This window comes from Ruditapes philippinarum, unplaced genomic scaffold, assembly GCF_026571515.1.
Source record: "Ruditapes philippinarum isolate M1 unplaced genomic scaffold, ASM2657151v2 ctg381_1_1_1_1, whole genome shotgun sequence".
NCBI lineage: Eukaryota > Metazoa > Mollusca > Bivalvia > Venerida > Veneridae > Ruditapes > Ruditapes philippinarum.
The window spans coordinates 379,544-440,491 of record NW_026864809.1 but is presented as its reverse complement, the minus strand read 5'-3'; the positions used below and the strand labels follow the sequence as shown (position 1 = coordinate 440,491).

Genomic DNA, 60,948 nt, shown 5'->3' with positions numbered 1-60,948 from the left:
TTAATTCATTTGTAATCTCTAAATATTGTTCCATTAAACATATATCATGTCTTTGTAAGGTTACTTTAAAGTGTAAACATTTAATTGTTTTACTGTAAAAAGTTTTTACCAATTAACTCAAAGTTCTTCAAAAGCAAAAATTTAAAACTCAAAATATCATAAAATCTCAACTTCTTTTATGTTAAAGCTTAATGAGTGTTTGAATGTATAAAAAAACTCATGTTCATATGCTTGAACAAAATCAACTTAGAAAATAGGTGGGAATGGAATAATAACTGCAACACTTCATAAATTCCTACTTTGAGAAATTTTCATGCATTTCATAACTAATCGGCACAGATGTTAGCTTGTGTTTTATCTTGGTAATTTTCAGTTTGAAATAGTTTGTAAAAAATACAATCTGCCATAATACTCTAACATTTTTTATACCAGTACACATGTTACAGATATTTTCTCCGCATGTTTTACTACATCGTATCACCGCAAATGTAGCCTCATTTAACGCAACAGAAAATCAGCGTGCAACTGCATGTCGACAGCATATCAATATTTTTTAACCGACTGTCAACACCTTGTTCCGAGATGTCATTAACTGTAAATTACAGTAAATTTTTGCTTCCTCCATTCTTACTTAGCCAGATAGCAAACTAAGGTTTTTATTTCTTACAGTAAGACGGGCAGGTGTGTAGTTCTAGGGGCAATATATTGGTGTGCTATTATACACAACAAACATGTTAAGCAGAAAAACAATAACAACAAGAAAAGGGCTCCATAGGAACAAAAAAATGATTCTTGTGAATAAAACAGAGATTATTTCAACTTCTGTAATAGTAAAATAAGCGTTTTTTGCAAAATAAACATTTTTTAACATATGTCAGAAGCAGAAAACAATCTTTATCCACATTTTAAGACTCTAAAATTAGATTGGAAAAAAAATCCTGGTCAGAAGATTCAACCATTTCATTTATCTTTCAACAAAATGCATCTTATTCTCCAAGTGAAAAATATCAACTCTGCAAAATTTAAGACAATAGGGCAATGGGGAGTTTGGGCTAGCTAAAAAAATACATCACTGTCATTGGTATGAAATGTTGTGTATAGAAAGTGGGGCTTCACTGAAACATAAGTACAAAAATCTTGCTACACTCTTTATTTCTGTAACTGACACATTTCAGTTGGATATTACAATGATTTAGTATGCTCATGTATAAAGCATGACATATTTGAAGTTTTATCAAGATTTCTAACTGATATTACTGGGAAACTTTCTCTGCCTTTCAAACAGAAACTTACACTTACTGTTTTCAAAACAAAATCCTGGAGAAAAAATGAACTCTCTTCAGAATTTTTTGTCAAATCTTTAAAGAAATGTCAACAAACTTGCAATTTCAACAGTTTTTTCTAGACAAATTGAAGTGGCATTAAATGTGTGTCAGTGTTTGTCAGGAAGTTGTACTGCCAGTCTGACACAGTTTATATCAAACAAGCTGTACTTAATGAAGTCTTGAAATTATAATATAACATAGAATTATTATATGCTCAAGTGTTGGGAAAAATCCTTAACTTAGCACATTTGTTAACATTTGTAAAGGACAGTAGTGAAGGACAGTATTAAGTCATTCTTGACCATTTGATGCTAAAAACAATCAGCTATGGTGATATAAAGCCAAAGAGCATATCCTGATAAACTGTAGGCCTATTTTAATGAGAAAGAAAATAATTTGCTAAATATTTCCTCATTTTCTAATATCTAAATTGACATATAATGTATGATACATCATGAGATTCAGTCTATCTAATCTACATAATTTGTTGAACATCTGTAATATAGCAGCATATAATGGACTTTCCCCATCCCCAACCTGGATCAGTCCATTATTGATTTAAGGGATATCAGTATTGTTGTTTTCTTACATCTCAGAAATGCCTGTAAGCATTACATATAATCATTCTTTAGATAATTATAGGCATCATTTTTTGTTTTGCTAGCAGACGGCAATTCTCATTTGACTCATTAATTCAATGATATTGTCTGGCAATCTAAGAATTACAGCAGTAAAAAAACAAAATATTTATGTTGTAGTCTAGATCTTTTTTCCTTCAAAACAATAATTTTAACAGAAAATCACAAATTTATGACAATCAAGCCAAAATGTAAGTACCATGTTAAAAATTCTATACATAAGCCAAGAAATATTTTGCTTAGAAAGATATCAAAGTTAATTTCCAGTCTTCAAGAAATTTTCAAAATAACTAAGAACTAAAGAAAGCAGGTCAAAATCAGAACTACTTTAAAAAATTCCAATTTTGCTTTGTCATATAATTCTTCTAACACAATCATATTTTTTATGTGAAGCCATGGTGGAAAACAAACAAGCTTAAGGCTAAAAATGAAAATTACAGATATATATATATTTATATGACAAACTTTGTAAAGAAAACAGCACACAAATCGCAATATCCCTACATCCCACAAACAATACCAGTTATAGTAACTTCTTAAATATGGCAGCATAAAAAACAGTTACATACTGTGATATACATGTACGTATAACATTAATACAGGTCACATGACATAAAACAAAACCAGTCACATGACATAAAACAAAACCAGTCTACAATAATTCATATGTCACATAGAACTCAGTGACATCAAAATTGTCACATAACATTTAACCAAACCTGTTAAGCATGACAGTAATATACATCACATTTTGTGAAATATGACACTGTAGAAGTCAAACAATAGGTAAATACTATTATAATGAAGCTATTATAGACTGAAAGTTATAATTAAGTTCTGATTAAAGACTTATTTTTCATATTAATAGCAGAGTTTATCAGATTGACCTTAAAGAATTGAACTGTCGGCCTATTACATCATATTGAAGTATCAAAGCTGCTGGTAACTAGATAATATTAGAACCAATGAACATACATGATTTTTGTTGATTTACAACTTATATACTTAATACAAAAATTAATATATCCGAAACTATGCTATCCTCTGATAAAGAACCAGTCAACTTTTAACATTTAGTGTAATCCAGTCTGGAATAATAACATCCTGTTGAAGTAAATTTGTGTCATTTGGATTTCCTCTGATCATAGACTTTGTTAATAAACTATATTACACAGAACAACATAAATATTCCGTGTATGTGAATATCATGTAGAACGCTGTGTATAGCATCCCACACAGTGTGTACCTATATACATGTATTGAATTTTCTGCACATATATACACACATATACTTTTTAAAACACACATCCAAATAAATTCCATCAAATATTTTCACAAATACCAACTCCTTTATCTCACATGGTATATTTCATCTTACAACCATTTTATGGTTTAAATGACCACATAGAGAAAGTATTATATGACTAAATGAAGATTTGAGTTCAGCACAGTACATGGTCACTAGGTCAACCAAATCCTAGTGTCAACTAGAATCACTTCAATAGATGATTTCAAGTCAAAAGCAATGATTATGATAGTTGTATTTCAAATAAAACTGGTATAAATAAAATCTTCTGACTAACACAAAATAATGCTTTTAAAGACGCCCAGAGTCATCCTCGTAAACTAGACCACGTAAGACGTTAGCCCAGGAAACTGACTCTAAACTGGTGTCGCCCTTTCCTTCATAGTTGATTCATATCATAATGGCGTTATTTTAAAATAAAAAATACTGTGAATAGCAAATCACATAATGTCTGTGAAATATAGATCACAATTGGCGGTAAAACAACATTGCACAATTTACTGAAGATTTGAGCGCTCCAGTTACTGACTCTTCCCGAATCATAAATATAGCACACTTTTTTAGTAGCCGCTGGGTGCATTAGAATATTTAACATCCACAAATCACAATAGCTGTTAACACACTGGAATTTTAATTTGGTTCATCTTTTCATCCTTGGGATTGTACCCCATGTTTTTACGTAACAAGAACATGTGAATATCTTTGAAGGTGGGTCGTTCACAGTCCGATCTATTCCAACATTCTACGATCATATCATAAATTTCACGTGGACAAACAATCGGTTGAGGAAGTAATAACTGCTGTCCATCGTTTCTATAAAAATGTCCTGCGTTTGCGATGACTTGATCATCATTAAGGTTATCATATGGTTGATCACGGGCAAATGTCAGTATCTCCCACAAAGTAACTCCAAATGACCAAACATCAGATTTTGTTGTAAATTTCCCCTGAAATCATTAAACAAGATAGTCTTACAAAGTAGCATCATGAGAATACTTTAAAGAATACTTTTAAGGAATTAATAGAAATAAATGTGACAGCATAAAAAAAATACTAAAAATATCTTAGTTTTATTTCGAAACAAACAATAGCAATAGTCTGAGCATAGCAAAACTTAAGTCACTTCCAAAGATTTTGCTGCAATCAAATCTGGGGGGCTTTTTTTTTGAGGAGAAAAAATTTTCATGATGTAGAATACATACAAGTAAAATAGATTCCCAGGCCATCCATCTAATTGGTAAAACTGCCCGTCCTTCAATCCTGTAATAATCTGCACTGTACAGACTTCGACTCATTCCAAAGTCAGAAATCTTGATGGTAAAATTTGTACCGACTAGACAATTACGAGTGGCCAGATCTCGATGAACCATATTTAGTGATTCCAGATATTTCATTCCTGTTGCAATCTGCGATGCCATATAGATCAAACAACCATAACTGGAAATGACAAAGAACATATGATTTATAATAATTGTCTGACTCTCTTGTAAATCTCTCCCTTCTATAAGTAATGAACTAGTTTTTCTACTGAATCTGTGTACAATCCATTGTTAAATTTAAGGGATATCAGTATTACATACTTGCACTTAGACACCAGCATTCAGGCAATGCTTTATAAGGTTAGAAACATAAGTTAGACCTCATAGAAAACAGAGTTAATGTTCATTTATATATTATTTTTTCAATGAAAGTAGATCTACATAACACTATTTCAATCATCTTAAATTTCTATTACATGTACTTTAAATTCAAAACTGATATTTTTATTTGCCTAGTTGCCTAATTTACCATTACTTACATTTATAATGTTTAAAAAGAAAAAGCAAAGTAACTTTGTACAGTCATGTTTCTTAAAACATGAAAAATATTGAAAACCTATTTAAGATATAAAAAAAATATTGTACCTGAGTATTCTTGCATTAACAGCCTGGGCTGAAGGGGTCTCCAGGACGTGATCCAGTAAGAACTGGTTGAGGTCCCCATATTTCATGTACTCTACAATCATACATAGGGGCTCCTCTCCAGTACACACCCCTAACACCCTCACAATGTTTGGGTCCTTTAACTGGGACATAATCTTGATCTCCTTCAAGAAATCTTTCCTGGAACAAAAAAAATATCACATAATTAATTAAACTGTGACATGTTTCTTGTAAAAACTTCAATATCACATTGCAATTTTTTTTCTTTCAGATAGGATTATATTATGGTTTGTAAGTTATTTTATATTCTATACAAATTAGGAAATATGTGTACATACATTGAGATAAATATGCATGATTAGCCAGTTCAAAAAAGCACAGTGTCAAAACTAAATTTACAGTGTCTGAACTTGACTTACAGTGACTAAACTTAATTTACAGTGTCTAAACTAAACTTACAGTGTCTTAATTTAACTTAAAGTGTATAAACTTAACTTACTGTGTCTTAACTTACAATGTCTTAGCTTAGTTTGCAGTGTCTAAACTTAACTTACAGTGTCTAAACTTAACTTAAAGTGTCTAAACTTAACTTACTGTGTCTTCACTTACAATGTCTTAGCTTAGTTTGCAGTGTCTAAACTTAACTTACTGTATCTAAATTTAACTTAATATTAACTTAAGTTACAGTGTCTAAACTTAACTTACAGTGTCTTAACTTACTGTGTCTTAACCACAGTGTCTAAACTTAACTTACAGTGTCTTAGCTTAGTTTACAGTGTCTAAACATAATTATCAGTGTCTTAACTTAAATTACAATGTCTAAACTTTTCTTACAGTGTCTAAACTTAACTTACAGTGTCTTAGCTTAGTTTACAGTGTCTAAACTTAACTATCAGTGTCTTTACTTAAATTACAATGTCTAAACTTAACTTACAGTGTTTCAACTTAACTTTACAGTGTCTTAGCTTAGTTTACAGTGTCTTAACTTAACTATCAGTGTCTTAACTTAAATTACAGTGTCTAAACTTCACTTAAAGTGTCTAAACTTAACTTACATCGTCTTAGCTTAGTTTACAGTGTCTTATCTAAACTTACAGTGTCTTAACTAAACTTACAGTGTCTACACTTACAGAGTCTAGACTTAATTTGTAGTGACTAAGCTTTTATAGACTTTATTTACAGTTACAAAACGTACTGTGTCTTAACTTAGCTAACAGTGTTTAAACTGAACAAGCTTTAATCCTACTATTGTTTTTGTTTCAGTAACTTGGTGCCAGTACATTTTAAGGTATACAGTCTCTGCGATTAAATTGAGAAGTTAAAAGGTACTTGTGGAAAAACATGTAATATATGTACTGAACAAAAAACACTCTTAACAGCCAATTGCCTCAAAACTTCTTGACAGGCAATTGCCTGGAAGTATAAAACTAAAATACCATTACATTAAACTTCCCCCAACAAATAACTAACCTTGCTCTGTCCTCAGCATTCTTGCGTAAGATTTTTACAGCCACAAGGCATGGCCTAGTCATTGTTCTATTCAGGAATATCTCATCCTCATTTATATTACTTATGTTTACAGCCTCACATAGATGTACCTGAAAATTAGAAAATAACACTTTAATTTAAAACATTTATCAAAGAAATAAACACAGACACAGCCATTTTGTCTATAACAATATATGTGTGAACATGAATGTTGAGTGTTGGTTGGGGCATGTTGGAGGACAGTTGTGTTGGTGGGGGTTGTGGTGATGAAAAATTAAGATATTAAATAAGGAGATAGAAAATTACTTTCTTTGGAAGATACTGCCAAATACTATCGCACATTATTTTACTCAGATCAAAAATGCAAACCAAGAAAAATACACCCATATGTTTTTAAATTTTTTAAGAAACTTTCATAAACTTATACCATTTTGAGATCTATGAAAAGAAAATTTTAGCAACAATTACAAGCAAAGTATGTTTTGTAATAAACAACAATCTTAGGTTTATAACTACCTAGTTCTAACAAATGGCAAATATTTGGCAAGGTAATAATTTTCCTTGTTACTAAACATTTATATATTATATTCTCTCCATAGAGTGCAGCTTCTTTATACATTGTATATGTAATAAACATTTATTCTGCTCAGTCACCATGTTCAAACAGTGAAATAAAATACTGCTATAATTTATAGCTGGCAGCAAACTGATCATAAAATTTCTACTTCAAGGGAGTCTACTCTAATTAACTAACATCAATTACATTATGTAGGGGAGGTAAATCTTTAGTAGAGACAAAGGCAGCTCACAGAAGCAATTATACTACTTGTGTAATATTAATGGTTTGTCTATTCTACAGTGTCTGCCAATTATTTATGTTTTCTTAATCAAAATCACATTCTACCCTGCAGCAAAATACAGCAAAACAACGACACAATATTCCTATGTAAATTTTTTTTCATAAGTGGGAGTTTATATTTTCAAAGTGTCCCACTCTCCTCACACTTGTAAACAAATGTAGATGATTTCTTTGAAACTGATTTTTAATGAAAAAAGTACAAAGTAGGATTTCCGCATTTAGTATGAAGATTTAGTCTTTTATGTTTAACATCCTCAATATCTGCATATATATACTCAGTATATATTTTGTTTGGCATTACCTCTTTACACTAACAGTAAAACAATGCAACATGCATTTAATTGGTTTAGTTAAATGTTTACCTCTCCAAATTGTCCTTCTCCGAGAACTTCAATAAAGCGAAGATTTTCACGAGGAAATTCATTAACTGTTACATCTATACTAAGTAACAATTCAGCATTGGGTACAGCATACACATTGTTACCACTCACACCCTGTAAAACATTCACATACATAAATATATTGTATTGTTGAAACACTAAAATGAAGTGTACACATATGCAAGGGAAAAAACTCAATTTTCTCTATCAATGTAAAGAAATATTGTTTTCTCCCTTGTAGAAGACAAGTTATTTTATTTATTATTTATTTTATTTTAATTTTCCCTATTTAAAAAAAATCTGCATAACAAACATCATTAATGATATTCTTATAATGTGAAATCTTTTGGTTTTGGTTAAGTTATAGAAACATTGTCAAGGTCAAATGTCAATCTTTCTTAGGAAGGAAATTTCTAGGTGACCTTCAGAGCAGGAGTTAAAGGCACATGCACATAATGAGGTAGAAACACTGATTTTCCCTAAAAACTTGCATGTAAAATGTCTAACCTACAAGGGCAAGTGGTTCTAGCAATTTAACAGACTTTATGAAGACTATCATTATAACTGTAGACTATACCTGTAATGATGGTATATTTGGTACTTGTGAATTAATTATGTCGGAGGCAGCATACAGGGCATCATACTGCGGCGGAGGTTTGTCCAGATTGTTAGTCTGTGAGTTATTCTGACGTGAGTGAGGAAATGTCACCATCAGAGCTGACTTTGTGACATCTGGCACAGCATAGTCCTGACCTTCTGTGATAATAACATATAAAATATCTTATTATTAATGAATTACAAGGCTATTTATACCTGAAATTGAAAGACTTAAACATTTTTTAATTAGTGATGTTTCATATTTTTCATGGAAATGTTATAACAAGTTTTCAAGAAAAATGAAACAGTGTCAAGCTACTATTTCTAGTATTTTTACACTTGAAAATAATTTTCAAAATTTTAATGTTCTTTTGTTGTCAATGTGTAACAACTTATGCCTTAAAGATATCAAAAAATTAGGGTTAGATCTGAGAAATTGAATTTTTTTTTAATAAAGTAGATATTTCTGAAAATTGTTAGTTTAATACAATAATTATTATATCTCAATTTATCTTGAACAGATTTCCCCAGTATTATGTTACAAATCACTTGACTGAAAGTTCTTAGTATTATGTACACCAGAACAATTTGAAAGAAAATAAATTTACACAAAATTGATCAGTGTTTAGCAAAATAGAACTATCAATTAACCTAAATACAAGGCAATATAAATTAAGTCACTCCCAGCAAAGGGGTAAAGGGCATCAACTATATTATTGTTGTATAAAACCACAGTCATGCTAAATGCTATATATAAGTCTACAAAATTTTAATAAAATTGCGAAAAGGAAGACAATCAAATAAATTTAATGGTTCTGTCAGTCTGCCTATATTTGAAGTATGGAAGGACAGACAGACAGATGAACGGATGGACAGACATTTTTCAGTACATGTATCTTCCTCCTGCAAGGAATTACAAGCATTGATATCAATTTTTGATCAAAATATATGTACTAAAAGTATAACTAGAACTCCGCGAGTCGGATGTGTCGCCTTGTGAACAATGTAGTTTAGGGGAAATGGCCAGGACAAAAATGAAATATGAAAAATAACAAAGGGCAATAACTAAAAAAATAATACGTGCAGAGCAGCATTTCTGTACACTGCACTTCTTATCAATAAGATCTATCATTCTATGATGTTTCAAGTCCATAGCTTTCATACTTGAGGAGAAATGACCAGGACAAAAATAAAGTAAGAAAATCAACAAAGGGCAATTACTCAAAAATAAGAAATGCAGAGTATCAGTTCTTATGCACTGCACTTCTTTTAATGAGATCTATCATCCTATGAAGTTTCAAGTCCATAGCTTTTTATACTTAAGGAGAAATGGCCCGTACAAAATTAAAAAATGAAAATAAACAAAGGGCAATAACTCAAAAATAAGAAATGCAGAGTACCAGTTCTTGTGCACTGCACTTCTTCTTAATGAGACCTATCATCCTATGAAGTTTCAAGTCCATAACTTTTATACTTTCGGAGAAATGGCCAGGACAAAAATTAAGTATGAAAATTAACAAAGGCCATAACTCAAAATTAAGAAATGCAAAGTACCGATTCTTGTGCACTGCACTTCTTGATAATAATATCTATCATCCTATGAAGTTTCAAGTCCAAAGCTTTTATACTTAAGGAGAAATGGCCCGGACAAAATTAAAAAATGAAAATAAAGAAAGGGCAATAACTCAAAAAATAAGAAATGCAGAGTACCAGTTCTTGTGCACTGCACTTCTTCTTAATGAGACCTATCATCCTATGAAAGTTTCAAGTCCATGGCTTTTATACATTAGGAGAAATGGCCCGGACAAAAATAAAGTATGAAATTAACAAAGGGCAATAACTCAAAAATTAGGAAGTGCAGAGTACTGGTTCTTGTGCACTGCATTTCTTCTTAATGAGATCTATCATCCTATGAAGTTTCAAGTCTATAGCTTTTTTAGTTGAAGAGAAATGGCCCGGACAAAATTAAAGTATGAAAATTAACAAAGGGCAATAACTCAAAAAATAAGAACTGCAGAGTACCGGTCCTTGTGCACTGCACTTCGGGTTATTGAAAGAAGCATGCATACCAAGTTTGAAGTCAATCAGACTTATAGTGACTGAGTTATGCTCCGGACAAGCTTTAGCGGACGCCGACGCCGACACAGACGCCGCCGCCGCCGCCGACACCGCCGACAAAAGTAACCCCTATATGTCACCTTTTCAAGGCGACACAACAATAAAATTAGAATCTAAATACAAGCCTAAAATATTACACACTTATTATGTAACACACAATTAGTTTCATTGTCATATATAATATATATGTTAGTTTTTATACAACATCCATATTGTTTATCATGACTCTAACCTTTCTGAATTGTGACCTGATATCTATTGTTTTATTACCATGAATTTCATTAAATATTTGTAAAGCAAACATGGTATGTAAAATTCATATCAATCATATATAAGATATCTAAATCCTACTACAAAGCAAGCAAGAAATAAGTAAATTACGGCACGCATATTTGTGCTGTCTTTATATGACTGCTTAATTTTGGTACTTTACATTATTACATCTAACATGATTTATGTACATGTACTCTATACAGCCAGTGATATCTGCGGGTAACCATCCGTAATGTGACATGGCAACATCACTGTATGACCCTCATGTACATACAATTGCCAGGTTATAGTTATTATGTTTAAGATGTTCATCTTGATATTGATTTGTTCAGTAAAATAAAATAAGTAAAAAATGTTCACCTTTGACAAGATGTAAACCTTGGCTAACACCTCGGTTGACATTACTTGTCTTGATTGAACATTTCTTTCTTAGATCATATTTATATAATTTAACCCCTTATACATTATAAACAATAGATAGTTCCGAATTTCAAAGCCAGACAAGTCCATCTCTAAAATCTAATGAAGCAGGCAGGCATAAGTGGGACACATACTTCTGGAAAAACTACCAACATGTCAAACTTAATGAAGAATAAAAAAATTCTGAAATGTAAAAACCATTTAAAATAAATTATAGTTTTTTAAATACTGAAACTTTTAAAGTCCCCAATGTTTAAAACACTCACTACAAAACTCTTGGGAAAAAGAACAAAATTCATATTAAGATTGAGCAGTCATCAACACCAACATGACATCTATGTGGGCTCAAATTTTATCTAAGCAGGGAGTAAATTAAAACAATTTTCCCTTACCAGCAATATAACACAAGCTAAACACATTCCCCAACTAGCAAACTTCTACTATTTTTGGGGTTTTAAAAAATTATGGGGAATTTTGGGGATTTTAGTAATTTTAGGATTTGGGTAAATGATGGTGTATTTGTCATTTAGCATGACCCGGGGAAGGGGAATTTGGCAACAGTCAAAATTTGGGGCCAGACTGCCCCCGTTTTTATCACAAATCTTTAGGTTCCCGATACATACCATTGGACTTACTACGATCTGAAAATTAACAGCACACATTGGTTTCATCTCAAATTTCTTTACATGTACTAAGTTGACTTATCAACATTGCTGAAAACAATTGAACTTAGCATGAGTCCAAATGAAATAACATTAACACATTATAAACTCAAACATATATATGTATACAAAAAAAAATAAACTAATAACCAAAATGTAACGATACATATATGTCATTTAACGTTAAATGTAGAAACTGAGCAACTAAATATTACAACACCATAAAGATTTTTGTAGAAAATGAAAAAAAAATTCTTACCACTACAACATTCACGATCGGAATCCATATCAGTAGCTGGCACTCCATTATACAGGTTCCCGTTTAACATTTTTCCATTGGCTGAATTCCGCAGATCTGATAAATTGATTGAAATGGTATTGTGGTTATCGGTCATTGCCGCTTTCAAACGACGGTTGTTTTTCTTCTTTTTTATCCGATGTCGAAATATAATGAAAATCACGATGGCGACCAGGATTGTAATGAGGGCAGCCGATGATCCGATGATAATACCGAATATATCGGTGCCCGGGTTCTTCTGGTCAGGTGCTTTTTCAGGTCCGCTATCTGATGGTTTGTCTAAAACAAAAACAAAACTCACTGTACTAATAGAAGTGTTACATAACAATTTATAATTAAGATATTCAAAGAATTAAATATGAACATAAATCTAGATTAAAGTTCATGTTTATATTATAGGTTGACTGTGAAACTAAACATCAATGACTTTTAACTCACAAAGACTTGAACTTATGATCCCTGCATTGACAGCTTAACCACCAGGTGACTATGCATGTGAAATAAAATGATTTATTGAATGTTTGCTTAAATATTCTTTAAGAACAAGTGTATCAATACACATACAAACTGTTGAACCTGACAGTGACTATAAGATATGAGTTACAACCATTATTACCATGTTTTCCAGGTTTGTTTTCATAACCATCCAGGTCAACTTCATGATTATGATTACCATTGTTAGGTTTCGGGAATATATGTGGTGGTTGACGGGTCGGTGGCGGAACTTCCTCTGTGTAATTACCTTTAGCTGGTTCTAAAAATATAACAAACAATAATTATTTCTGATATTGTAGACCTAAGTATTTGAAAAAAAAAATGTTACGGATAAATCATATACATGTACATGTATTTTCAATTTACGTAAATTCAAACTTGTCCTTGATTCAACACAGGTGAAGGAAGACCTTATATAAATACTTCACATAAAATAATTTAATGTCCCTATCTATATAAAGTACAGGTAAGAAAATCTTAACCGTTCTGTTCTTTCTTATTATCTATTCCAACGACGACAAAACCCTTAATGAAATTTCCGGTAACATAACATAGTCTTGATATAAAATACATGTATTTTCTCTTGTTAGTATATTTTGTGTAGTTTCATTTCTTTTGGTTAATCAATGACACTAAATCTAACATAAACAACTTACCAGACACAAATTGTATTTCACTTATCATCATCCACTTGGCATCAAAGTACAGTTGTAACCGGACATACTTTCCTATATTGTGGTTTAACCGGATCATTACCGGACGAGCATATTCTACAATATTGTCTCTTATAAAGTCAAATTTGATTGGTTGGTTCTGGTAAAGGTTGCCACCCACAGAGAAGTATATTAATGCCATCTTGAAGACCCTGACATCTTTTGAATAGAAGTTGTTACAGTTTATTAGAACTTTTGAGAAGTTACGAACTTGGTCAAACTTGAATGTTATGATAAGTGGTCCCTGAAATTCCTGTGAATCATTTCTCCATCCTACCCACTCATACCTGCAGTAAACATATCCAAAATCAAATACATGTCACAAATTTAGTGAATTATTCTAGTCTGCAACATCAACATAAAATATAAAGCAAATCTCTAAAATATTGCTTTTTGAATGATAAGCAGCTTTATATTTTTCTTGATTTATGTTACCTTATATACCTCAAGAATATACCTTTCATCCTTAGAATATTAAACATCCTAATTATGTGGAATAGATTTGCCCAACTTGATCAGTCCATTCAAGTCTTAAGGAGTTTCAAAATGAAAACAAAAATTGAGCTACCAACTGCCTGGTCAGATTGCACAGACCCTAACTACAGTAGGTTAAAGGTTAGAAGAACATAATTCAAATATCCAATCATGAACACTATATCTGCTATATAAAAAAAATTATTTCTTCTCTTTGGTTTCATTACATACCCTTTTATGCCAATAGCTTGATTGTCGAGTCTAAAGTTATGATCCCCAGTCTCTCCATCAGTCAACTGTCCTAAACCATCTAGTAGGAAACTTTCTTGTCTCATACCATCATATGTAAAATCAACAAAATCCAGCTCTGTTCCTCTACGATCACCTTGTCTTACATTATACTGAACAACCCCATCTGAAATATTAAATACAAAATTTTACGAAGGGAAGCAATTCATGTTATTCATTCATAACACAAATAAAATAAACATGCAGGATAACCTTTCTTATGATTAAAGTATCAAAATACAAAAATCTAACGTGACTTAAACTCTCAAGTGTGTAAATATATGATACATGTATTATTATACATGAGGTCAAAAAAAGAACATTGACATGTGATATGGTGCTGGGAGATATATCATGATAAATAAATGCTGTCCAATAAACATGGATCTTAATTACAATAAATCCGTGGTTTCACAACTTCCCATAGATTTCATTTCTTAAATAAGCATATTAGAAATAGATAAATAATTGTATGTCACTAGCATATTAAAAATAGTGTATGGTTTATCATTGTTAAAATCCCTTGTATGATTGAATACAGTCATTACAAGGGAAGTAATTCATGTTGGTGTAAATAAAATGTTCATACAAAGTTAGCTCTCTTACACAGCACAAAGACTAGACTAGATTTAACCAGCAATTTTTCTTGCCTCTTAACAATTGTTAACATATATTTGACAATCTTGCACTAAAAAACATTTTCCCACTGTTTAGATTTTTGCAAGGCATTTCAGAAAAAAAAACAAATCAAGAAGACATTTCCCATCATTGAGAGCTACCAGAAGCCCTTGCAGGCCTATTGTCACGTAAACATACAAGTAAATCACCAGCTTTACATGTAAACATCTTCAAATAGAGAAAAAAGATATTTAGTCTCTGTCGGTACTTTGTAAAGTTATTCAAATAAGATTTATAGAAGTTTTCCAGCCATTCCACACAGATTCTGCACACCCGTCTCCAATTAATTTGTAACAAATCTTTCAGTGTGCAGCATTCTGGCAGTTATCTACGTGTAATTATGAGATTATTCTGTAAACTTATCCTGTGGGAGAGTTGATATAGCTACTTCAGTTATTATATAAGTCTTCCACACATTCTAACTTTCATAAAGAATTTACACTCCAAAAAAAATGTGCAATCCTTTCTTATTTCTGATAATCATTGTAGGGAAGGGGTACAAATCTTATTGTTAACATCTTTATCAACTTACATATGTAAAATATATATATTTGTTTCAGTATTTCACCAGTTTTTGTTATACATGCAGCAGGTACAAGAAAATCTTCTGCATCAACACAACGTCATGTAATTCTTACTCTTTTGAGCAGAATCTTTTCAAATACAGAAGAACTAACAAAAGCTCCTCAATTCACAGGCCTCATTCAGTGAGATGTAATATTTTTCAATCAAAGGTTATTTCTGAAAGATGAATGTATATATCAGTGAACATGTGTCACACCAACACTGTCACGTGAGCACCTGAGCAGAACCACTAAACTTGCATCAGTAACCCTCATAGTTTTCTCACATGAATACATTCATAAAGAAATTCACTCTAACATCACTCCAGAATGATTCAAACCCACAGAAGAGTGAGTAAACATGTAAACAATATAATACCTTGCCAAATGCAACCATATAATTCTACCCTCATGCAGACAGTTCTTAAAGTCTTGCTATATGGAATAAATCGTATTCTACGCCCAATAATAGGTGGCGACACCTGCCTCATCTCCGTCAAATACGGGTTCTCATTTCCTTTAAACAACTGAAAATATAAAATCAAAATGATCAATTGCATTAAATAAATCAGCAAAAACCACTTTTAAGTTTTTTTACTGCATGTTTAGGTGGACACACAGTTGTCATATAATGATTTTTCACAACAGAAAACTTTCTTTAACACCTGGCTAATGTTTTTATTTTAAACTTGTTTTGCATGTTTTCAACACCTGTCTCTCCTTAAAAAGTCTAACAGAATGAATATTTCACTAACACTTATAATATTGAACGTGTGAGCAACCCTTATGTTAAGATGTGGAAACCCTGGTGTATATTTTACTTCAAGAATTTGTTATTTCACATTCTTCCAGACATTATAGTGGTATTTGATTATTTCTTTTCTTGCCATTACAAACTTCTTGATGTCAATGATGAATGGGGCAAAAGGAAGAAAAAAATCTGACAAAAATGTTATTCTTTCATCATGTTGCCACAGCTGTGCTGTTTGCTTGTTATCAATGGTGCACCTTTCTCTCCGTTTTGTTTGACTGACATAATCTCGCAATAATCTCCATGCAATCTTTAGTTATCTCATGTGATTTTGAACTCATCAAAATTGTCAGGAACATGATAATATTATATATTAGAATAAAATCCACTCTGTAAATGACACGATACCCAACTTTGATTGACACTGGAATCTAAAACAGTGACTGCCTACTTATAATTTTTCATCCCCACATCAAAAGTGTTTTTCTTAAATTCCTCCCGTCATAGATAGACTAGAATTTCATCACATGATACGCAATAAATTTCTGTTAATTATTTTGTCACTTTTTTTTCTTTCAAATGTTTTGCAGTTTGCACTCAAATAACTGCAGCATGGGGAACAGACAGTAAGTTATTCTTGGATATATCATCACGTTGATGTGGTATTACTTACAGAGATAAACCCAGACAAAATCTTTTGGGGAAAAAAAGATACAAAAACTGCCTTAAGGCTTACTTTTATTTACTTTTGGGGCAGATTAGCCAGTACTGGTGTTAAAAAAGGACTTGAACATATCATATCTGGCTACCGGAACCTTATTCATTCTATGTTACTTAACACTGTTGTTTTTTCCCACCTCTATTTTCCGCATCATTTCATTGGATTACTATTTAACTACATCTCTCAAGTTAGATACAAATGTTGAATTTTAGAAATATGTTAGTTTAACTAAGTCTAACAAATAGTGACCTCCTTGTTTAACGTCTGGAATTTCATGATTTTATCCACCATGGAAACAATGCCATATATTATGTATATTAATGTACATGAAAACATATAAAGGGAGGTAACTGCTAGCTACAATTATTACAGGTCATATAATACCACCAGAGCTAAATCAGCCTGCACTAGTCTATCTTATACCATATAGTCTTAACTTGTCTCCTTAATTTTAGCATTTTCATAATGGATTCCATTAACTTTACAGTAGACAGTTCCAAATTTAATGCAGGATTAAAAAAAATAGCAAGGTAATGGCAAAGGCACTTTTTTGTATGATTATACCCCAAACAACAAATTAATTTTATTCAGTTTGTTAACTTTTGCTAGTGTTGTTTTACTTTAATTATTCTTTCTTTTATTATAATTATACACATATAATTTGTGTTTTGTTCCACCAAGTTATAAATATAATACTACAGATTTCTGGCCATTCTGTAGACCCATTTTGAAAGATTTATCAACTATTTTGATCATTTCTACCTAAGAAATGTTAAAAATGTAAATAATCTGATGGAAATGGTAAGAAAATATAATTGAAGGAATGAAACACAAGTCAGTATGAAAGGAAGCTGTTGTAATAACATGATTATTTCCCCATATTGTCTTATCAGAATATAACAGGAGAAGTCATAACTGACCTCCAATATTTTCTCACAATAATATCTAACAAGAGTTCTGTACAATTTTCAATATTTTAACACAAAAATTCATAAATAATTTTTTTTTGAAAGACTCTCCTAGAGTAAAGTCTTTGATATGTACTTATATGATTATACTTCTGAAAAGATGCCTATTTTAGATATGTAGTTATAAGTTATAAATAGATTACTGAATAGATGCCTATTTTAGATATGAAAGGAAATATAAGTGCTTATTTTAGATATACATTAATAAAACAAAATGACATAGTATGTACCTTTACTTAGAAAACAGAAGAAAGTTAAGTAGTAAAAAGTCCTTCATAATGTATTACTTTGATTGAATAGTTTAGTTTGTGTAAGTTTTTGACTAATATTAAAAACATCTCATAGTAAAATTAACTATAATATGTATACAAAATAGTTGACAATTTTTTTTTAATGAACAAAGTTAATATATATGCACTTATTTTTGGCGTCAAAACTGACAGTAAGACAAAATAATTATGTGCCCTTATTTTCAGGTAAGAAAAATAATGAGCTTTATTTGGATGAAATATAAATTTCGAAATAGTTTCCTCTTTCCATTTGCACTCATATTCTAACATGCACCTATTTTCTTGATTCTACAGTAAATTAATAAATTAGAAAATTGGAATCAGACAAAAAATCTGTATCACTGACACTAGAAAATTGTTTACAAAACCCTAGATACTTGCATTTCAAACAAATCTCCTCTTTGCATTTTTGCACTTTTTTATTCAAAGTCAAAAAATTACTTAATTTCCTTATTTTAGTCATGGCAAGAGAGCAAAAATAAACAAAAGAAGCAAAAAGAAACAAAATTAAATAAAAGAAGCCAGAAAAAAAACATCTTCCACTTCTCACAAAGAAGACAAGAGAATTTTGAGAGGGTAAAAAAATCTAAACCTGTGTTTAGAGCTGAAAAAAGGATTATCCTACTTGAGTTAGGAATTTGGTATTTATACTGCCACACCAAGACATATCCCCATTTGTCTTGCTGCAAACACATTCCTCGTGCAAATATTCAATTAATCAGCCTATTATATAAATAAATAAAGTCAAATACTTATGCCATTACCTATTGTCTTATATCTAAATAGGAATTTTGTAAGTAATTATGTAACAATTTCCCCAAGGTTTCTTTGACGTATTATTACAAAGGGAGGCAACTTTATCTAGACTCTGTATTGAGATTTGTATCCCTTACACCTAAAACTGCAAATGACTGATGCCTCGTTGAAACTGTTCAAGGAATGGCTCTAAAAAAACAATTTTACAATTTTGCAAATATATGACTTCTAAACTTATTAACCCTTTAGTCCAGTATATCTAAAACTCATCTGAAAGATTTTTATCTAATATTACATGATCTAAATTTATCTGTATGTTTCATATTCTGTCAGATTGTTATCATTTTGATCTTGAAGATGTAAATTTTTTTGAAACAACTAAGAAATATACACTAGAGACCTCATACACTAACCAACAAACATTATACTTGTTCAAAGTACAGCTTTATTTCTGAGTGTCAGGCCACACACAATAAGACCTGTTATTTTGAGAACCCAATAAATACATAAATAACAATTATTGTACCATTCATCACATGTTTTTGGAAATGTGAATTTCTTCAACTATTTTCCAAAACAATAAATGTGGCTTTTGTTATAAACTTTATTCAGACTGGTCATTACCAGATTAAATTGGAATCTAGTATTAAAATACTAAAATTAAAACAAGCAACAATATGAAGTAAGATCAGACATGAGTGCACTAAACACAGAGTGACTTGTCTCTGTATGGGTGGCATAGTTCTCGTGTGTTTTTGTAGGTGTACTTTACCTCCTCTCCCAGTTTATTCCTGAACCTCATCCATTCTCCACCATCTTCTCTTTGATACTCCAGTAAAAACTGTTCCGTATATTCCCGACCCTGTAAATATAGAGAAAAATAGCAATTCTTAAATATCTCCTGCTTATTTCTCCAGACTTTTACAATGCTCTTTCTATCTTCTAAATGTATCAGAAGATCTACTCTGATGAAATTAATCCAAACTCAGTCAAATATTTCAGTCAACTGACCTAAAATACACTTACAAAATACTTCACCTGATGACCCATATTAACCTTTGATTCAGTTTAAAATTTGGATTGTAGGTAGTACTACTTAAATCATTAAAAATCTGAAGTTTTAACAAATTTTTTAATGTTAAATTATGTAACATTTATAGAGTAGACATGATGAGTCAGTGAGTTTGTCATTTAACTGCATCAATATTGCCTGCTTCATGTCTGACAGACAGTTTACTCTTGTTTGTCTGCAATGTTAAGACAAGGTTTTTTAATTATTTTTCTTCATCATAAGAATCAGTTAGTATTAAGCATCAAATCCCTGTAAATACAGCAAAATTTCATTTTGTAACAAAAAACCCCAAACTAGAACTCCGCGAGTCAAATGTGTCGCCTTGTGAACAATATAGTTTAGGAGAAATGGCCAGGACAAGAAAATTAACAAAGGGCAATAACTCAAAAAATAAGAAGTGCAGAGCAGCAGTTTCTTTGCACTGCACTTCTTATCAATAAGATATATCATCCTATGAAGTTTCAAGTCCATAGCTTTTATAATTTATGAGAAATGGCCTGGACAAAAATAAAGTATGAAAATTAATAAAGGGTAATAACTCAAAAATAAGAAATGCATAGTACCGGTTCTTGTACCATGCACTTTTTCTTAATGAGATCTATCATCCTATGATGTTTCATGTCCATAGCTTTTATACTTTAGGAGAAATGACCTGGACAAAAATAAAGTATGAAAATTAACAAAGGGCAATAACTCAAAAAATAAGAAATGCAGAGTACCGGTTCTTGTGCACTGCACTTTTCTTAATGAGATCTATCATCCTATGAAGTTTCATGTCCATAGCTTTTATACTTTCGGAGAAATGGACCGGACAAAAATAAAGTATGAAAATTAACAAAGGGCAATAACTCAAAAAATAAGAAATGCAGAGTACCGGTTCTTGTGCACTGCACTTCTTCTTAATGAGATCTATCATCCTATGAAGTTTCAAGTCCATGGCTTTTATACTTTAGGAGAAATGACCTGGACAAAAATAAAGTTTGAAAATTAACAAAGGGCAATGACTCAAAAATTAGGAAGTGCAGAGTACCGGTTCTTGTGCACTGCACTTATTCTTAATGAGATCTATCATCCTATGAAGTTTCAAGTCCATAGCTTTTATAGTTGAAGAGAAATGGCCTGGACGAAATTAAAGTATGAAAATTAACAAAGGGCAATAACTCAAAAATTAAGAAGTGCAGAGTACTAATTCTTCTGCACTGCACTTCGGGTTATTGAAAGAAGCTTGCATACCAAATTTGAAGTCAATCAGACTTATAGTGACTGAGTTATGCTCCGGACAAGCTTTAGGGGACGCCGACAACGACACCGCCGACAAAAGTATATCCTATATGTTGCCTTTTCAAGGCGACACAAAAACACTGTTTCTTCCCAGCAAACAGATTGATTTCATGATTGGAAATACTGCCCGTAATAAAGCAGCAAATAAAGAATTCATCTCTTATGCGACCAGTCTATCTAAAAATTCAAATAAATTTAGACTAGTTCCAGACCTTGTAGGACATAAACTGTAAAACATATAAATCTTTGAACTATTAACATTTACTATAGTTTATTTTTATGGACATACATGCTGCCAAAATGTTGCTATGCTCTCTTATGTTTTAAAGAGAAGCTTTTTGTGGTTAAGTTATTTAAGAGTTATTGGTATACCTACAGCCAACTTAATGATGTTTCTGAAGTCCCTGTTTTAATTTTAGTTAAAGGGAAAATTGAAAATAGGGCCCCCTGGACAAATTTTTATATTGAAAATTAAAAAGAGTTTTTTACCGTAAAAAAAAGGACTTTTTTCCCAAATGAATGTTTTATTTTCTAAAATTAAAGGGTTTGAAAAATAATGTTTTTTTGTAACATTTTTAAAAAACGTGAAACGGGAGAAATATTACGCATATAAAAAAAGAGGGTTTTAAATATCTGCCTTAACTACATACAAAAAATGGCTTTAAAATCTCTAAAATTAATGAATCTTTAGTATTAAAAGAAAATCCCTGAGAGGCCAAGGAACTGTTACAATTCCCCCACTAATTGACATTTATAACACAATAAAAAACATGGAAAATCCCCAGAAAAATGCTAGTATACCTCTATAAGAATCAATATTTTCCCTATCTCAAACATATCAGTTTATCTAATAGGAACATTCAGTGGTTATAGTGCAATACTATTAAATGTATTAATTGTGCCGCTGGGTAAGCTTAAACCATAATGAGAGCAAATAACAGCTTTTTTAAACAGTAGGATTTTCTCTAATACTTTGGTTTTATAATACAAAAGTTAAACATAAAATAATTTTACAATTTCTTTAGAAACAAAAATATTAACATAATTATGTTACATTTAACTCTAGTGACGAAAACAAAATCCATTGTCTAACAGAATTTTTTTGTAAACTTTAAAATAAAATACAAGCAATGACTAATGTAAGGCTATATGGCGTCAACTTCCACACTTGCGGAGGAGAAACTGGTTTTTAGCACATATACATTGGTCATTTCAAGGAAATCACTGTTTTACTGGACATGTTCATTTGAAAGAAATGGGCACTTGATTTTATATAAGTTAGTTGGATTTGCTCACGGAATTCAAACCCAGAACAGCCGGGACAAGTAGTTCAATGTCAGTTAGACCTTAGGCTGTGCTAAGGAAGCTACATTGATCTTATACCTAGTGTATTAAATTTGAATAAAACATAAACTCTATGTAAAAATCAAAATTATTCAAATCAGAAGTGGTAGCAGATATAAGTGCTGAAATAATGTTAAAGGTTTTCATACATGAATTAAGTTAAACTTTAGCTAGTATATATTATGAACAATTGTACCAAAACAAGATGAAATATGGAAACAGTGTTTTGTTTTTCCTTATCTTATTTTTGTTCTGTAGTCAGTGATTATATCAGTGGGAGAGTTTATCCCTGCTAGCTATCTTAAGATAGCACAGTTTACCACAGTCCCTCATAAATAAGATAACTAACTGACAAGCTCCTCTCCAACTCAAAGAGCTCTGCTTATTATTTAATGGACATACATGAAGGGGGTTAGCCATAAATAAGTCCAGTATCTTTCCTATTTGTAAACAGACACTTCAATAATTGCTACAAAATATGAAAAAGATAGGTGTGAATTTATCTTTTGTTGTTTCCCTATTACTCATACCAAAGAAAATCATTTCTAGCCCCCTTTCAATCTCCACTCAAAACTATTTATGGACATCATGTCCATAGAAAGTTATCTGGCCATAAAATATTTCCAGCAAAAAGACATAATTATATCAGAAAAATTCTTTTAATAATACATGTATATACTTTGGTAAATTTCGTCATGATTTTTTTTATAAAACATATTTCACTTCTTCAGTATTGAGTTAGTGTTAATCAACACACAAACAAAGGGACATTACTCTACTGATCATGTTATTATATACTGACAACTACTCTTAGAATGTTTAGAGGCTTCTGAAACTATATGTTTGAGGTTATATAGTAAGTAAGTAAGTAACGACTTTATTTTATGAGGCTAACACATTCAGTTTCCCGATCTTCCATGCCGGCCTCAGTATATACAAAACAACATAAAATACAATCACAATCAACATTTAGACAACATAAATATGTACATTATACATCATATCAATACAATAAATAAGTAAACAATTTTTTCTTCTTACATAGAGAAGTGACATTTTCATAACTTCAGCATGGAAAGTATTTGTTTTTGAAACAATATGTACAAACAGTTAGTTAGAAAATTGCCACTGGATATAGGAGGATTGAAATTTCCTCAGGGTATCAGAATTTCGAATATGGATTGGTATGCTGTTCCATACCACAGGACCAGAGTAATTAAATGATTTTCTAAAAAATTCTGTTTTTGGTTTGGGTACAGTTAGTTTTTCATTTTGTATAGATCTTAAGTTAAAGTCATGTTTGTCATTTATTGTTTGGAATTTATTTTTCATATAAATAGGAAAGGATGGTTCATTTATAGATTTATACATGAGGATTACCTTTTTGTACATAATTCTTTGATCAAAGGACATCCAATTTAATTCTTTAAATAGAATATTTGATGGGGTATCAAAACTTTTGTCTAAAATAATTCTTGCAGCTCTTTTTTGAAAGTTGACAATTTGCGAAAGTAATTCACTACTGCAGTTTCCCCAAATAGTGCAACAGTAGTCAATATGTGGCAAAATATAGGCATTAAAAAAGAGTTTTCTGGAGTGGAGATCAAGGTACTGTTTGATTCTAAGAAGCAAATAGAGCTGTGAATTGCATTTTTTAATAATATTTTGAATTTGTGTTTTCCATTTAAGATTTTTGTCAACCTGGACTCCTAGCAGTTTTTCAGTGTCTGTAAATTCTATCTCTTTGTTTTGAAGGTGCAGAGTAGATGAAGCAGTATTTTTTTGATTTAGTATTTTTTTAAAGAGAAATTTATGGCCTTAGTTTTTTGTGCATTTAATATCATTGCATTTTGCCTACACCATGTGCTAACACTATCAAGATCTGTTTGGAGATTATAATTCATTTCCGTTAAAGTACTTCCAGTAGAAAGTAAGGGAAGTGTCGTCTGCAAACATATCGGTAGTTGACTGTTTAACATGAAGATGGATGTCATTTATGTATATCAAAAATAGTAGGGGCCCAAGGACTGAGCCCTGAGGCACTCCTGAGACAACTTCAGCTGGTTCAGATAAAACACCAGGACACATTGACTTTTTGTGACCTGTCTGATAGATAAGATCTTATCCAATCTATAGTATGTGAAGAGAAATTATAGAAAAGGTAGTTTTTCTAGAAGAATTTGGTGGTTTACTAAATCAAAGGCTTTTGATAAGTCTAGAAAAACAGTTCCGACAAGTTTGCCATCATTCAGAGCACTGATCCAATTATCAATTATATTTGTAAGAGCTGTCTCACATGAATGATGTGCCCTGAAAACCTGATTGAGCAGTGTAAAGTAAATGGTTTGTTTCTAAGTAGAGCTTAAAGTGGTCTGATACATGTTTTTCAATTATTTTAGAGATAAGGGGAAGTACTGAAATTGGTCTGTAATTATTTTTGTCTCCCTTTTGGTCCTTTTTTGTAAATTGGTGTTACCTTTGACTGTTTTAGCTGAGTTGGTAATTTTCCACTTTTTATGCTTAGATTTATAATACTACATAGAGGTTTACTTATGACATCAGCTGCTGTTTTTAGGAATTTTGCACCAATACCATCTAGGCCTGTTGCTTTTGTGGCGTCTAGACTATTGAGTTTCTGATTTACATAGCTTAAGTCAACAAAGGGTATTTCATATTTATTTGACTGATTTGAAATTTTGGATTTAACCGATTCTTGTAGAGCTGTTTTCAATTCATATGATAATCCTTCTGATACATTTTCAGCTTTTTCAAATACACTTGCAAAGAAAGTATTAAAGGTTTCTGCTGTTAATTTTGGATCAGTTATCGGTAAACCATTCTCATCATTTATGTAAGAATTTTGTTGAACATTTGTTTTGCCTGATAGTTTTTCAAGTTTTCCAAAGTTTTTTAGGATTTTTCTTATTTGAGTTTATTTCATAATGAAAGAAATCTTTTTTTGCTGTATGAATAAGTTTTTTCACTTTTAATTTCAATATTTGAAGTTATCAACATGATTTTTTTTTTTTGCATAGTCCCTGTTATGTATTGCATTAGCTATATCCTCATTGAACCAATCAGCTTGGTTTTTATGCTTAACTCGTTTTTGTTTGTATGGAGCATGTATATTGAGAGTTTCCAAAAATAATTTATTAAAAGTGTCTAAAGCGTCATCTGGATCATTAAACATATCAATAAGGGACCATGGTTGTTTTGACAGATCATCTAGAAATTTATCAGCGTTGAAGTTCTTTAAGTACCTGTATTTGATTGTAAAATGAATTGGACCTTTTTTAACATTTTTGATAGTTCGTTTTGTGAAAATTATTGGAAAGTGGTCACTAATAGAAAGTATAGGAACAGTAATGTATGATATATTTTGTGATTGATTACTATAGACATGATCAATAATAGTTGATGATGTTGATGTAACTCTTGTAGGCTGTGTTATAAGTTGTGACAGATTAAATGTATTAATAATATTATTCCAGGCTGAGTTATTTGAACCTGTAGTTCCAAAATTATAGTTAAAATCTCCAAAAAGAATTATTTCTTTGTTTTCAACAAATATTTTTTCAAGAATTTCTTCAATGTTATCATTCCATGAAGTTAATGACGAAGGTGGTCTATAAATGTAACCTATCAAAAATGGTTTTTGCTTTTCAAGTTTCATTTCGAGCCATATTGATTCAGTATCTTCAGATTGTAAATCAGATCTTAGTTCACATGGCAAAGAATTTTTAACAAACAAAACAAGTCCGCCACCATTTGACCATTTGATATAGAGCACAAACATGTCTATGTACAGACTGTGGGATGGCCAGACAGACAGACATTCAGTTCTGATCATATGCAGTTCTGGACACCAACCAAAGCATTAAAATTCTCCTATGTGTGTAAGTTCATACTAAGAAAGTTTCATGGTTCTAGCAGTTATACATTTGGAGTTTCACATGACACAAGTAAAAAAAAATGCAATTTTTTGCTTAATCATACAGGATAAGTCTGCCAATGTTAAATAGATTTGAGTCAAGATACCCAGGTTTATTATTTAACACACAGACAACTATTGTTAAAAAGTTACATGGCTGTAACAATAAAATGTTTTGAGTTACATGTGACACAATCTGGTCGACATACAGACAGGGACAAATCTATATCCAATCCTGACCCCAATGGTGGGAGCATAAAAATAAAACAAGACCCAAACAGCTGCAGTTTCTCTTTATTCATTTTGCTTGTTGATTGTACTTCATCTTCAATGGTAAATATCTCGCACAGTTGGCAAAATGAGAAGTATAGGAGCTCAGCTTGATTGCAAGAAGCAACTTATACTGCAAATTGATATCATTCAAGAATTTCCCTTAATTACATAAACTAATACCAACATTACACCACTACTGTGCATGTAACTCCAAAAATCCCACTAAAAAGCCAGCCCAAAATTCATCTTCTAATGAACTTTGCAAATTGGCTGAATAACACATCATTTATTGCTCAAAACAACAACACTGTAGCCATGTTATTTAATATTATCATTCTTTAACCAAAAAAGAATGGGCTTATAACAATAAAGATTGTAATAAAAATAGGAGAACTATTACATACTGGATATATTTTGTATAAACTTGCCTGATGTTCCTAATCAGACAGAAACATATCTGAAAGTTTACACGGATTTTTATTTGGCAGCATCAACAACGGGGTTACAAAGCTTTGTTGTTGGCGGAGTTTATCACAAATAAAGAATGGAGATTTAGAATAAATACCCCAACTTTACTGAGATTCTCAGCCGGTGATAAATTGCTATAAATGATTAGAACTGTTAAACTTCAAGGAGCCACCACAAGCCTTATATATTCAAATTAACAAGAATTATGAATAGCCTTGCAGCCAGTACCGAGACAGGCAAGCCTACAGCCTCTCTAAAGTATTCAGTATGTGTATAATATGCTTAGCAGAAACAATGTATGTAAACCTTTTCTAAGTCTTACTTAAATATGACTTTTTTCTAGCCTTGACAAAACACATGTCAACAATAAGCTTTATTTAAAACTGTAACATCAAAATTAAGCAGTAAATAGTGTAGCTTACATTATGTAGCTGGCTGTCATTGGACTTTCATTGTATCAGTTTAACTCTCTTGTACTTATAAATAAATAGAAAAAAAGGAAAGTCACAATATTACCCAAAATAGTATTACTACCAATAAGATAACACAAGAATAATATAAGCACAGGGATACATAATATAGAACAAGAATAAAATAATATAAGAAATGAGATAATCAAAACAACAATAATGGACATAAAAATAACAGAAGACAAAACCAAGGAGCCAACAGACACACAAATAATAGGATCATCTAAAGATAGAACGAAAAATAAATATAACTGAAAAATACAAAGATATCAAAATAATATATTAGATATAAAACATAATAATAATATATCAATTGACTATGAACAAACAAATGCATTTAGAAATAAATATATAATATATATTATATTATATGATTAACATAGAATAACCAAAATAAACATAGATAATATACAACATGATACATAACAAAAATATAAATATATGATATTAACAAAAATGATAATATAATAATAATGTAGTATTAGAATGATATAAAAAAAACATAATTAATAATAGATAAGTATTATAATAGATAACAATGTATATGTAAATAATATTTACAAATTCTTAACAAGAATAATACACACAACACAACACGAGAGGAATTAATATAATTAATTAAATTACACAAAACGATAAATATTATAAAATAAATAATTGAAATAAATATAGTAGTATTTGATAATAATAGTTCATAGATAATAATTTAGTATTTAATGTTCAATATAAATGTACATGTAGTATTTAATGTCTATAATATTGTAGAATTTGAAATTCTAATATGTAGTATTTGATGTTCTAATATGTAGTATTTGATGTTCTAATAATAGTACATGTATTTAATGTTTTTATATGTATAATTTGATGTTCTTTTATGTAGTGTTTGATGTTCTAATATGTAGTATTTGATGTTCTTATATGTAGTATTTGATGTTCTAATATGTAGTATTTGATGTTCTTATATGTAGTATTTGATGTTCTAATAAGAGTATTTCATGTTTTATATGTATAATTTGATGTTCTTTTATGTAGTGTTTGATGTTCTAATATGTAGTATTTAATGTTCTTATATGTAGTATTTGATGTGCTAATTTGTAATTGTTCTAATATTTACATTTGATGTTCTAATATATAGCATTTGATGTACTTATATGTAGTATTTTATTTTCTAATGTGAAGTATGCGATGTACTTATATGTAGTATTTTTTGATGTTCTTATATGAAGTATTTAATGTAATTTCTTCTGTCCTGGCCATGTTTGATACGAAATACTTTCTGCAAAAACACCACAATTCTTTTAATATATATTGTATGTTAGCTGTAATGAAAAATGTTTAAGAGAAACTATTCAAGCACTGAATCATCTGAGAATTTCAAACTCATCATAAAGAAATTGTACTGTATCACTTTTGAAATCTTCATATAAGATCAAACATATGGATGTTTTTCATCAACAGTATTTCACAACAATAACGCAACTTACATATATCATAAACTGATTTTATGAACCATGTGAAGGAAAGACATAAAATAATATAACTGAAATAAACACCATGTGAACACTTGCTATTAACAAAAACTGTTATTTTGATTTCATTACAATTCATTAGAGAAAGAATCCTTCATTATTCCTGTTGATAACCAAAGACAATAAATCTTAAGCTATTTATCATTTTGTAACATTTTTGTAAAGTTACATCAATAAACATGTTTTATTGGAAGTTGGAAATACATGATAAGAAGCACATCAAAAGGTGATGTTAACCACAGTTAACTGCATAGCTCAAGTGTAAAACACTATGTAACCTCTGTCAATATATCACCAAATACTGCATGTGAAAACTCTTCAACACAATACCCTTTTTATTTTCTCACTCACAAGTTTTTATTATATTTGATACATTTATAACAGCTTCAAACAATTTGTGTATAGTATATAGTATATATAAAACAGCCAATTGTTAAAATAACTTTTTTCATTATCAAAACACTTACATCTGAGGAACTTACAAAGTATATTCCATACTTTTTAAAAGCATCATAGTGCACAAACTTGTGCATCAAAGTATGAAGATATTTTTGGGTCTGGTTATGGCACAAAGGCTTGATGACAACAGTTCTTCTGAACCATATGTTTTATGTTTTATATTTCATTCAAGTCAGCAAAGTTAGTCATATGGTAGATTTTTATCTTTGAGACAAACACACTCCCTAGTGTAATAACCAACAAGGTTACCTCTGCAACGAGATTATATAACAACCTTTTTTTTCCCTTTTTGCAAAAATAAAATGTATAATTTTTCCTCAACTATGGACTTGCTTGTTGCATGCATGCATGAATGAAACTTATGCTAGACCAAATAAACAATACAAAATGATGATCATAGACTACTATCTAAAATGGTCAAATACAACAAAATTATTCATGTAAGAACTTAACCTATAGAATGATGTTTTCTTGAAGGCATCAATGGCCCATAGATAACCATCAGCTTCAGTATAAAAACTTGGCTGGTAACCCACAAGGGAGTATAAAGTATAATTGTTGTATTCTGGTTTTTACAGCAGGATATACACAAGTTTATTATTTGTGTGAATCAAAGAAGCCAGGCAGTAACACCCTGATATAAAATTGATGTAAAATATGAACATACTGATCATAACCTTGCCATAAAATATCAATACTTTACAAAGTGGTTCCAGACCCTTCCCCGCCTTCCAGTTAACTTTAAATGAACAAAGTTTATGACTGTATGCAACATACTGACTGATCAACATTAAATGTATTTGCCTGTGGCTCCACATTGCAGCTGTTTAAACTGCAGTTTGCACCACTTATTGTGTATCATTATAACAATCATATCTCCACCAGGGATATGTTCATAAATCTTGTCTCAATCTATATAATCACTTATATAATCTTGAGTACATTTATCATTATCATCATTAACAATTTAATTAGTGCTGTCCTCAACATCAAAAAAAATAGTCATTATTATCATCCTTGTCATGATGATATCATCAACATAATCGTCCAGATCATCATCATCATCATTATTATCATCATCATAAATTCATAAAACAACTACTGAACTTTAAATTCCCCTCACATAAAGGATATTTCTGGTTTTTGTTTAACTATCAGAAAATTTTTTTTGGAAACTAATTGTTTCTTTTGTCATTGTACAGTATCTAATATGAAGTGACAGTAATGTTGGTATCAAGTGGTTACATCTACTTATAGTTTGGCACAGTCACTGAAACTATGCAAAAAATGTCTCCAGACAGCACAAAATGCATCTATTTTTTGCATAAAATTTATGCACTAATATCCTGCATTGAGTGCAGCCCTGATAATGTCATATGTTTACAAAATGCATCTGTCATGATTAAACCACAGTATTACAACATTTCTTGCATTCATTATAAAACCATAGAATGTTTCCTTAATTGAAGAAACCTGGTCTGTTGCATTAAACAAAACATAAACAAAATGACAAGTTATAGAGTGGATTGTTTTCTACAATTAATGCCAAATGTAATCAGTCTTCCTGCCAAAAATCATGATGTAAGAAATTGCTTCCCTTTCTAACTTATTACAGTCATTTACCTCCCTTAAAACAAATAAGATAAGATTAACAAACAAATCAATTCATCTTGCCAATATAGCACTTTACAAGAGTTGCAATTTCATAGATAGATTTTTTACATTTCTGGGACATAATTATATAAAACTTAATAAAATGACACTGCAACATAGGACACCCCCAGGTTATAAAAATACTACCACCACCCCAGGTTATATAAACACTACCACCCACTACCACCCAGGTTATATAAGCACTACCACCACCCCAGGTTATATAAACACTACCACCCCCAAAATATATAAACACTACCAGCACTACCACCCAGTTTATATAAACACTACTACCACCACCCCAGGTTATATAAAGAGTACCACCACCCCAGGTTATATAAACATTACCATCACCCCCAGGTTATATAAAGAGTACCACCACCCCGGTTATATAAACATTACCACCACCCTAAGTTATATAAACAGTACCACCACCCCAGGTCATATAAACAGTACCACCACCCCAGGTTATATAAACAGTACCACCACCCCAGGTTATATAAACACTACCACCACCACCAGGCCAATTTTCACAGAAGCATTGATAAGCTATGTCACACTGAAAACATAACGAGTTTCTGACAGCATAAAACAGTGTAGTCTTAAACATCTGTAAGCACAAAAACTGACTGATTTTTATGAGTAATATAAAGAGATATACATTGGGTATATTACATTGGAATCAAGTGACTTCATGTGATAACAATAATTACATGTGTTATACTCAGGTTAATATGGTTATTAGTCAAGTATTTTGTCAACATATCTCAAATTCTATAACATCATTCACTGGAGGAAATTTCTAAACCTGTCAATTATAAAATGATAAATGGGAACTCTATTCAAATTAATATGAATTATTAAATTTCAATTGACAACTTACATTTTAACTATAAAGCTCATTAAAAATAATTTAGTGGCACGATACCGACAGTAGTGCACCATGTGGGCTGGCAAAGTCAACGTAAATAGCCTCCATAACTGTTAGAGCATACAAACATTAAATTTAATGAGAACTCTGATAAACTATTAATATGTGTCAAGCAGATAGATCAAAATGTTGTTTTTATAAATTTTATAGTCAATTTGTTCTTAAGAATTACTTCCCTTTATTATGGTAATTATTATCCTTATCTCTTTAGAAGCCAATTTAATAACTGCATTCAACATTACAAAAATTATGATAATGATAACCCCATCAGTTCTGAACCGATTCAACTCACAACAGTGATGATTTCCATAACATTTTGAACATGGGTTATAAAAAATGTATGCATGTTTGTTTCAACTGTCATAATTTACACATTATAACACAGTCTCCATGTAACAGGGAGCCTATCTGTAGTTATAGATAGAAAGATAACAGTAATTATTACTATGCATGTGTTTTCCAAAGCAAGTAATGCTATAAATCATTTTTTATGAAGAGTTTGTATTAAAATATTATTTTTTATGGCACCCTAAACACATAAACGTTGAACGCATAACGTATGACACTTATGTGATTGGACCATATTATTCTGTGAAATTTTATAATGATTTGTGTTTCATCAAAAATATCACTGTGTTTTTTTATCAGTTATAAATGAATTTGGTTCAATCTTAGAAATGGAAGATATAATCATATAAGTTTGATGTAAGTAATGCTTAAATTTACAGCTGCATGTTTAAAAACAATTGATTATGTCTTAAATTCTTTGCTGTATAGAATTAAGGGACCTCATATGTATATGACAGTGTATATATGTAATAATGCGGCAAGTTCCAGTCTCACTACCTAATTGTTCACTGTTTAATTTAACAGTTGGAAACTCCATTATATACATGTACATATAGTGTGACAAACTATCTGCAATTAAACATATAATTTTAAAAGAAATGATGATATCATTTAAAGCTCCATTCCTTTCTGTTATATATAGAACTTAATATTTCAAAATTGCAAGTTCTCTTTTGATGTTTACATTCTTATTTTTCAGTAACAAAAAAAGAACTGCTGTGATACAGAATAACCCATAATTAATGGAAAAGCTGAACAATAAAAGAGTAGATATTTGACCAGTAAATGACAGGGCGGAGGGATATTAACAGACGCTAATGGACGGTTATCTATTTTTTATAATCAATTACTATCCTTGCTACATGTGGCTGGGGTCCCCCAGTCCCTTATTGTCCTCACTTGATACTAGAATTATCCAAAGGACACCAATGAATGTCCAATCAAAATGTGCTTAAAAACCAATAAAGTTATCATTTTATAACCCTTTTGATGTTGCCTGGACACAACAGAACACTGTCCCATCCTTAAATGTTTGTTACCTTCAGCATGTTAAAATGTATTCATACACAGATGGTCATATTTCATTCTAGACATTTATGTTAATTTTTTTATTTTCAAATATTCATTTGGACATTTGCAAGTCATCAACAAAATGAACAGCAATCTGTCATGTTGAAAGTTTTGCTAATATAGTAACAACAATTCTCTTCCTTGTATATTTGTTAATCTTGTATCAGAGAGTCAAAATGTTCTCCCTGTGAATATTAAATGAAAATTGAATAATATACCTTACAATAATTTTTTGTTGAATCTGCAGTCCTTAATCTCATTAAAATAAATCACTGAATGCACATAAGTGTATGCAATCTATTATTTATGTCCAGTTTCAACAAAATCTGCTCAAGTAGAAAGGTAGATAAACAACAGTTTCTAGAGACAGACCAGACTGTAGGCAAGTAGACTGGGAACCTTCCTCCGACTTGTTGTCTTGGACTTGCCCTTTTATGAATTAAAATGCCTCTGATTTATAATTAAAAAGATATCAATATCAAAATATATAAATGTAAAGAGGATCAAAGAGTCTGGTCGGCCTAGAATATGGATATAGTTGCAGCTAGACTGTTTACTTAAGGCATAAATTGGCCAGTAAATACTAAAGTTAGGAAAATCACAGTATAAAGATATGGACAAACAGTCAGACATAATCATTTAATGAGCAACAAATACAATCACAAGTTTACTCTGCACTTAAAGCTATGAATTATTTTCATTTATGATTATTTTGCACTTAACCTGCTGTATTTGCAAGCATAGTACACAAAACAGAGCAGCTTGAGAGAACTTTAAATGTTAACATTAATATAAATCAGACAGAAAACAAACAGTATTACCTGAACATTATTAATGATATGTTAATTATACAACAATAGTGTATGTGTGTGGTCTACGTGTAAAACATACTGGTAAATGCTTCCATCATACTGCAATAATTAACACATATAAAAAAATATGTTGCTTTTAAAGCAGTACATCATTAATAGTACTGTGTGGAGAAAAACATACTATTAGAATATTACTGGAATAATTTATCTTTAACTGTTTGACTGGAAAACTTGAATAATTAACAATCACTAAATTAACAGCCAACAATTTAGTTTATTAAATTAAATTTATTTTAGTTAGACTGTTTTGGAAGCTATTATTATTATGAAACACTCTAGAATCTGTTCCTCGAACCAACCAGTACTAAGCAACAAATGTAAAGTTTCTTGCTCAAGGAAACAACTGCTTGCCCCTGACAGCTGGGTTTGAACGCACGCGGTCAGCAATCCTAAGATTACTAGCCCGACGTGTTAACCACTCGGCCACACCACCACATCCAGACAAAAATTATCATTAATGATGAAAGAAAAAGGGTCACTGACAGATAAACAGTAACAGACAAATGGATAAACAATTTCTGACCTTATGATTAACAATAACTGAATTAATGACTAAAAGATAGACATTAACTTACTGATATTAAATAGTCACTATCTTATAATACTAATCAATGCAATCCATGTCAAATTGATCAAATATTATGAATCAAACAATTAACAATTAATTATACAATGATAAACAATCACTGATCAATAATCACTGATCAATAATCACTGATTGACCATCACTGATCTGCTGATAAATGATCACTGATTTATCACTTAATATTTACTGTTAAAGATAAACAATCATTGATTCACTAATTAACAATCACTGATAAACAATTCAATGAATCACTGATAAACAATCAATAACTGAAGAATAAACAATCATAGAATCATTGACCATTACCTTGGGTCTAGTATCCTTTCATGGTAAACTATCACAACGTTTTGGGGAAATATGGTGAACTATCACAACATTTAGGAGAAATATGGTAAACTATCACAATGTTTTGGGGAAATATGGTTAACTATCATTACAATTAGGAGAAATATGGTAAACTCTCACATTATGGAGAAATATGGTCAACTATTGCAACATTTAGGAGAAATATGGTGAAGTATCACGACATTTATGAGAAATATGGTAAAGTATCACAACATTTAGGAGAGATATGGTAAACTATTGCAACATTTAGGAGAGATATGGTCAACTATTGCAACATTTAAGAGAAATATTGTAAAGTATCACAACATTTAGGAGAAATATGGTAAACTATCGCAACATTTAGGAGAAATATGGTAAACTCATAAAATAACAGAACATATTGACTCATCAATCATTAACCATACAATAACAAAGTTTTTAAGAGCCATGTTTTTGCAACAATATTTCCAATAAAAACTATAGATACTATATAGGCAATCAAAGTCTTCTGTTAAAGACAGAATGCTCCATGTTGTCATAAAACTTAGAAATAAAATAGAAATATTAACTACCATTCAGAAATTTGGTGTGATAAATCATGTATAAATATAACATTTATTGCTCATAAATTCTATCAAAATTTGAAATATCAAAGAAAAAATACTCCACTTAAGCTGTTATGTTTTAAATCAGAATTTCTTTATGGCAACCCTACTCACAACTCATTGTGTTAAACCACAAATTGTGTTCACTTTATTTTTTTCAAGCAGGATATAATCAAAGTATGGAAGGCATCAACATTGTTCAAACAACAGAGTGGTCAGTCATTATAAGTCTCAGAAAATCATCAAAAAATTTGTATCTATAAGGAATTTCTCACTTTATATGGAGAACTTTTTGCACATATCAAGCTCTGTAAATCCAGAAAATTTGTAGAATCCAGTAGGGAAATTTCGCACTATGGGGAAACAATATAGTTTAAAAAAATTAAAATGGATCAGGAAACAAAATTTTGGAAATTTGAAAATCCCAGAGAAGGGCAAATCAATTAAAAATAAAAGAAAATGAGAAAAAGCAGATAAGTTTTTTGTGAATTTCACTGTTATAATAAGATTTCAACTATTAAGGTTAGTTTTATAGCTTTTAAATTTATGATAAAATGTTGTAATCAAAAAAAAAAGTGAAATTAAACAAGCATAACAAAACATTAAATATCTAAAGTCTTGTTTAAACTCACTTCTTTATTAATTAATTTTTAAATCATCCTATGAAGTTTCATGTCCATAGCTTTTATACTTTAGGAGAAATGGCCCGAACAAAAATAAAGTATGAAAATTAACAAAGGGCAATAACTCAAAAAATAAGAAATGCAGAGTACCAGTTCTTATGCACTGTACTTCTCCTTAATGAGATATATCATCCTATGAAGTTTCAAGTCCATAGATTTTATACATAAGGAGAAATGGCCCTGACAAAAATAAAGTATGAAAATTAACAAAGGGCAATAATTCAAAAAATAAGAAGTGCAGAGTACCGGTTCTTGTGCACTGCACTTTGGGTCATTGTAAGAAGCATGCATACCAAGTTTGAAGTCAATCCGACTTATAATGACTGACTTATGCTCCAGACAAGCTTAAGGGGACGCCGACACCGACAACGACGCCGCCGACAAAAGTAACCCCTATATGTCGCCTTTTTCAAGGCGACACAATAATAAAAATAGAAAGAGAAATGAGAAAATGAAGATAAATGTTAAAATACTAATGATAAAATTATCACTGTTATAATAAAGAATATTTCAAACTATTCAATGAGTTACGTTTTGTATATTTCTTCATATTTTTGATAAGTTTCTTTAATTTCATCTCACAAGTTTAAAATATTATGTCATTAAACAAGCTCATAAGAGAACATTTTATATCTGAATCTATCTTAAAAACTCACTTATAAAATTATCTAATTAATCATTTAATAATCTTTAAAGATATGATCTAATAATGTAAATAATCCCCCTTTTATCACTTAAAAGGCGCTTGAGAACAGTATTATGAACTAATAAAAATTTCTTTTTGGTAGACAGATAAATACTTGTAATCATTAAATCTGTCTTGAAGATGATCAAATCACAACTATATTATCATCAGATGAGAGGTATAAGATGATCAAATCACAACTATATTATCATCAGATGAGAGGTATAAGATGATCAAATCACAAACTATATTATCATCAGATGAGAGGTATAAGATGATCAAATCACAACTATATTATCATCAGATGAGAGGTATAAGATGATCAAATCACAACTATATTATCATCAGATGAGAGGTATAAGATGATCAAATCACAACTATATTATCATCAGATGAGAGGTATAAGATGATCAAATCACAACTATATTATCATCAGATGAGAGGTATAAGATGATCAAATCACAAACTATATTATCAATCAGATGAGAGGTTATAAGATGATCAAATCACAACTATATTATCATCAGATGAGAGGTATAAAGATGATCAAATCACAAACTATATTATCATCAGATGAGAGGTATATAGATGATCAAATCACAACTATATTATCATCAGATGAGAGGTATAAGATGAATCAAATCACAACTATATTATCATCAGATGAGAGGTATAAGATGATCAAATCACAACTATATTATCATCAGATGAGAGGTATATAAGATGATCAAATCACAACTATATTATCATCAGATGAGAGGTATAAGATGATCAAATCACAACTATATTATCATCAGATGAGAGGTATAAGATGATCAAATCACAACTATATTATCATCAGATGAGAGGTATAAGATGATCAAATCACAACTATATTATCATCAGATGAGAGGTATAAGATGATCAAATCAACAACTATATTTATCATCAGATGAGAGGTATAAGATGAATCAAATCACAACTATATTATCATCAGATGAGAGGGTATAAGATGATCAAATCACAACTATATTATCATCAGATGAGAGGTATAAGATGATCAAATCACAACTATATTATCATCAGATGAGAGGTATAAGATGATCAAATCACAACTATATTATCATCAGATGAGAGGTATAAGATGATCAAATCACAAACTATATTATCATCAGATGAGAAAGGTATAAGATGATCAAATCACAACTATATTATCATCAGATGAGAGGTATAAGATGATCAAATCACAAACTATATTATCATCAGATGAGAGGTATAAAGATGATCAAATAACAACTATATTATCATCAGATGAGAGGTATAAGATGATCAAATCACAACTATATTATCATTCAGATGAGAGGTAATAAGATGATCAAATCACAACTATATTATCATCAGATGAGAGGTATAAGATGATCAAATCACAACTATATTATCATCAGATGAGAGGTATAAGATGATCAAATCACAACTATATTATCATCAGATGAGAGGTATAAGATGATCAAATCACAACTATATTATCATCAGATGAGAGGTATAAGATGATCAAATCACAACTATATTATCATCCAGATGAGAGGTATAAGATGATCAAATCACAACTATATTATCATCAGATGAGAGGTATAAGATGATCAAATCACAACTATATTATCATCAGATGAGAGGTATAAGATGATCAAATCACAACTATATTATCATCAGATGAGAGGTATATAAGATGATCAAATCACAACTATATTATCATCAGATGAGAGGTATAAGATGATCAAATCACAACTATATTATTCATCAGATGAGAGGTATTAAGATGGATCAAATCAACAACTATATTATCATCAGATGAGAGGTATAAGATGATCAAATCACAACTATATTATCATCAGATGAGAGGTATAAGATGATCAAATCACAACTATATTATCATCAGATGAGAGGTATAAGATGATCAAATCACAACTATATTATCATCAGATGAGAGGTATAAGATGATCAAATCACAACTATATTATCATCAGATGAGAGGTATAAGATGATCAAATCACAACTATATTATCATCAGATGAGAGGTATAAGATGATCAAATCACAACTATATTATCATCAGATGAGAGGTATAAGATGACATTTTCAGGCCTGCAGGCACAAATTTCACAACTCAGTGAAGTGAGCCCATAATCCCTACTGTTTTTCATTTTATGAATGTTCATCTTTAACAGTATCATCTTAAAGCATCAAAATTTACGGTTTTGCTAAAGTATCCCTACACATGCTTTATCAGGTGAAATAATGCCAAAAAATATGAAAATAATATGCAATAAAATAGTTGCTAAGCATTCAGAATAGCTATCCACTTTCAGATAGGGGATAAAAATATTACCTGGTTCAGATAATGTGGAATCATTATCTTTAGCAACCCCACTAGTTTATGGGGTTTCAGACAGAAGTTTTTAGTTTTAGATGAAAATATAAAAATAATAAGATTTCTTTTGCAACAGCTCAACTCTACACCTGTTTATAATTTCTCAACTGGTGAAGTCATTTAGATGGAAGATTGTTCTCACTCAGCACCATTGTTTAAATAAATAATCAATTAACCCACACTTCTTAAAAGTTAAATAATGAAAATCAAGCACAGCCAGATGGTCTATTTCAGTATCAGCTGCACACTGTTATACTGCAATTTTATGTCATGTACAGCAGACAAACGGCACAGTAAAATTTTATAAGTAATGTCTGTTGATGAAACTGATGTAAGTTCAATTCAGTATAGGTTTAGTAGAAGACTACACTTTCATTATTTTACTGTTATTTAGAGAAAATTCAGTAAAGAAAATTATACAAGTGATATTTTAAAAGAATTCAACACTGTTAAACATAAATCTCAAGATCAAGTAGAACAAAAATTCATGTGCAAAAAAACCAGCAAAATAATTGTCTCAGTGAAGCAGTCAACAATCATCAATAAAATATTAACTATCTGACATACTTGTCTTTTACTGGCACAGTAAATTAAAGCTGTTTCAAGGATTTATAGTGATTCTTCAAATATGAGACCATAATATAATTTTCATTTCCATTTACCACTCATATCTTCTGAGAGTTATACTATAAAATTATTTTCTCACTTAATAAATGATCTGAGAGTTTCTAACTTTATACAGTACTCTGACAGTTATAAAGAGGGGTGGGGATTTTGTTTGGTACTATTCACTACTTCACAGCACCAGGCAGACAAAGTGCAAGAAACACTTCATGTTCTACCAGTATTCAAAAACTCACTTTATCACCTTTTAAAACCCTCTCTACATAAAACACTTTGAAAAATGACCCCACTTGCTTTCAGTTTATGTGAAAATACTTCACCTCTATAATTATATTCTTTAACAAGACTTATACATAGAACATTTAACATTTCGCTAAATTCAAAGGCTTATGTATGCCATGTACCTGACCTGGTGCTTTAATTATTTAGAAATTATTTCCAGGAAAGATGATATTTTTTCAAGTGGACCCCTCAAGTATTATTATACTCTTAAAAGATGGAGTTTAAAGATTGGATTTAAAAGGCTGATTGCAAATTTAAGAGATTCCAATATATTCATTTAAGATTGATTAATATTTTAATATTAATATTTTCTAAGGGCAGTGACATAGAGAGTTGTATTATATTACAAATATTTGTAAGAGTTTCTTACCTTTGACATCAACGAACCAGCAAATTAGTTAAACATGAATGGATCAATCAAAGATTTATTCCCTATTTATAGCTTACAAAAATGGGAGAATGCTGGTGCTAGAAATTGGAAAATAATGAGAAAAGTGTATCTGAAATATAAATGGAAAAATCGTGCAATATTTCCTGTGATAGGAAGTGATTATTCGATACAATATCTCTCTGATATGATGGTAGATAATCATGTTGGAGAAAATGGACTATAAAATATTAATGAATTTTTGGTTTTAGCATGACCTTACTTAAATCTCACAAATATCCAAACAATCTGTTATCAAGAAGATGCTTATTGAACTGAGTAACAAAAATGCACTTTATATGATGCTATAATGAAGCAAAAGATGCACTTATCAACAAAAACAAAAGAAAGTTTTAATGACAAAGCTCAATATTTAAACGCTAAAAAGTTATGTCAGTACAAAAGAAACACTTAGGACACCAGGACTTATTTAGCAATGGCTTTTATAAGACACAAATTATGCCTATAGACACAGGCAATGGCTATTATAAGACACAGACTTTGGCTATAAACACAGGCAATGGCTATTATAAGACACAGACTTTGTCTATAGACACAGGCAATGGCTATTATAAGACACAGACTTTGGCTATAGACACAGGCAATGGCTATTATAAGACACAAACTATGTCTATAGACACAGGCAATGGCTATTATAAGACACAGACTTTGCCTATTGACACAGGCAATGGCTATAATAAGACACAGACTTTGCCTGTAGACAAAGGCAATGGCTATTATAAGACACAGACTTTGGCTATAGACACAGGCAATGGCTATTATAAGACACATACTTTGGCTATAAGCACATGCACTGGCTATTATAAGACACAGACTTTGGCTATAGACACAGGCAATGGCTATAGTTACATACCTATAGACACACACTTTTGGCTGTATACACAGACTATTGGCTGTAGACATAGTTGGCTGTCTTAGGACACAGACTATGGCTATAATAAACAGACTATGGCTATAGATAATGACTTTGGCTATCATAAGACACAGACTTAAGCTATTGACACAGACTTGACTATAATAAGACACAGACTATGGTTGTTGAGAGACTATGGCTTTAGACACAGATTTAACTATATTTAGACACAGACTATGGCTATAGACACAGATTTGACTATAATTTTAGACACAGGCTATGGCTATTGAGAGAGACTATGGCTTTAGACACAAATTTAACTATAACAAGACACAGACTATGGCTATATTATACACAGACTATGGCTATGGTAACAGAAATTCAGCAAAACACATATACATTGTAAATACAAAATCTAATTGACACAATTTTAGACTTCTGCCATGTAAATAGGTTGTGATTATAATGAAATTTGCATGTTTGAAGAGTAAGACAAGAAATATCCTAATGAAGCAATATCAAACACGCATACAATTACATTACAAATACGTGCTTAAGTGGCACTTACATGGCATGAAAATCATACATTTCTGGGGAGAGCAAACATCGATAATCAATTTTTCAAACATTAAATCTGATACTTGTTTTCCTGCTGAAGTGACATCATTTTTCAGGGATAACACCCTGTAGTCTTTTTGGCACAAAACTGGTGAAAAATTGGTTACAATCAATTATATAAACATGGTGTCCACAGGAGATAACAACGTTTGTGCCGTTTTGAATTTTCCGGCAGATGTGATCACAATGATTGGGCATGCGTGCACGATAAACAACTTCTTTTGTACCGGAGCTGCAGAATGTGTGCATGTGTTGTGAGGAAAGTCAAGAAAACATTTTAAAGTATTCATTGTCAACAATAGGATGAAGAAACTTGATCTCACGTCTCGGACACCATGACAATCTTCACAGCTGTTCATTACAGTACAAGTCCTTAAGAAAACCAAATTGCAGCCCTTTAGGAGGGCTGAAAATACGGTTTAAAAATGTAAGAAGGGCCTTAAAGTTAGGGAATCCACGTAAAATCATAATATCAATTTCTTTTATGTTTTTGAAAGGCAATCTGTTTTTCTGCACTTAAAAGTAATTAAATTTTCTGCGAAATTGATAGATCAAACAGGAATAAAATGTGTTGTTTGGAACATTAACTAAGAAGATTATTCAACCCTTTAATTTACAACAAAGTTATAGAAAACCTTACAATACAGTAAAGTATCAGCTGATTAAATACAGAACATGTGATCATCTTTATAATAGACAATCCATGCTCTTTAGTCATAATTTAATTTCCACTGTAACAACTAAAAGCAGCTATTCATAAGAACCAACTTAAGATTGGCAAAAGACATTATGACTAACTAAAACAGTTCCTTCTGTTCAAGATGTTCCAAGAATGAATTCTTAAAATATACAATATGAAATTTACCTATTCTGCATTTTTACTTCTAAAGTTCAAATGCACAAATTTTATAGCTATCTGGACATAATGAACTTAGCTGCTTAAAAAATATTTTTGTTTTTTTGTAATCAGCTTAAAACATAGTTAAACTACAGAGGTAGAATAATTTTATATAAGGTTTAGTGACCATCACAATCAAACAATGGGGGTGCTATTACAATAATGTAACTTAAAATCTGGAGTGACTTAGTACAATATTTTTAGTACATTAATTTAAAATTTTGTAATATATTCTTATTTAAATTCACATGAAATAATAATTTACATGGGCCTTCATCTCAGCATGGGTGTATCTGTAATAATTTTAATCAAATTCCTTCCTATCAACACTTTGTTTTCTTTGGCAAAACTCAAGATTTCTTGCCTGAAACTTACACTTACATCATATCAACTGTATTAGGCAACAGTTTATTTTAATTGGCAAAATCCCAGTGAAGTTTCATCATTTAAAACTTTTTATATCTATGATAAGAAACAATTATTCCAACAACTGATATATTAGACATCAGTATTCAGTAAAAACTACAGAAAAATAGGCAATAGAAAAAGGGGAGGTATAAACACTCACTGGAACAACAAAATAAAAAATAGGTAATGTACAAAGATTATGAAAAAGGGAGACTAAAAGGCAATGAAATTTTAAGAAGGTAAAATAAACAAACAAAAATACTGTGTAAAGTTAAGGATTATAAAAATTATTTTTCCAAAAGTGCAAGGCACTGCCTATTAAAATAATATTGCATTATTTCAAAAGAATGTTTTTTTTACCATTTGCAAAAGCTTAAATAAGCTCGTTCCACAAAATAACCTTCCACCAAAATATCCGTCTAGGGGGACGTCATGATCAGACTATTTTTCTGCTGAAATGTCATTTTGTTTTATTGTGTAATGACGGTGTTCTGTAGCATAATGATTTTTCTCATGCCTGAAAATCACTATATTTTGACAATTTGAAACCCAGAAATCCCCACGCCAATTCTCATGATGCTATTTTCATGCAAATGACCCTGATTTAATGGTACAATGTTTTCAACAATCCTATAAAATCATTCCCAGTCATGGTTTTTTGTTGTTTATTTTACATGAATGTAATCGTTTTATATAATGATGGACAGAAACAATTTATGTCAGGCATAAAAAAAGAAATGAAAAATTCAAATTGGACATTTTTTTCAGTTCTCGTAAAATGTTTGTAATGATATGAGCTCTGTTGAGATTTGAAATCTGATGAATTTTCCACCTCGAAAATTAACAAATAATTTCAACTATTAGAGACACAACTTTAAATTCAACAATAAAATGCCTGCACTTAGCTCAATTAGCACACATAAATCATACTTCGTTTATTTGCAAATAAATAAAGGAAAAAAATCTATTTTGTTTTTGAAATATTTTTTTAACAAACAAAGTGGTAGAAATTTTCTGGTAAATGCTTGTCTGCATGTTTCATTTCAAAAAGTCGTTTAATTCCTTGTAAAAAAATAAAAACAGAAAAAAAAACATTTATTTCTCACACACAAAAATTGAAAAAACTTAATTTTAAAAATTGAAGTGCTTCTCCTATTGGAGCCAGCATACGAGACTTTTCAAATGTTATGCCTTGATGAAATCTGACTTTTAAAGATTCAATGTAATGTTTATTGTACGCCATTTCACTACCATAATAGAAATTAAAATTAAAAAAAGCTGTTCATCTATTTAGAATTTACCATTTAATATCTGGGAAAATGTTCTTCTGCATTCTGATTAAAAAATAAAAAAAAATAACTTTTCTGCATTTTTTAACACTTCAATATTAACAAATTGTCAAACTAGCCAGAAACAAACCATTGCATGGATCTAGAAGACATGCAGTTTACACCTGATTATAATATATTCAAGTTTTTTCCCTATAACAATACGGGATATATTTTCATGGAGTGGTATGAAAATAAATATTTCATGAGTGAAGGTAGTCCACGAGTGAAATATGATTATTTTCATACCACAAGATGAAAATAAATCCTGTATTTATAGAAAAAAAACTTGGAATTTTCCATTTACATTTTCCTCTTTTTTGACATTACAATTTGGAACACTTCACTTTAAATTTTGTGTATTTGTTGAATTTAGAAGAAAGAAGTCAGTGAAAGTATGGAAAACATACTGCAGTGAAAAAATTTACAGTGAAAATAAGGAAAGTAAAAATACACATTTTATCTCATCAATATTTCATTGATAAAATTTAATACACAAAAGGTCAAAAATTTAGCATGGTATGTTCATTAACCAAATTAAGAAGGATAACAGCTAAACCCATAATTATTACAAACAAAAATTTATTTTCCCCTGACTATGCAGAATTTCTTCCCTTTTATTTTTTTTCTCCAATAATCTTAATACTGGGAAATCTCTTTTGATTCCATTCTTAACAAGACTTTTTGTCCATGTGATCAATAACGCCACCTCGGATTTTCTATTTTTCTATGATTTTATTCCTTTCGGCTTTTGTATGATTCTCTTTGATTTGATAATAGAAGAGCCGCGTGTGACAAGAAAGCCACGCAATCTTTTTCCTACCATTGCATGTCAAAGAAGCATTACTGAGGATAAATCTTAGAAAATAAGCTTGTGTTTTTTTTAGAATTACATGTTTTGTATTACAGGCTTTCTGTAATGTTGGACCTGCTGATGGATTACTATGGTAATATCAATAAATTAAGAAAGAATTCAAGAGACAAAAATGACAAACTTCACATGGCAACAATCCATTCTCTCTCTCTTCGGTAATCATAATAGAAAATAATAGAAACTATTAGTTTTTGTTTCTAGCTGGAAAATTCCATTGGCAGAACCAAGAAATTTAATATCAAAATAATAAAAAAATAATCTGTTAATCTATAAGACTTTGGTATGACCACACTGACTTACTGACTGAACAGACTGCTATACTGTCCTTCTGATGGCATGTGTAGAATCACTGCAGCTCAAGATGTTTCATTAAAACTGTAAACTTTATCAATTATTAAATTTGTCTCCATTAAAAGACATACATATATAAATATCAACTATCAAACTACCAAAACAAGGTTACAGTGAAACCTGTTTTTTTCTACCTCTACTTTTTTCAAAATAAGTTGTACCTAATACTGAAGTATACAAAAATCATATTTTTCTCATGGTGTGATAAGTATTTACATATCTACCATAAATAAACAACAGAGGTGAATACAATCTAAAGAAATACTCTGGAATTCATACAATATCTATTCACAATGTCAAGAAGTGAAGTTTTAATTAACCCTGGCACTTTTATAGAAGTTAGGCAGTTACAGAACAAGCAAACAGCCACTCTACTTGACACAAGAGTTCTGCCTCCTGACGCCAGCCTAGACGGGGCGTAGAATATTGGATATTATCAAAGAAGACAATAGAATTACAAATGATTGTTTACATAATAAACACCTAGGTAAACACAATGGTAACATAAACCATTAATTAAGAACCTATGATGAATGTAGTGTTTATACAGGCCGATCATGTAAAGTTTCCAGGTAAATATTTTCACCCATCTGATTGATTAACAAGGAGGTTAATACCTGTTCAGGTTCATTAGAAATTGTTGATCATTATATCAGAGTACAAAAACACCTTACATCTAATTAAAACATGTTAAATTGACTGTGTATCACCTTTTTATACAAATACAGTCATAGCTTTACTAATTGAAAATTTGTTGAAAAAGCACAAACTAAATAAATATTTTCTTTACTAAGAGCATTAATGCTTTTCAATATTTTGTTTATGATATCATATTAATACTTCAGTCAATATGATTAATGTAACAGAGTGGTGTTGCAATTTATATTAACTTATAACATGGCAGCATGGTGTTAGTAATTTTAAAAAAAATCCCTGCAATTTCTTCAAAGTTTTGCTGGATTGAAAAATTGGCAATTATAAAGGTAGCCTTCATTAGCCTCATATTGACAGATTATCTCCCAAATTTTATCTAAATTAGAGTGGTCTCCCCTGACAAGAACAAGACTGGTTCACTTGATTATCTCTAGGAAGAGTGTTGATGTATGTAACATTGCAGAACAGGGAACCCATCTATCTTCCACTGTCAACAAGATAACTGATCAGCATTTCTCAGATGCCAAAAGTCAGGAAATCGCACAAATCTGTTAGTAGAACAATAATTAGAAAACTAACAAAAGATTCTACAAGCATAACTTTTGGAAATTTATTACTTTGTAAATGGTTTATTAAGGGCAGAAGTAAGAAAACCAAACCTTTTATACATTCATCAACAATTCTCAGACTTTTAACTACCATCTACTGAGGTATCTGTATACCATAACTAAATCTTCACAAAACATGACCATAGTTTGATAGACAGCCTAACTGTTTAAATTTGAAAAATTTACCATACAATAATTCTTTATATAGCCCAAGTGGTGAAAAGATTTTCAAAATTAAAACAAGATCACAAGGGTGATCAGTAGCTCTTTGAACTTTGTAATCATTCACTGAACATTTACATCAAAACAATAGAAATAGAAAAATTGGTTGGAACATCAGGGCAAAAGGCCATTAAGGTTTGAAAGGTACTTAATTGTTTCTGCATATGTGAGGCTGAGAGGAAATGACTGTTAATACCAGCTAGTCTACCCTGTATCAATCATTCTTGACTTTATCAATAACTGTATACATCAAGTTTGACAGACCTGAGTCGGCCAACTTCTTTTTTTCTCTTCAAACAAGTAGGCCCATCATACCAAACAACTTGATACATTTTGCGATTTTTGTTTATGGTGAACTTATTACTTTTTATTCTTTGGTCATAATTACACTTCCCTGTGATCAGCCTGCAGTGACAGAGTGGTCAGCCTTGCTCATAAATCATCTTCCGACATATATCTGCATCATCTTAATGGGTTTTGACACAAATATCTTCACAGTGCATGTTGTCTATTGACAGATGATGGCACTGGAATCCTCGCCCTTCACATCATTGGTCAGTTTCAATTTTCTTCATACTGGCTTCAAACATATTGAACCAGGTATTGTTTCACTTAAAACATTCCCGTCTTCACAATTATCTGTTATAACCCTTTAACATTCATATATCTGTCACTAGCAATTTACTGGTATATAGACATATATCATTTTCATCAAAAATCATATTGCCAAGAGCTTCAAATATTTCTATTGTTTTCTTTCCATGCAAAACATAATTTCATCATCATCATCATCCATTATCTTCATCATCATCATCGACAACAACAACAACAGCAGCAGTAGCAACAACAACAGTAACATAATGTTTGATTTAGCACCAGTACCTACAGCATGTCACTCATGATGGTCACTAGCAGCCTATATGAACACACAGGTTGAACTCATTACCTAGTAGGTATAATTGTTAGAGACAATGCCCTGTTGGTTCCCTACAAGCTACCGTGGTTATTAGAATGTTTGGCACCCTAAGCATAAGGCACCAACTATCAGAAACATATGCAGCTGAAAATCCCTCAGATCAATGCAAGGTTTAATGCTAACAGGACACTAAAATAAGAAGGAAATTATCATAGTCACAAGGTGACTACATAACATGAAATATACCATCATTCTTATAGAACAAATCATATTACCAATGTCTTTTTTAAAATTTTGACAAGATTCTTCATACCATGTTCACGATTTTAAACTTGATATCGGAAAATTCACTTATCAAAAACTGATATATTTCTTTCTTTGAGTGTATCTTAAAATGAGAAATTAATGAATATTCTTAATCTGATGTGGCAGACTAAAATCCCTTTTTTATTCTCATGGTGACGCTTATTTCCCTAAGGAATTGATCCTCATTAATTTCCCATGCCCTTTTCTGTCACATGAGCAAAATTTTGTATGTTAACCTAATAGAAAATGACAAAAATTCTTCCCAAATGATCTGAGCAAATTCCTTATCACTAAACTCCAGTGAGATTTATAAAATGCAAAAACATTGCCTGAACACATGGCAAAAATATCATTTACAGCATACTTAAGGGATTTATCAGGTTTCCATAGGAACTAAATTTAAGTGTGTTATTTACATTTTGAGACTGGTCACTGTTGTATTTTGGGTCATCAATCATAGTGAAGGCGAACCTCCTTCGATCAAATCTCACTAGGATATTTTAGGATGGTCCACTGCCAGTGATGGATGGTGGGTAAATCTCTGGCTCCATAATGTCTATCTCTGTTTGTTTTTTCTATATATCAAAGATTACCTCTACCTTCTACTCAATGTTCAATGTTTGAGTACCAAACAACAAGAAAAGAAATAACAACTCTTTACTTAGTTAAGTTTTTACTCGTACATTGACACTGTAAATACACTGTGTTGTATGACTGACTACATTAATGTACTGATGGAGGAGGACATGAGGGGCATTATTACAGTGACCGTCACACAACCATCCATCTTATGTATAATGGTTAGTCTGTAGCTCCCAGTCACAGGAAAGAATAGTTTTTTTTCTTATCATTTGTTTTTACATTATCTGCATACATCTTTCCATATTTTCTTATGTTTTGCTGTTGCTTTACTTGAAAAATATTCAGTCTTACAAAAATATTTTAAAGTCATTAGCAACTGTTACAGTCAGAACAGAAAGTTTATGTCATAATATTTCCATCTATTGATTCTTTACATCTTCACAATCATAAAGTTTAAACATTTTATCTCTTCTTCAATCATTTTCTTCCATTACCAAATATCACTGTCTCATTCAACATTAAGACTAATCAATTAATATTTTTGCTCAGTTTCTGCACATTTAAATGCATCAAATACTGCTATCACAAGCCTTTCTTTCTCAGACAATGCTGCACTGGTAATCTAATCCTTCATCTAACAACAAAAAACATGCTGCTTTTTACTGGCTTCTTAAAATATTCAATTCACAATTGAAAGAATTTTTATATGTTTGATTACTTTAAAGTTTGCATGAACAGGTTTTCAGAAATGTCATGTTTAGTTTTGTCAATATAACAGTAGAGTTATTTGCATGGAACATTAGCTTTGATGGATTAGCTAAAAAGTTCCAAAAGATTTTTGATAATAGGTTGTCACTTAAATTGATAATGAAATCTTTAGTAATAAAGATAGAAAAGAAATGTTTACTCAGTTATCTTATAAAAAGTCAAACATCCATAAATAAATTTTGATGTTGGTTCTCTTCATTTGGCAAAGATTTATTATTCCAAGAAAGAAAATAGAATGCAAAAAATTATTCTTTGCATAAAAGGAAGAGTATCTAAAATTTGTTTTGAAGTCATTTCAAATATATTGTGTGAGACTTAACTATAAATATATGCTGTACTTTTTAATTCAAACTGTGAAACCATGTACATTTTGTACAATTATCTTTTATATGTTTTTCACCAAGATTGGTATAATTCTATACATGTATATATATATTTATATACAAATACTGATGCATTTTTCAAGAGGTAAAAAATGATACAGTTCTGCTATATTATGATTGTTTCGAAGGTATTTCTCTAGAATAGTTTTCTCTTTTAATTCAAACATCTGCTTTGTTCTTCAAATTTTGATTTTTAATCAAGATAAGAAAGGCATCACTTCCAGATCTTGACAACCAAGCTCCTGGGTGACTGCGATCAGGCAGATTCTATCGCCATGGTAATAAGAATGTGATGACAGGGTCCAGTTTATGTGTTCAGGTGCCAATCATATTGAACCATCACTCTTCATCTCAAAACTTATCTCCCTTGATCCAAAAATGATTAATGAGCTCTCCTATCTAAGAGATCAGATTCGTTCTCCAGTCATGTGATCTTTGGTCCTTAAAAAAGTAACAAAGCTTACAAACCCATATCACTGAACTACTAAAAGTGCTTTTGCAGGTGTGCAAAACTTCTAAAAAATATTTTCAGTACCGGATTAAAAATAAAATTTAGTCTCTGAGCCTTTATCCCAATGCTATTCTAGACTTTAAAACATCTGATATTGCATTGAACATCTTGATTTTCTTTCTAGAAATACATCAACATGAATATTCAATAATATGTTAAATTGTTAAACTTACTCTAGAGAAATACATGGAATAAAAATGAAATTTTTCAATGAAACAATTCATTTCCCTGAAAAGAAAGGATTCAGTAAAAGCATGACATCATCTTAGAACAGGCCTCATGAGTTCCCTTGAGATGCAGAGTTCTAAAATTGCTACATCAGACAACAGCTACATATACTTCTACATCCCTGAATATACGTCATATTATCATAAAGGAACCGTGTAAAAAACATAGTTATGATCATTATTTAACTTCAGTAGGTGATTTTAAGTACTGATTATAGAATTGTGACACCTGAGCTGGGTTTCACGTCATGTCTTATTGTTTTTTTCAAAGAGTTTTCTAATAATTTTCAGTTTCATCCTCAGGGGGATTGAGGAAAGAACAAATGCCTCATAATATAAAAAATATTCAATGAAAAAAGCAAAACAAATAAAACAGTTTTCATGTATTAAAAGCCTTTTCATTAAGTTGCCATATCTTAAAATAATTTAAGCTGATGCCAAAACAATCTTCTGAAAATAAAAATTAAATAAAAAACGTTTTAACTATATTTAGAAAGTGTGAAAATAAACATGAATTTTGCATGACCCCTGCTATAACAGGTGCTGTCATTTGTTATTACATGTCCATATATCTTCATCATTATTATCTTATCAAAAGTTTTATAAATGACATTTCCAAATCATAGACATTTCTATTAATAGAAAAAGCAATTACGATATAAATCTCAACTAATCAGTGAAATTAAAACCATTAATCATTTTTACTGAAAAATGATCCAGCATCTAGGAGCTTTAATCGCCTTTCCCAAGCTTCTAAATCATCCTGATTAAACAAACTGAAGGAAATCTACATCATTCAGGTGCTTTCAACTTTGAAGTTCTAAGAAATTCATTCTGTAATGATGTCAATCATATTTTCAATTCTAAAGTCCCACTGAGATTTTTCTCCTCTTTCATTAAATGTAATGTAGAAACATTACAGTTATTTTCACAAAATTTCATGTTATCAATCAATAATCCTTAATTGATGATATGGGGAAAGTATTTTTAATATTTCCGGTTAAATGTATATACAGATATAAATCAATATATCAAGTTACCTAATTAAGGTAATATTGATTTGAATGTGAAATTGTCCATTATTAGTGTTAATATCAGGGATTTTTGTATCACTATATATGTGACAAGACTGCTAGAATAAAACAATACAAATAAATGAAGTAAATATTAGATGTTTCTATTCAATAGAAATTTATAACAGTCATTTAATTTTACTTTTAAGTAGAGAATAAACTTACAAAAAAAGAAGGAAAGTAAAATGTCTCCCTAAAATATGATAACATTTTCCTTATTAACTAATTGACAATGACAATTTGATTACACAATATGAACATCTCAATGCTGGCAGTAACACCCTCACTATTGCTCTATTCGTTAGACCAGCATAACATAACAATCTGCCTGCCACTGATTACATAATAATTAAAATAACTTTTTTATGAAATTTGTGAGGATCAAAAGATGTATACATTTGTGCATGAATACAGGTGATAGGCTTCATATCACCATGGACAATCTATCCTAGACTATCCTAGACTATCAAAACTTGTATCAAAGGTAAAATTTTATAGTTTCTGGTCATAAATCATTTTAGAAATGGCTGACATAAATCAATCAAAGCACCATGTTGTCCATATAAAATTGTGTCCATTATTCACTAAAGACATTAATAAATTGATACTATCAAAAAAGGAGCACCAAAGGTTAGCTGCAATAAAAAGAATCTGTTTCTTTTTTCACAAATACTAAGGACTATTAAAAAGATAAATTTATCTTGTTTTTAAAACTGTGAAGTTAATAATATTAACATATACAGTTTCAAAAGTCCATTATCAGGAATAAAAGCTAAAACAGAATATGACAGACGTTGGTAGTTAAACAGCTTCCGCTAGATCATAAATCCATTTTGATTAACACTTCAATAAATGAACTGAACTTTTTCACCCCCTAATAAAACCCAATATACAAAATATATGATAAAGAGCACAGAAAAAAATATTTCTTTTCCCTTTATACAGTAAATGTTCATTTTAAACATTTTCATTAGCATTCATTTCTGAAGGCTCAAATGATCAAAATATGCCCTACAATTGGAGGTGCATAGATCTTTACTAAAACTTGCAAAATCCAATTAAAAAGAGCTTTTAATTTGAATCACTTCGATTAAAGTTTTTGCATGATGGTCCAGCAAACATAATAGCTCAACTTTTTACATGAAAGTTACAAAAGAGCTAAAAATTTGATTCTTTTTGTAGATTTGGTTTGTGTATTATTATGGGTAAAAGAGAAGTTAACTCCTACCTGGCAAACTTTGGACCGACAGTGTCATCATCAAAGGAGGAACTTGCGGTCAGCGCTGTGTCTGGAATCTCACTGGTCTGCATTCCTAGGGAATCTCTGCATTGTGCTGCAAATAGACAAAAATACAACTGATATAAATATATCATAAACTTAGGTGATATAGATGTTATAAATATAATATTTTATACAGATTTTGTTTTAAACAAATATAAAGTTACAAACTGCTATGATGTTCATATAAACAGTAAAAGCAAGTAACTAAAGTAAGAAATTTTTGTATTGTTTTTAAATTTGAGTCAATTAGTTCCATTTCTTAAATAACCTATTCAACTTATAAATTTATGTATAATTACATCAAATCAAATGTTTCCTTTCACGTTACTTTACAACTACATTGTACATGATTATTATTACATGAAAAAAGCTATTCCATTAAAATCATTCTGTTATTTTATTTTTGCTTAATTTTTACTATAATTCTTGTAATCATATATTTTTTTTTTAATTTCTAACTTTGATGTAAAATTATTTCCTTTATTAAAATATTGTCTTCAACAGGAAGTAATTTTTTTATATTTTAATTTTCCTTGTTCCAGTAAATGAGCATTTTTCTGAGGTTAATTTCATAGAAAGAAATTAATCATACAAATGGACTTAAAATGTGACTGCAAAAAATAAACAGATCTGTTTGTCCAAATGAAATTTTATGTATTTTTTGCAATGGAGCTCTTAGATATTTATTGTTCGTTAAAATTCTCTCAAAACCATTTCTTGAATTGCAAATTCTGAATGTTTTTGTTGTCGGTATTCTTTTTCATGTATTGTGCATTTAGATTTTCTGCAAGACCAATAGAGCATACCAATCACCTTCAAGACTACATTAATTTAACGTCCTTTTTATGGGTATCATGAAAATTAAAAAGCATGAAAAGACATTGAAGTGACACCATGGATATGTATCAATGTTATTGCCATGACAACAATCGTCAACAGGGATTCAATCTTCTCAACGTTCTACATCATGGAATGTGACGTGACTATATATTATCCTATCAATTCAGCCTCATTATAGTCTTGGATTTCAGCTAGAATAACTCACTTAAGACTAAGACATTGTCAACGTTGAAACATCTCCTGTAAAATGAATTCTCATACATGTCAGTATCTACTCAACCCCTAACTTAATTTGCATATAATTTCTGTACATTCATTTACAGAAAAAATAGGTTATTTAAGGGGTCGTCTATTCATCCTTTTATCAAGCATGAAACTTTCATGGTTTACCAGCTCCTGTAATTTTATACTGAATGCATCCCATGATATATAGCAAACTTTTCACTTATAAAAATACTAACTAAATTATTGTATAAATATTTTAAAAAAAGAACAGAGTCATTATTTGGTTGCATTTTAGATTCAATGTGAATTCATTACAATATGTCATTGGAAGAGTCCTTTTCCCTATGTGTTCTTTTTACATACTGCTATCCTATATATTTTACCATAAAATGTTTGTCAAATATTCCTCCATTCCAGGATTAGCTGTCAGAAATCAATACTTAAACTTTCTCTTAATGAAAGAAGCAGCTGCTCTTGAACAAGAAAAATTTGAACTATTACAGCAGTCTCAGTTTGTGTGCTAGGGTGAAAATATCCAAATAAAGTTTGGATTAGTAACCTATAATCAACTTGACAAACCCTTTAATCCCCTTTTATGAGCCATATCATCTCTGTAGACAAACAACATAAAAACAAAAGAAGTATTTCAATTGTAGTTGATTTAATTAGCAGCTACTAATTGTATGTCTGATATAGTGTAGTCCACTGAGATACCAATGATTCCACCAATTAATATACATAGATAAGTAATTTCCTAACAATTATATACTTTACTATATCAATTAACTCATTTAGATATTTCTTATTAGAAAAACCCTCAGTAATAAAAAGTCTTGTGTGGTGTAAAGATAGGAGTGCATTAATTTTGGACAAAAGTATCATAGAAAAAGAAATCTAGATCTTTCATTATGCTTGGAGGAAAATAGTGCTTGCTTTTGTAAATTTTCAGTTCATTTCTGATGATGAAATAAAAATTATAATTTTCCCCTTTGGACATGGCAGTAAAACTCTAAAATAAAAGATAAATTATTTTTTAATTGAGGCTTTCAAGTAAAATTTATTGCTTGTATAAAATATATTAAACTCTCATAACAGTAATTTAAAATAAAAAATTCTTGTTGAATTTCAATAATAAAATTTATTAGCATTTAAAATCATGCAATAAAAAAATGAAAGTAGTTTACAATAAAAATTGTCTGATTCTGTTAAAACAGAGATTTACATTAATTATAATTATTTTTGATATGAAACAGATGAATTTATAATGGACAAAGAATTTTACAATTGTACCAGAAATATGAATTAAGTTTCTTATTTTATGAAAACTTCATTGGCTTGGAAAGGAAATAGTACTTCAATAAAATGTCAAACACTGTAGTAGATGACTGATTTGCATATGGTGAGAAATGCCGAATTTAATCTGTGGTAATTGTTTGTGTCCGAAGTGGGCTTTGTAACCTGGGCGAACAATGACACTCCATTTTAATCCACACTTCCATATTCATAAACATGGACAGAAGTGACCAAAACAGGACAATACACTACGACTAATTAAACCCGCACCATTACTGATGCATTGTGGGATGTCTCACTAGGAAACAATGAGATGCGGGCGGCTAGCACACGTCTACGATCAATCAGGGTGGTCAAGATGCTTGCAGGATCATGGGTTAGTGTAATTAGAGGACATTTATTGTGATTCCATGACCTCTTCAAAACTTATTTCCAATTTCCAATCATCACATGTTGTCCATTTTTGCTATAAATATCAAAATACTTGACATTCATCCTCTTAAAACCATCTCACAGATAGAAACAAGAAGTGGCTGAAAGCCTTTTTGCAAACGCTTTGTCTATCCAAGCAGGCCAAAATAGACTTTTATCAATGTTATTTAAAAGCATACTTATTATAAAAGCATTAAAACTTTTTCTTGTTTTCTTGCCAGCATACAAATTCTTGCCATTTTAATCAACAACCTGTATTTTATAAACTCTTTTGTGTGAAATCAAACTACGACCACCCGAAATGCATCCCTTTACAAATTGAGTAAATTACAATAAAATTCAACAAAAGAATTTCAATGAAATATAAAATTTCCTTAACACTTAATTTCATACCTAATAAAGATTTATTTCAATTTTAAAGAGATATCCATTTGCTGGAACAATATCAGTTCATCAGATCAAATAAAATAAAACTATATTGGGCGTGATCAATAAATAAAAAAATTCACTCCCTTACTGCCGAAACAGAAACCATTAACTTTTACTGTCTATTTTACAAAGAGAATACATTTTCAAAGCTGAAAAGAATGTTGTATAAAGTGTTACTGGACAGGTCAAATCTAAATAAACTTGAAACGTTTGCCTTTAAAACTGAAACAGGAACTTTAATCAGTCTGCGCTTTCTTAATGTAGTATGGATGTCAGTCAAATGCAAAAGTAACATTCACTCATTTTCAGGCCGGGCTCTCTTTCTGTAAGTATAAGGTAAATGGGTGGGATATAATGTCAATCACAATGGTGGGGATTAAACTTCAGTAAAGCGTTATTCAGAAGTATTTAGTTGCTGTTGTGATCCTATATTCCAGTAAATGTAAGATTGTGAGAAACTTATACATGTAATATACATGTATAGAAGTTAACAATGAATTGGTTTTCAACAACATTTAATATTCTGACAAGTTTGAACAAATACTTTAGTGCCTTATTTTAGTATTGCTATGTTGAAATCCCTGAGGATTGACCTGTTTTCATATTGTATATGTTTGGCAATTCTTTGAACCATGTCATCTGGCATGGTTCTGTCAAGTTCACACCGGAATCCTACTGTACTTTATAAACACAAAAGTTAAACAATACCGTATAAGTGGTATTTTCTGCGGTGACTTTATTTCTGCGTTTTCTGCGGTCAATTTCATCACCGCAGAAATAAAAACCGCAGAATATTTCTCCATGTGTTTTTTTTAACGATATGTCTCCCACATGGTGACCTGTTTCCTCTAAAGTAATAACGACTAACGGATTATAACAGTTAGCGGGTAATTTGCTTTCGGCTAAGCATGTAATATGTGCTTGTAAGGATGTACCTATTGTTAATTATGCCAATATATGAATAAAGATATTAAAACATCATAGTGGTTGCCTGTACGCTAAAAGGTTTGTTTACCACTAAATCATTAAAACCATTTTAACCCTTATACTGCTAAATAATCGTCATTTACATTAATTGTTGACTGATTTACGATTAACTTCTATCAATTTTATGAAATTAAAGATACTACGGGGTATATTTTTCACACGTCATTTCACGCTGATCAAAAGATGCATACTGTCTATTGTTGCGCATTATATTTGTTTGCAAGTAATTACTATATAATTTTGCGGTAACGATGATGAACAAAATTTTAATGCGAATGTGTACATGCAAATAAAATAGGAAGAGTAATGTGACTTAGATTTTGATAAGATGAGCCGCAGAATTTAAATCACGTTTTGTCCAAAGAATGTGCCGCAGAAATTAAGTCCGCAGAAATAAAAACATGCCAAACTTTGGAAAAACCGCAGAATTTGGAGCCCGCAGAAAAAACCACTTATACGGTATTTAACTTTAGAGGCTTTTTTTTTCTTAACAAAGATATGTATATGCATTCAAAGTATCATATTATTAGCACAACCTTTACAATAATAGACTTAAATCATTTTGGTCACAATCACATTCAGAATACAGATTATAGTAATAACATTGAAGAATACAGTATTAAATCAAAACTGAGAAAATAAGATATTACAGTCAGTGTTAATAAAGAACACTGTCAACATCACTTATATCACTTTAAAGACATCAAACTATATTGGCAATCATCTTGTCCCAAAGATCGGAAAATAAATCTCTCTATAATTTCTAGTTTCCTGAAATCCCTGTCATTTAAATCATATATAACCTAGATTTTCACGAAAGGGAATGATTATAAAATATTATGGTAAAATCTGTTATTATTTTTGACAAACTGTCAAAATGTAATTTTTCCAACAAAACCCATCAGTTTTCAGAGTGGATATTGCTTTCTTAAAATAAAACCAAATCTGAGATACAATGGTGATCATGCTTTGATAATTTACACCCTGCATTATAGGATATCAAAATGGAAACACAAAATTTTACATTTAAATTCCAAGGACAATTTAAATTTTTGATAAATAAAAATACTTTATTTTTAAAGGCCCTAGACGAAATTAAAACTATATTTCACAAGGACTTCCTATGGCTCTCTTAATGAAATTTGTATTACAAAATACATTAAACATAAATTACATTGCAAATACTATAATAAGAAAATTTACACCATGTTGATTTTGTGCATTTCAATTAAATTCTAATTTAGCAATTTAAAATGATATTTTTTAGACTATAAGTACTACATTAGTTGGTCTCACAACTTTTAAACAATCAAAATGATATGTCTCATAAACCTTGCAGAGATTCAAATTTGGTAAGCTATATATTTAAAGAACTTTATTATTGGCGACGCCGGTGAGCGGCGTCGTCTATTATGGAACGCTTTTTATTTTTGCCTATGGAAGGAGCTGTTATTATTAGCAGTTAATTTCATATTGTGTAAATTAGTTTTAGTTTGATTCGTAAAAATCAAGTAAACAAATGTGTTGTTATATTTGTATTTAATAACTTTATGTAAAAAGCATGTGCATTGTGATATTATTTTCACGAAATTGCGGGTTAAGTTTAACAGCTTGTCCCTTAGTTTTAATGACAATACTAAAACCCGGATTTCGAATATCGTTGTGGTCTAGATTGAGGCCGTATCATTTATACATTTTCAAAATTTTCCTACAAGAAGAAAGTTCACCTGCAATTGAGTATAAGGATAGGTAATGAAACTGTTGTAAACGATTATCCTATTGATTTTATCCTTATTACATTTATCTGTTGCGCAGAATGGTTGTTTTTACAAAGTGTACCAGTATCCGGATGTTGAAAGCTATCCGATTTTCTGCAATTACTGCTGACACATGGCCATCTATTTTTTTATGAATACTTTACCATTAATTTGCATGGCTTGATAAAATTGAACCTGCAACATTTCATAATTTTGCTGTTTATCGTGTTCTTTTGGGTTTCAGGTTTTCTTTATTTTAAGGGGAAGTAACTTTTGTTTACTAAATTATTTGTTCTTTTCTGTCTATCTTAGGTATTACTTATAATACTATTTTTGTTGTAAATAATTCACCAGTTGTAAGGTCATCAAAAGCATGTTAATGTTAATGTTAGGATTTCATATTTATTTAATATAAACTGGGAATTATTAATGTTATGTGCATGTACATGTATATCTTAGACAGTAGTATATTGATATGTTGAGACTTATAATTTTTCTGCATTTAAAGAGATACAGTTATGTCATTATTATTAAAGGGATGAGACTTTCATTTAAAGTTATAAATGATAAAACATGTATTGATTGAAAATGTCCTTAAACTTGGATCAAGCAATATAATTAATAAAGTCTCAAAAAATCATATTCTGAATAGTTATTCTATTTTTTTTCTAACATGTGCATAGTTTGAAAAGGACAGCTTCTGTCTTATCTATTTGTAATGAAGAGACACCGGTCTCAACCTCCAGGTCTCCTGAGTCAACGCGACAACAGACTGTACATAGAGTAGATTGTTAC

At 30.5% G+C, this 60,948-nt stretch overlaps 1 protein-coding gene across 1 annotated transcript; it reads right to left on the bottom strand.

The window, feature by feature from the left end:
* Nucleotides 1-260: 260 nt before the first annotated feature.
* Nucleotides 261-24,768, bottom strand: LOC132726882 (discoidin domain-containing receptor 2-like). The gene is made up of 14 exons (XM_060712293.1): nt 24,599-24,768; nt 19,756-19,948; nt 15,877-16,024; nt 14,200-14,383; nt 13,438-13,781; nt 12,903-13,040; nt 12,248-12,565; nt 11,950-11,967; nt 8,496-8,674; nt 7,901-8,032; nt 6,662-6,789; nt 5,174-5,371; nt 4,472-4,706; nt 261-4,216 (listed from the first exon to the last, which is right to left on the bottom strand). Exons 1-14 carry the CDS (start codon nt 24,766-24,768, stop codon nt 3,884-3,886), a joined length of 2,718 nt encoding a protein of 905 aa, XP_060568276.1. The 3' UTR covers nt 261-3,883.
* Nucleotides 24,769-60,948: the final 36,180 nt, after the last annotated feature.

Coding starts and splice junctions, on each gene's coding strand:
- LOC132726882 (XM_060712293.1), bottom strand. CDS start 24,768: ATGTGTCCTGGTGTTTTATCTGAACCAGCTGAAGTTGTCTCAGGAGTG. Junction 6,790..7,900: donor GAGAAGGACAATTTGGAGAG/GTAAACATTTAA, acceptor TCTAATTTTCAG/GTACATCTATGTGAGGCTGT. Junction 5,372..6,661: donor AATGCTGAGGACAGAGCAAG/GTTAGTTATTTG, acceptor TTTTTGTTCCAG/GAAAGATTTCTTGAAGGAGA.